The sequence below is a fragment of the Lepisosteus platostomus genome, chromosome 11 (genome assembly GCF_059453375.1).
Source record: "Lepisosteus platostomus isolate fLepPlt1 chromosome 11, fLepPlt1.hap1, whole genome shotgun sequence".
NCBI lineage: Eukaryota > Metazoa > Chordata > Actinopteri > Semionotiformes > Lepisosteidae > Lepisosteus > Lepisosteus platostomus.
Genome location: NC_142621.1, coordinates 22,625,382 through 22,697,470, shown reverse-complemented (window position 1 = coordinate 22,697,470; position 72,089 = coordinate 22,625,382). Strand labels below are relative to the sequence as shown.

Sequence of the window (72,089 nt, the reverse complement as noted above, 5' to 3'; positions counted from 1 at the left end):
AGTTTAAAGCCGGATTTGGATACAAAAAGATTTCCCAAGCTTCAAACATCCCAAGGAGCACTGTGCAAGCGATCATCTTGAAATGGAAGGAGTATCAGACCACTGCAAATCTACCAAGACCTGGCCGTCCCTCTAAACTTTCAGCTCAGACAAGGAGAAGACTGATCAGAGATGCAGCCAAGAGGCCCATGATCACTCTGGATGAACTGCAGAGAACTACAGCTGAGGTGGGAGAGTCTGTCCATAGGACAACAATCAGTCTTACACTGCACAAATCTGGCCTTTATGGAAGAGTGGCAAGAAGAAAGCCATTTCTCAAAGATATCCATAAAAAGTCTCGTCTAAAGTTTGCCACAAGCCACCTGGGAGACACCCCAAACATGTGGAAGAAGTGCTCTGGTCAGATGAAACCAAAATCGAACTTTTTGGCCACAATGCAAAACGATATGTTTGGCGTAAAAGCAACACAGCTCATCACCCTCAACACACCATCCCCACTGTCAAACATGGTGGTGGCAGCATCATGGTTTGGGCCTGCTTTTCTTCAGCAGGGACAGGGAAGATGGTTAAAATTGAGGGGAAGATGGATGCAGCCAAATACAGGACCATTCTGGATGAAAACCTGTTGGAGTCTGCAAAAGACCTGAAACTGGGACGGAGATTTATCTTCCAACAAGACAATGATCCCAAACATACAGCAAAATCTACAAAGGAATGGTTCACAAATAAACGTATCCAGGTGTTTGAATGGCCAAGTCAAAGTCCAGACCTGAATCCAATCGAGAATCTGTGGAAAGAGCTGAAAACTGCTGTTCACAAACGCTCTCCATCCAACCTCACTGAGCTCGAGCTGTTTTGCAAGGAAGAATGGGCAAGAATTTCAGTCTCTCGATGTGCAAAACCGATAGAGACATACCCCAAGCGACTTGCAGCTGTAATCGCAGCAAAAGGTGGCTCTACAAAGTATTAACGCAAGGGGGCCGAATAATTTTGCACGCCCCACTTTTCATTTTTTTATTAGTTAAAAAAGTTTCAAAAATCCAATAGATTTCGTTCCACTTCACAATTGTGTCCCACTTGTTGGTGATTCTTCACATAAAATAAAAAATTTATATCTTTATGTTTGAAGCCTGAAATGTGGCAAAAGGTTGAAAAGTTCAAGGGGGCCGAATACTTTCGCAAGGCACTGTATATTTTATTTCCTGCCGAGACTAACCTGTATCTCATTGTTTTTCAGAATAAACCCTTTCCATCTGCCGGTCAGCTGGTTTCTCTTGGCGGCCATCTTGCTCAGGTCTAAGTCGAGTATATTGAGAAGATTGTTCCTGGAATATCTGTCCTGGATGACCCTTCCCCTGGTCATCTTACACATTGTGCAACCTGCTGGATTCAAGCTATACAGATTTGACTGCACACCTGGTTTTACCAGCATTACTCACATGAATTGAATTGATATCAACTTGTGTTGAGGTAACAATTGAATTCTCGAGACGCAGTGTAGAACATTGGATTTTACTTATCCAGATATGGATTCATATTTCCCGGCACGGACACCAAAGACTAACTAGGCACTGCGTCCAATCGCTGTGGCGTTCAATAGGCATCGTCCTGGCGTCCTCTGGCTCCCAGCCAACCAGTCAGGGTGCAGGTCAGAGTCAGATGAATTAGGAGGAGAGATTTCTGCTGTGGCGAAAGGCCAGACAGTCTCTCACAGGGACCTACTAGTAGTCCGGCTGACTAGTAGAAAGTCTTTATCAAAGAGGATGACTGCGGGTCTGAGCAAGAAACTTATTATGCTTCCGGTGTAGCGCTGCTGCTGAATAAAACTTATTCATTTGTTGTATTGAATCTTTTGTCTTATGTATTAATATTGTTGTAACAGACAAATAAGGTCTGGATCCTGAGATGAAGTTTAAACAGATAAGTTTTATTGCATGCAAGGAACAATAAGACCAAAGTATTGTTCAAAATACAGGTACAAAACTTCTGGTTTATATAGCACTTTTCAGCCACTTCTGATGTAGTGCGTTTCCATGGTAATGGGGAGAGGTCATGGTGTCAGGACATTTCCAGACCTTGACCACTCTTAATGGTCAATTGTAGGTTTCCTTCCTTGGGGGGGTTTTCTAGCTGTCATCTGGAATCCTTATTGGTTATCCCCCTTTCCTGCCATAACTCTAAGCCTGGAATGTCTTGTGTCACAAGAAGTCCAGTCCTTGTGCAAAAAGGAATCAGTTAACCACTTCTTCACATCTTATATCTTTCTTCAATATGAAATGTTGAATGCTTAAGTGTTGTATTCTGTTTGATTGTGTGCAGTTCACTCTGATGCCTGCCATCTCCCTCAATCAGGCTGCTAAATCTCAGATGTCAGTTCACTTTATTAAAATATATTCTGCTGATATGTTTGCCTTTGCTGCTTGTTTTGCAAGCTGTCTGTTACTACTGAAATGGCTTTAGTAAACTTAATTTTCACTTCACACATGTCTACAGACCAGCTGCTTGCTGTAAATGTCCAATTTCCTTTTGTTCTGTTTATGTTTGAAAATACTTTTTTTTTGGCATATGTCTGTCCTGACATTTATGTCATCCTTACATTGCTTCTGGGGTTTGTGTAGGTTGTTTTTTAGAGATACTTATTTTATTTTATATTGCATGCTTGTATGACAAAAATATCAGGTAACACTAGATCATTTATAATACATTTTAAACTAATTTCTGAAATTCCAGCTTAATTTTTGCTTGTCTTTCTGCTGAAAGGCAAGTAAATGCTTTATGTCGATGAAATTTAATTTATTTTTGTACAGGTTAAATGCCATTGTCATCCTACAGTAACCAATGTATTTGACAGCAGGCTTGATAAAATGTCATTAATAAAAAGAATAAAAAAGTGGTATGTTTTTTATTCTTTATTGAACTATGTGGGAAATTGTAACTTAATTTGTTGTAACAATCAGACATTATAACAGTAAGTTCAGAGAGTACTTGACAACTTTTAGAAAACAATCCTAAATGTTCTCAGTGTATTTCTTAATTCAAAACACAACAGACACAATGTTTACCTTCATATATTTTATTTATCTAAATACATATTACATTTACCTGTGCCTTGTAAATATCTTGAGAATGAATGCTGTAAATTTAATCCTCAAATGTTTTATTGTCATATGGTAGTTTCACAAAGCATTTAAATTTTTACTTTGCTTGCCATTGGGTATTAAAGGAGTCTGATCACAGAAGGAAGATACAGGAGGTCCCCATTTTATACAGTATGTCTTATTGATATACGTTTCTCTGCACTAATGCAATCAAGATATTGGGTATGTTATGTAAAAAATGTACTTGCACCTACATTGTTTTGGGGAGGTAATGTAAACACTTTGCATACTTAGTATGTAGTATTCGTATTCGTTTTGTTTCTTGTCTTTTGCAGCTGATGGTGTCAGCGATTATCATATTTTATTATTGCATCCATGTTTTGAAAAGTTTCAAACATAAGCGAATGCACAGGTGCTGAATGTAAGAAGAGGTGCAGTAGAATTAGTAATCAAGTACTACTTGTCCACTTCTCAAAATTAAGATCATATTAACCAGCTTTAATTTTTAAAAATATCACTTAAATGCTTAAAATGATGTTATGTTAAAAAGATTGATAAGCTAAAATACAATCGAGTAATAGGATACAGTATAAATGTTTTAAAAATGTTACCTGTATTGTGGCATTGCGCAGGAACGTGTTCAGTGTGGAAGCAGAGGCCTAGATTAAGGGTGACACGTTGCATTAGCAAACACAGCTGTTGTAGCTAATTCAGGACAAGCCACAGAACCGTAAACATGTACTTCTTGCCTTCAGAGACTAGCTTGAGGTCAGCCACCAGCTCGGCTTGCAGGTTAGGCTTGCCCTTAATTAGCCAGAACAGCTGTGGTTGCTAAATTATTGCATCGCCAGGGCTTAATCCGGGGATCCCCCTCCACACTGAAAACACTCCTGCGTAATGCCACAGTATATATTCTGTAATGTACTGTCTATTGTGCTGTGTTGGAGTAGCTACAACTTGTACAAATGAAACACATTTAGTCTGACTGTCCCTAACTCAACTCTACTTCACTGTTCCTAATTCCCTATATACAGTTCACAGTACATTGCTCTTATGGGGAAATAAATAATGACCTTTCTGCTTCCTAATCCTGATGTATATCAATGTTTTTACCCAAGTACATAGTCAGAAAAGAGGAGGCTCAGTCTTACATCAAATTATGTTGTACAAACTTATTCATTCTGCCTAAAGAATGAATGAAGCAATAATGTGAGTCCCAGAGATGGTTGAACTAAGCATTCCTGGGTGTCATTAGCTATAGAAGGTCAGAGGTCCAGGATTTTTCTGTACTTAGCTCCATTTTTCCTTCTAGTTTTATTTTTCCAGTCCCTGCCATAGAGAAGCATCCCCAAAGCATGATGCTGTCACCACCATGCTTCACTATAGGGATGGTGTTCTTAGTGTGATGTGCTGTCTTAGGTTTGCGCCAAAGTTCAATTTTGGTCTCATCAGACCATAGAATCTTCCTCCAAATTGTTGAGTCTCTCACATGCCTTTGGGCAAACTCCAGCCAAGATATGATATACAGATGCAGCCATTCAAAGTGCGCGGTACAGACACGTACCGGAGGTAATTGGCTACGGCGTTGCGCGTTATGACGCACGATGACGCGCGGTACGTGATTGGTTGACCGACAGGGGCACTCGTGGTCCGTTGGTCTGTCGTAGAAAGATATACAGTAAACGTCTTTACTGTGCCCGTTGTAGTGTTGAAAATTCATATGGAATTTTACCACTGAAGGGAAATCTTAGTAGCTGAGCATAAAAAGAATAGGAGCATACTGTAACGCGTGTGAAGGCCATAAACGATATTAATTTTGGAACATAAACATACAGTATATGGCTGGTCTTGGTACTTTAAAGAAAAAATACACACCAGTATTCCATTTCTCCCTAAACATTTTAAGCATCGAAGTCTTTAACTAAAGAGATACCGGAGTCAACAAGCATACTTTCTGAATTTGATTAAAAGGGAATATAATATGGAATCGCGTATCTAAAGAAATAAATAACGATATAATTATATTCATGTACCGCAACACAAGAATAGTACACGCTGTACATTGTCTGTTGATAATGTTTCTGTAGTGCTTTTTCAGCACTCTGCATGTGACCTTGCCGGTGGTGCTGTGGGTTAGGTTCCTGACTCCCATGTCACACGGTCTGTGATCGAATCCCACTGGAACCATGACTTTTTTTTTAACAAACATTTCTTTGAAAAAATGAAACGTTTCCCTTGGTCAGAGATTAAATAAAACCTCACTCGCACCAAACAAATTTATATTTCTAAATATCACAACATGATCGAACTTAAGTCATTTTAATAACAATGAATAGTCACCTATGCGTTACAAAATAAACATTTATATTGATTTGAATCGCGTTTTGATTTAAATCGTAAACGCGTGTTTAAATATATGTGTTTTTTGATTCACAATCAGACAAATGCAACATAAATTGATATCTTTGTCTTCTAAGTATCTTAATAAACTTTCAGCATAGCTTTCTCCACGTTTAGATTTATTTTTCTTGGGATCTTGGGATTGTTTTCCTAATTTGCCGATTATGCCTGCTGCGATCCACTCCTACCCTCACACCTATAGAAGACTATTTTAAATTTCTTTGCGCGGTCCATTGTGCAATTAACCCTTTTATGTGCTGTCCTTAAGGTGATATCACATAAACGTGATATGTAAAATAATGTTTTTTTATTATTGTTGTAGAGAAACATGTGATTGTGATATAGATATCACCTTAAGGACAGCACATACAAGGGTTAATTGCACAATGGACCGCGCAAAGACATTTAAACTAGTCTTCTTTAGGTGTGAGGGCAGGAGTGGATCGCAGAAGGCATAATCGGCAAATTAGGAAAACAAAGAACAGGACAGGCGAGACGTTTATCCAGAGAGCGAGTGATCAGAAAAAGGAACAGCTGTTACACCCAGGTTTTACGCTCTCTCTCTGCTGAATGAATAAAAGCATTTTATTAAAAACGCGTTTGCGTTTGTCTGGGTATTTACTTTGTAATCTGTAGTTTACATCTACTGTATTGTTTTGAGATGCCACTTTTAAAGGTGATATGTAAAATAAAGTTTTTTATTATTGTTATAGAGAAACATGATCAGATTTTCCCTGGTTCAGAAAAAAGACGATTAAAATCTGTAATCTTTCCACTTGTATGTCATCGGAAAATACAAGAAGTTTCTGCTTTGTGTAAGGATGGTATCAAAAAGTAATCTAAGTGGTGAGAAAGCTGTGCTCCCCAAAGCGCTTTAGAGGATAAAAACAATAACAGCAATAGTGGCTGGGCAAACAATTTTTTTAAAGAAATACAAAATGAGATATAATGTGTTCCGGCTAAGACATTAACGAGTACAACCCCCCTCTCTGCGGGAGTGCTGGCTGTGACGAATTAAACCAGTTTCACAGGTATTTTCAAAGTAGAAGGGGGCAAGTTTTCCAGCTTAATTTTCGTGTTAAATAATTTTTTAAAATTAAAATTCATTCTATACAGCAATCGCATATTTTGGTACCGTTTCATAAAACTTTCATGCTTAAAATGTTTAGGGAGAAATGGAAGACTGATAATAGAATGGAATGGAATGAATGATAAGTGTCGCAGTTTAAATAATTTTCGTAGTTAGAAATTATGAAACGCTCTGTTAAAAGCAAGGGAGTTTTTATGTCCGTTGCAGTAAAAGAAAATGCCTGACAAAGTAGGGCTTGGACAGATTCCAAGTGCATTTTTGCAATTTACGTTGCATTGTCCGTTGTGCTGCTGTAATACAGTTTAAAATAAGTCTAAACTGTTTCAGCTTTATTTATGGGTTGCACTTTAGAAAAAGTCAAAAACCGCACACAAAATGAAATTTAGAGCTTTCTGGCAAGAGGAGACACCCAAATTAATAATGTAACATGCCACTGTTTGTGCATGAACAAAGTTATACTGCTATTTTCCTTAGATACGCGATTAAATTTGAATCGATTTGAATCCCCGGCAGAACACATTCCATAAGAATCAGCGCTTTTATATATCGCCTTTAAACACATATATTTAAACACGCATTTACGATTTAGATCAAAACGCGATTCAAATCAATATAAATGTTTATTTTGTAATGTAAAGGTGACTATTCATTGTTATTAAAATGACTTAAATTCGATCATGTTGTGATATTTAGAAATATAAATTTGTTTGGTGCGAGTGAGGTTTTATTTAATCTCTGACCAAGGGAAACGTTTCATTTCAAAGAAATGTTTGTTAAAAAAAAAGTCATGGTTCCAGTGGGATTCAATCACAGACCGTGTGACATGGGAGTCAGGAACCTAACCTACAGCGGTCAAATGCAGAGTGCTAAAAAAGCACTACAGAAACATTATCAACAGACAATGTACAGCGTGTACTATTCTTGTGTTGCGGTACATGAATATAATTACAGATGCAGCCATTCAAAGTGCGCGGTACAGACACCGCAGTACAGATACCGCAGGTAAGATGACACGCGATACCGCGGTGCGTGATTGGTTGACCGACAGGGGCACTCGTGGTCCGTTGGTCTGTCGTAGAAAGACTTACTGTAAACGCCTTTACTGTGCCCGTTGTAGATATTGAATTTTACCACTGAAGGGAAATCTTAGTAGCTGAGCATAAAAAGAATAGGAGCATACTGTAACGCGTGTGAAGGCCATAAACGATATTAATTTTGGAACGTAAACATACAGTATATGGCTGGTCTTGGTACTTTAAAGAAAAAAATACACACCAGTATTCCATTTCTCCCTAAACATTGTAAGCTTCGAAGTCTTTAACTAACGTGATACCGGAGTCAACAAGCATACTTTTAGAATTTGATTAAAAGGGAATATAATATGGAATCGCGTATCTAAAGAATTTAATAACGGTATGATTATATCTGTGTACTGCGGCAGGACTGTGTAAGGCTGTTTTGCCTACCTGATCATGCGAGCTGTCTTGTAGCCTACTGGTCTAGGTGCGTGACTACTAGCTGGCAGGTTGTGTGTTCGAATCCAGCTGGTGTTGGACTTTTCATTTTTATTTATTTATTTTTTAATCGCGTAACATAAACATATTAGCGTATGCAAACTGTACTGTATACAGTATGTATATGTATATGTATATTTGATGTCTTAACTATGCCCGTTTAATTGAATTAAAAAAAATTATTTAACACGAACATTAAGCTGTTTACATCTTCCGCCTGAGAACAGTCACCCGTTGCTACCCAACGCAGAATGGTGATTGGCTGACACCATCTGACACCCCTCTGATTGGAGAAAAAAGACGTGCTGGCGTGCTATACACACTACCAGGAAGAGGAATTCTTTCTATTCAAAACGTGTATTTTAAAAGTTTAAGAAGTAAAAACCTTACAGCGTACACAGATTTCTAAACTGATCAGGATCGTTATCTTTGTCTTATGCATAATAATGTTCACCGCTCTGTCCAGCAAATTAATAATAAACTGTATTTTATATAGCGTTTTAAACGAATAAGTAATTAGATTGCTCATAAACCTAATCACTTGCTTTTTCTTTTTATTTAGGCTCAGATTTCAACTATAGATCGTATTATTAATAACCATAATAACAACCAACCAACAAAAACAACCATATAAACATAATGGTGGTGCTGGACCTTCCAGTTTTATTTATTTATTTTTTAATCGCGTAACATAAACATATTACCGTATGCAAACTGTACTGTATACAATATGTATATGTATATTTAATGTCTTAACTGTGCCCGTTTAAGTATTGAATATTCATATCTAATTTTACCACTGAAGGGAAATCTTAACATAAACATACAGTATATGGCTGGTCTCGGTACTTTAAAGAAAAAAATACACACCGGTATTCCATTTCTCCCTAAACATTGTAAGCTTCGAAGTCTTTAACTAACGTGATACTGGAGTCAACAAGCATACTTTTAGAATTTGATTAAAAGGGAATATAATATGGAATCGCGTATCTAAAGAATTTAATAACGATATAATTATATTCATGTTGCAAAAGAACTGCAACGGACATAAAAACTCCCTTGCATGGTTTCATTACGACCAGAATCGGTCTTGAGATATTTTTAACTTGATTTACAGTATTTGAGAGGTATGTCTTAACACCGATACTACAGTGCTTAAGTACTGCTCACGTATATGTTTCTAGGTTTATATTATGCATTTCATACGGTCAAATTACTTTTGAGCAATAAGAAGCGAGAAAGGGTATGCGTTTTACTTTCGTTTTGTGCTGGGACCCGTGGATTGATTAGAGATATCAAGTACATACAAGTCATTTTTTAAATGTTGTAGTTCGTCTTGAAAAAATGTTACGAGTACATCATCTATCAACAATTACACAGGTTCTGTTTCCATATTGCGGATTTTGGTTACGTAATATTATTTTCTAGATTTCACGTTGTGAATATGATGGGATGTCTGATGGGATGTTCCTAAAAATCCATCCTCTGTAAAACGTCTTCTCTAGTTGTCCTGCATATGTATTCGCTAATGAAGCTGTGTGTTCTGAGCCTAGCCAGCTTAGAGGGCTAAAGACAGCTTGTGTTTAAATTGAGTGTAAGGCAATTTATGCTTCTAAAGTCATGGTCAGCATTTATCTTTGTACTGTGTTGTAAACTTGTTCTGTGCCAAGTCACATTATTTTATAGCGTTTTTAAAGCGTTATCAAATACGGTGTTACCGTAGTTTACTGAGTCCCATGTCACATGGTCTGTGATTGAAACCTGTAAAACCGGTTTGATTCGTCACAGCCAGCACTCTTCAGGTGTGAGGGTCTTCTGCTCAGAATGAAACGCTAAAATGTTTGTGTATATTCTAATGGTAGTGGGGGCGGGGTGTGTGGGAACAGGTTTGGTTGAAACATTTTCTCTGAAAGCATTTTCTTCTTGTAACCGATCTTGTTACAGCATGTTACAGTTTACTATTATTAACCATATTAATTTTAAGTGCTTAATGTAAAATCTTGTAAAAATATATTTTCATTGTTCAAATATACATTAAGTCTGACTATCATATAAGTCATATATATCATATATTTTTGTTTTTTTTTAACCCAATCTCCGGGAAACCATTAGTACGATGGTGAATCGGAGATTCTCAACCCTTGCTGCGTACGACTGGAAAAGAATTCGTGATCGGATCAACGAAATGCTTCGTAGGAGGAGGCGGTCTTTTCCTCTTGTCTAACAGTCTGTCCACAAACAAAACATTCCTGTTAGACAAGAGGAATTGAAAAAAAAACAATGTTGTCAATGAAAACCAGTGTGTGTGTGTCTCCCTGCTGGATGTCCCTCTCACAAACTGCTGAATTAATAAAATAATTTTATTGAAAACGAGTTTGTGATTGGCACAGAACAAGTTTACAACACAGTACAAAGATAAATGCTGACCATGACTTTAGAAGCATAAATTGCCTTACACTCAATTTAAACACAAGCTGTCTTTAGCCCTCTAAGCTGGCTAGGCTCAGAACACACAGCTTCATTAGCGAATACATATGCAGGACAACTAGAGAAGACGTTTTACAGAGGATGGATTTTTAGGAACATCCCATCAGACATCCCATCATATTCACAACGTGAAATCTAGAAAATAATATTACGTAACCAAAATCCGCAATATGGAAACAGAACCTGTGTAATTGTTGATAGATGATGTACTCGTAACATTTTTTCAAGACGAACTACAACATTTAAAAAATGACTTGTATGTACTTGATATCTCTAATCAATCCACGGGTCCCAGCACAAAACGAAAGTAAAACGCATACCGTTTCTCGCTTCTTATTCCTCAAAAGTAATTTGACCGTATGAAATGCACAATATAAACCTAGAAACATATACGTGAGCAGTACTTAAGCACTGTAGTATCGGTGTTAAGACATACCTCTCAAATACTGTAAATCAAGTTAAAAATATCTCAAGACCGATTCTGGTCGTAATGAAACCATGCAAGGGAGTTTTTATGTCCGTTGCAGTTCTTTTGCAACATGAATATAATTATATCGTTATTAAATTCTTTAGATACGCGATTCCATATTATATTCCCTTTTAATCAAATTCTAAAAGTATGCTTGTTGACTCCGGTATCGCGTTAGTTAAAGACTTCGATGCTTAAAATGTTTAGGGAGAAATGGAATACTGGTGTGTATGTTTTCTTTAAAGTACCGAGACCAGCCATATACTGTATGTTTAAGTTCCAAAATTAATATCGTTTATGGGCTTCACACGCGTTGCAGTATGCTCAGGCACTAAGTAAAAGGAGATGCTTCGTATTGCTTGACTAATTTTAAAAACTAAGTTATAAATATAAAAATTGCAGGCGCTGCTCTGGTGCGTCGGCTCCTACACAGTGCCTGTCTGCCGTAAGCGTTACAATATACATACAGTACCCAACACTGCTTGTACCCATCTGTCATGCAAATAAAACACCTTGAACTGAATTGAATTGAGGGGAGAAGGGGGGGATACTAAAGCCAATACTGGCTCAATGGGCTTTGACGTGCTAATGCGTTGGTTTAACGGTCCGGGTGTGGCAGGCTTCCAATGTCAACTCGACTCGATTAGAAGACAATGAACGTATTTTAGCCCTAAATGGATTAATAGCAAACATGGTTTACATAAAATACATTTTTCCAAGAAAGTTTATAATAATACGATCTATAGTTGAAATCTGAGCCTACTTTAAAAATAAAGGAAAAGCATTTTCAGAGAGCAGTCACGCTGTGTTTATGTAGAAAGCGATTAGGTTTATGAGCAATCTAATTACCTATTTGCTTAAAACGCTATATAAAATAAAGTTTATTTAGAGATGAATGATCAGTGTCGCAGTTTAAATAATGTGAGTCAGGAAACTAACACAGCGCCACCGGATTTAATAACGCAATAAAAACGCTATAAAATAATGTGACACAGTACAGCACAGTACAACAATACTGACCATGACTTTAGAAGCATAAATTACCTTACACTCAATTTAAACACAAGCTGTCTTTCTGTATGAACCTCTAAGCTGGTTCATACAGAAAATGTAGAAATGCATTAGCCTGATCATGATTAAAAAACACATAATTAAACACGCGTTTGCGATTTAAATCAGAACACGATTTAAATCAATATAAATGTTTATATTGTAACGCATACTGTCCAGCCTCCATTTCTCTATAAAAATTTACTGTTGCACACACACACACAATAGAAGCAGGAACCGCTGTCAGAAGGGAAGATATATTCAAAATATCGCAAATATCGATCATGTTGCGATATTTTGAAATATAAAAGTCAATTGATTGTCCATAATATCGCTTACCTAGTTTTTCGAAGAAATGTTTGTTAAAATAAAAGTCCAACACCAGCTGGATTCGAACACACAACCTGCCAGCTGGTAGTCACGCACCTAGACCAGTAGGCTACAAGACAGCTCGCATGATCAGGTAGGCGAAACAGCCTTACACAGTCCTGCCGCAGTACACGGATATAATCATACCGTTATTAAATTCTTTAGATACGCGATTCCATATTATATTCCCTTTTAATCAAATTCTAAAAGTATGCTTGTTGACTCCGGTATCACGTTAGTTAAAGACTTCGAAGCTTACAATGTTTAGGGAGAAATGGAATACCGGTGTGTATTTTTCCTTGTGATATTTTAAGCTCTAGTTGAATGATAGGTGTCGCATTTTAAATCATTTTCGTAGCTAGAAATTATGAAACGCCCTGTTAAAAGCAAGGAAGTTTTTATGCCCCGTTGAAGTAAAACAAAATGCCTGACAAAGTATGGCTTGGACAGATTCCAAGTGCTTGTACAAATGTGCTAAAGAAATTATACTTTGAGTATACAGCTTGTCCAAAGTCATCCATTATCAATACTATTAGTAATATCTTCAGTAAAGGCTTTGATGCATAAATATTTCTGATAAAGGTAGGTTGTGTACTTCTGTCCAACTGAGCAATCTTGCTTTCATAATATATACCAACATTTTAATGACTGATGATTAACATGCTGTAATACACTGTTCAAAATTAAAGGCTCAAATGCTGTACATGAGAGGTTAAGCTCCCCCTGGCGGTTTTACAAGGCGACGCCGGATAGTTAGTCACGTGACACACGTGACACACGTGATACCGCGTGATACTGCGTGATACTGTGACACGCCCACCGGGGTATGCCGCGAAATACCTCACCCATTTTGAATGGCTGCATCTGTATATCGTTATTTATTTCTTTAGATTCGCGATTCCATATTATATTCCCTTTTAATCAAATTCAGAAAGTATGCTTGTTGACTCCGGTATCTCTTTAGTTAAAGACTTCGATGCTTAAAATGTTTAGGGAGAAATGGAATACTGGTGTGTATTTTTTCTTTAAAGTACCAAGACCAGCCATATACTGTATGTTTATGTTCCAAAATTAATATCGTTTATGGCCTTCACACGCGTTACAGTATGCTCCTATTCTTTTTATGCTCAGCTACTAAGATTTCCCTTCAGTGGTAAAATTCCATATGAATATTCAATACTACAACGGGCACAGTTAAGACATTAAATATACATATACATACTGTATACAGTACAGTTTGCATACGGTAATATGTTTATGTTCCTAAATCAATCTCTTTTATGAGCATGTGAAAGGCACGGTGAATCGATTCTAAAAAATTACTGTACTTTGCATGATTGGAAACAAATGCGTGATTGCGAAATGCTGTGGTGTTACTTTTACAAAGACAGTCATTCATTATTAATACTATTAGTAATATCTTCATTAAAGACTTTGATGGCGACAGCTCAAACATGAGAGGTTGAGCTTTATTAGCTCCACCTTGCAGAAATTCTGGATACTATTATTTTGCTTCAGTATTATAGGAGAATTTACGGTAACTAGCGGTATTTACCGGTAACTTGCGGTAGGCTGCGTACAGCACACCGGAAAATAATGCGGTATCGCCCGCGTATTTTGAATGGCTGCATCTGTACGTTTTATTTCAACAAAGCCTTTCTTCTTTCCACCCTTCTGTACAAGCCAGATTAATGATGTGTGCGTGCTATTGTTGTCTCATGCTCAGTTTCTCCCATCTCTGTCATGGAGGACTGTAAATCCTTTAGAGCTGCCGTAGGTCTCTAAAGGCTTACCTTTCTACAGCTCTTCTTGCCCGGACACTCAGTTTTTGAGGACGGACAGTTCTGGGCAGATTCACAGTTGTTCCATATTTTCTCACCTTTTTAATAATGGACTTCACTGTGCTTCGAAGTATATTCAATGCCTTGGAAATTTTCTTATATCCTTGCCCTGACTGGTATTTTTCAAGAACCTTGTCTTGGATCTGCTTGGAATGTTCCTTAGTCTTCATTCTCAGAAATTCTCAGATACATCATGGTTCCATACTGTAATACAATAAAATGTGAAAAAGTCCAAGGGGGGTGTAGACTTTATAGTCAATGCATTTACATATACATTTAACATAGCTACAGTACAACACATTGCAGTAGCTCTAATGTGTTGTAAAGGTTTTAGGTTTAGAGGCTGTTTGTTGGGTTCAATTTATAGGCAATTATGGAGTGGAAAGAAGGAATCTTCCCATTTACCACTAGAAGTCCCCTTACACTACCAAGGCAGCCTAATTGTTCCTCTCTCCCTGAGTGTTGCGTGAAAATGTCATCAGCACCACCTAAGCTGCTAAAGAGCCCTATATTACAATCTTACGTGAGTTCTGTTTTGGTCATCCTAGACCCACGCCATCAGCTAAGTTGCTCTTTTCATATTTTTTTAACACTTGGAAAATATTTTTTTACTCAAGCCTTACAGCTTCCCCTTTTTCCTTATCTTAGAAGATAAACTTAATTTTCGGGCGTCTATACATGGGCTCTCTACCTCCTCTCTACCACTTAAACTAGTGAAAAGGGCAGTCCAAAAACCTACACTGTTACAAAGGATTTTCAAAATATTTTACCATTATCTCAGTAGTCTACCATATCATGTTGAACCTGAAGTATGTGGCAAAATCCCTATGACACATTTAAAAGAAAACAGATGAATTTGCCAAACAACCAAGTCAAATCAGATCAGAAAATTTAGTTGGAAGAACCACAACAGAGTGTTTGGACTATGTCAACCTTAGTATGATTGGTACAGTTAGTGAATGTTAAAAAATTCAGAATGAGGCTACAAAACTTCCAGTGACACAAACCAGCCCTATTACATTGAAAACAAGCAGGATTTTGAATATGTCTCCTTTAATCCAATAGAAATATTGCTCTTAATCATAAAATCATATGTAATGCACATCTTAACTTAGGTCTTAAAAGTGTTAATGATAAAAAGGATTACTTAAATCGTGAAGAAATATTTTTTTCTATTTTTCAATCAAGCTGAAATCACCCTTTCACTGTGTTTTGTTTTCATCAGTTGTTTTTTATAAGAAAAAATGGTAGGAATGGCAGTTAGTTTGAGCACAAGTTTTTGGTTCAGTATCTGAAATGAAAATATATTTTATATTACGAACTGTCAGGCTTCATAATCATGTAAACTCCAAAGCAGAAAACATTCAATACCCATGTCCTATCCCAAATTCCCAAGTATTTGAAAACAATTTCTATTGCAATAAAGTGCATGCTTTAGACCAAGCAAATTTTGCTAATGTATTAATTTATACATAATGTTACGAAACCAACATGTTTTTTTAGATACTTTAACTAGACTGCCGATTGAGCACAGTTGGATTGAGTTCAACATATTGACTTTGAGATGGTTTTACCGACTAACATTTCTGTGGTGAAATGTCTGCTGCATAGCCTGTACATATTCAGTCCTGCATCACATTAGATTATTTATTACAGTGACTAGTGAGTAGGAAGGGCCGGTTTTATATCACAATTCTCATGAACTCTCACACTTGCCCATGGCAAGACCAGCAGTTTGCGACAACATGGTGACCATACAATACTTTCAGTTGTGCTTAATTCAGAATTTGTAAAATTTTGTGACAGCATTAATTGATTTATTTTGTTAAAGAGATTAAATAACCGGTCTGAGAAATTGAAACTGCTTTACTTATGTTCTAACCATATTTTGGAATTTTCATGTAACTACTGAATGTTACTGAATGTTACTGAATTTTAATGTGGAGAAAAACATTATTATGGATATTGTAATCTTAACATTTAATTTTCTGCATTGGCACATGTGGAGGACTCAGTCTTTTGGGAGATAAAATTTTCCTCTTTCATATGGTCAAGCTGTTGTCCCTTATGCCAAGTGAGTTAAAACAAGCTGTATCAGTAGCACTCTTTCTTTATAGCAGTTGCATTGTTGGGGGTTGTCTGTATCTTCTGTGTTGATGTAAAATGTGCACTTTCATTGTGCATTACTATATTATCAAAATGTTAACCACAATGATTTTAGAATTGAATTAATATTTCAGTGAATAAGTGTCCATATCCTATTTAGTAAGAATACAAAATCCAAACAAATGGAGTACATGCTAACTAATTAAATGTATGCGTTGAACTGTGTGATTCTGTAATCAATTTAAATCTTTGTGAGATTGTCTGACATATTTTCTAGAAAAATAATATTTTTAAAATAAGAAGAAAACACAATTTGTTGAAATTATAATGGAATGTTCTTTATTAACCATTGTAATTTGGTCCTAAACATAGTGAAATGTGGATATTCATATTAACTGCACACAGGAACCAGGGAAGAGTACAACAGGCTAATTTTAAAACATGACAGATGGTTATTTGAAAACCTACAAAGAAACCATGTGTTCATTTATTACAGAAATACATCAGCCTTCCTTGGTTCCTCATGGCATTGTGTTTTGCAGATATTTCACAAACACACTGGGACAACATGGCTATGCATTACATTTAATGTCAGGAATCTGAACAGTAAATATTAAAATGGGATATTTCAAAGGCATCCTACCCATTCCATGTGAAGTAGGCTAGGATCATGGACAGTAAAAGATCATAAACATTCAGTGGCATTTTATTCAGAACTAAATGCTCATGACCTTATAATTTAGTGTCCTTTATCAAATATTTCCCATTCTTCCTTGCAAATTAATGATTGAATTTCCAAGTCCCCAATATTCATCCATCCATTCTCTAACTGCTTCTTCCAATTCAGGGTCACATGGGAACTGGAGCCTACAGATGCAGCCATTCAAAATGCGCGGTAAAAACCCGCGGTACAGTAACCGGAGGGTACCGCAGGGCAAGTGATTGGCTGGCCAAAATGACCGACAGGGGCACTCGTGGTGCATTGGTTGGTAGTGCAAAGATTTAATCATTTAATGTCTTTACTGTGCACATTTTAATCAGCTTAGTTTTGAATATTTATATGGATTTTACAACTAAAGGGAAATTTTAGTAGCTGAGCATAAAAAGAAGAGGAGCATAACGCATCTGAAGGTCATAAACGATATTAATTTAGGAACATAAACATTACTGTATGTATGTAAACTGTACTGTGTATGGCTGGTCTTGGTAGTTTAAAGAAAAAATACACACCAGTCTTCCATTTCTCCCTAAACATTTTAAGCATGAAAGTTTTATGAAACGGTACCCAAATATGCGATTGCTGTATAGAATGAATTTTAATTTAAAAAAATTATTTAGCACGAACATTAAGCTGTTTACATCTTCCGCCTGAGAACAGTCACCCGTTGCTACCCAACGCAGAATGGTGATTGGCTGACACCATCTGACACCCCTCTGATTGGAGAAAAAAGACATGCTGGTGTTCTTTACATACTGTACCAGGAAGAGGATTTCTTTCTATTCAAAACGTGTATTTTAAAAGTTTAAGAAGTAAAAACCTTACAGCGTACACAGATTTCTAAACTGATCAGGATCGTTATCTTTGTCTTATGCATAATAATGTTCACCGCTCTGTCCAGCAAATTAATAATAAACTTTATTTTATATAGCTTTTTAAACGAATAAGTAATTAGATTGCTCATAAACCTAATCACTTGCTTTTTCTTTTTATTTAGGCTCAGATTTCAACTATAGATCGTATTATTAATAACCATAATAACAACCAACCAACAAAAACAACCATATAAACATAATACCAACCAAAAACATAGATAACAACCACAATACAAAATCAAATAATCAAACCATTTTACTCTCGCAAAGTCCTCCAATTATCATAATCCCACCCCTTATGCAAAACCAAACCTTCCTCCCATCCCAGTTTATCCTGTTTATCATAAACAAAATCCACCTCAATTTTCAACATAAAGCATTACACAAAATCAATACCTCAACACTCCATACTCAACAACGATAATTCACAAACAGCCAGAACATGTAACTACACATTCCCAAACAGACCTAATTTCCATAGCCCCGCTCCTTATGCAAAACCAACATCCCTTCCCTGTTCTCTCTCTCCCCTGGCGGTTGTAATTGTTTTTATTTTCAAATAAATTTTAGCAAAGTCATGTATTTTAAAAATCTTAAGATTTTTATATTTATGTCTTTATTTAGTGGTTTCATTAGTGACAAAGGCTAAACTTTCTTGGAAAAATGTCTTTTATGTAAAACCATGTTTGCTATTAATTCATTCAGGGCTAAAATATGTTCATTGTCTTCTAATGAAAGAAGGGTTCCTTTCGCCGTAGTCGGGAGCCTAGCCTTTAACTAGTAAGTACTGTATTTACTGGGTTATTGAGGGGGGGGGGTGTCTTTCGCTGGAAATCTCGCCTCCTACTTTGAAAATACCCGTGAAACCGGTTCAATTCGTCACAGCCAGCACTCCTGCAGAGAGGGGGGTTGTACCTGCAGTGTATACAGTACACGCGTTATGCTCTTCGTTAATGTCTGTGAAGTTTTATTTAATCTCTGAGCCATACTGATTCTTCTGGAAGCCAGTTTCCGCCAGGGAGTAAAAAAAAAAACACACTATGGTATTCTCTCCAATGCAGTGCAGTTAAAAACATACCTCTGATGCTGCTCCTAAATGAATATCGTTTATGACCATCAGAAGCTTTATGCTCCTTTTCTTTTTTCCAGTGGATTGAACAGGGAGAGGCATTTCATGATGTACTTTTCACTGATGAAACAACAGTGGCTCTGGAACAGTTTTCAACCAAGTCGTTTTATAAAAAGGGGAGATATGTACACGTTACTGAAGCTAAAAGTTTAGCCTTTGTCACTAATGTAACCACTAAATAAAGACATATAGAAATCCCTACGTTACAGACTGTATATGGCTGGTATTGGTAGTTTAAAGAAAAAATACACACCAGTATTCCACTTTCTCCCTAAACATTTTAAGCATCAGAGTCTTACATGTGGTTATTTCGAAAACGTTTGTATGTGCTCCTTCTTACCATGTTACTGTTTACTGTTACTGACCATATTAAGTTTAAGTGCCTGTGGGCACTTTTCCTGTCCGTGGGGGGTGGACCGTCTTTCATTAGAAGGTTAGTCTGTTCTACTCTGAGAATGTAGAGGGGGTGGAAAGTGCCCGCGGTCATTTAATTAGTATTAAAATCTTAGTTATCTTTCTAGTTCACAGGTTTGCATGCATAATTTAATTTTGAAAGCCACTGAGACATCAGGTACTACTGTTGTATTTATGAAAAAGAAACAAAACAAAAAACATACTAACAACTGTGCCATCCTACTCCTTAGTTAATACATTTTATTATTCATAAACAGTTAACATTGTTAGCAAAATATTTTGAATTATATTTAACCCTATTTTTTCTTTAGTTTTGTATTTAACTTATTATATGATAGTCAGACTTAATGTATATTAATGTATATTTGAACAATGAAAATATATTTTTACAAGATTTTACATTAAGCACTTAAAATTAATATGGTTAATAATAGTAAACTGTAACATGCTGTAACAAGATCGATTAAACTGCGAAGAAAATCCTTTCAGAGAAAATGTTTCAGGTGTGAAGAACATAGATCTCCAATGCAATTTCAACCAAACCTGTTCTCACACACCATGCCCCCACTACCATTAGAATATACAAACATTTTAGCGTTTCATTCTGAGCAGAAGACCCTCACACCTGAAGAGTGCTGGCTGTGACGAATTAAACCGGTTTTACAGGTTTCAATCACAGACCATGTGACATGGGACTCAGTAAAGTAACACACAGTGCCACTGGATTTGATAATACCTAACCAAAATCCGCAATATGGAAACAGAACCTGTGTAATTGTTGATAGATGATGTACTCGTAACATTTTTTCAAGACGAACTACAACATTTAAAAAAAGTACTTGATATCTCTAATCAATCCACGGGTTCCAGCACAAAACGAAACTAAAACGCATACCGTTTCGCGCTTCTTATTAGTTGCTCAAAAGTAATTTGACCGTATGAAATGCATAATATAAACCTAGAAACATATACGTGAGCAGTACTTAAGCACTGTAGTATCGGTGTTAAGACATACCTCTCAAATACTGTAAATCAAGTTAAAAATATCTCAAGACCGATTCTGGTCGTAATGAAACCATGTTTCATGTATGTTTTCTTTTTCATCTTGAAATAACTCATTTCTAAATACCTTTTTCACTGTTAACATCTTGTAGCAACTTTGCGACAAAATATACACTCTGACAGTTCATCCTGCTACCAACATTAAATAAAACAAATCTTAAGATTTCTATATTTATGTCTTTATTTAGTGGTTTCATTCGAAGCTTACAATGTTTAGGGAGAAATGGAATACTGGTGTGTATTTTTTTCTTTAAAGTACCGAGACCAGCCATATACTGTATGTTTATGTTAAGATTTCCCTTCAGTGGTAAAATTAGATATGAATATTCAATACTTAAACGGGCACAGTTAAGACATTAAATATACATATACATATTGTATACAGTACAGTTTGCATACGGTAATATGTTTATGTTATGCGATTAAAAAATAAATAAATAAAACTGAAAGGTCCAGCACCAGCTAGATTCGAACACACAACCTGCCAGTTGGTAGTCACGCACCTAGACCAGTAGGCTACAAGACAGCTCGCATAAACAGGCAGGCGAAACAGCCCTACACAGCCCTGCCGCAGTACACGGATATAATCATACCGTTATTAAATTCTTGAGATACGCGATTCCATATTATATTCCCTTTTAATCAAATTCTAAAAGTATGCTTGTTGACTCCGGTATCACGTTAGTTAAAGACTTCGAAGCTTACAATGTTTAGGGAGAAATGGAATACTGGTGTGTATTTTTTTCTTTTCATGATAGGTGTCACATTTTAAATCATTTTCGTAGTTAGAAATTATGAAACGCCCTGTTAAAAGCAAGGAAGTTTTTATGCCCGTTGAAGTAAAACAAAATGCCTGACAAAGTATGGCTTGGACAGATTCCAAGTGCTTGTACAAATGTGCTAAAGAAATTATACTTTGAGTATACAGCTTGTCCAAAGTCATCCATTATTAATACTATTAGTGATATCTTCAGTAAAAGCTTTGATGCATAAATATTTCTGATAAAGGTAGGTTGTGTACTTTTGTCCAACTGAGCAATTTTGCTTTCATAAAATATACCAACATTTTAATGACTGATGATTAACATGCTGTAATACACAGTTCAAAATTAAAGGCTCAAATGCTGTACATGAGAGGTTAAGCTCCCCCTGGTGGTTTTACAAGGCGACGCCGGATAGTTAGTCACGTGACACACGTGAACCGCGTGATACCCCGGTGGGCGTGTTGCGGTATGCCGCGAAATACCTCACCCATTTTGAATGGCTGCATCTGTATACCAGTGTAGCGGCAATGCTTGTTAATAAGACAGAATTAAGTGTTGCTGTGCTTTCCCAAATTAGGCCTCATCTCTCTGTTCATCTCTGTGGTGCAGCCACAGAGAAACTATTCATGAAGGCTGATTTAAAGATGTTTTCTTTTGATAAGGGACAGCTCCCAAGTGGGGATGCACTTAGCTAAGCCTGGCTATCATGATCAATGGTCATCCATTGACACCTATCTGTCTAGGGAGTGCCAGATGGACATCTGGACTGCATTCCTAGGTGTCAGGAGTAAGTGAATCATATCTCACCTTGATCATCCAATCAGGGACTGGTAGGGCCGAGTAACCCACGTGGGACTCTGATGCCCATGGAACTCCAGGTAAAAACAGGCAACACAGAGAGCCTGCAGTGGAATTCTGTGGACTTTTCTAAAGGGAATTCAAAGGAGAATTCCAGGGCAGGACGGCCCAGGAGCAGAAGGCTCCCAAGGGCAGGACATTCTCGCAGCACGCCTCCTGACCATCCTGAGACTCAGCCCGGACAACCACGGAATGGCCAGTGTGTCCGAGTGCCAGAACTTTCCTTTGTTCTAAGAGTCTAGAGCGGAGGTTGCCAGAGAGTAACCAGAGGATCCACCCAAGGTTAGCACCAGCAGCAGGCCTCGTGAACAGGTCAGAACTGTGGATAGCTGAATCACTATTCAGAACTAGCTCTTCATCAGGAATGAACCGGTCCTCTTCCTGACTTGCTGGGACCCACAGTCATCTTTTCTCCTGTGCACAAACTGTGCTAGTTAAAGCCAACACTAACTAGCCGGTCAGTGAGCACCAGCAGCGCACCATCGCAAGCCGCACAGCACAGCCTGGCACCGAGCCAGAGAGCGCGGATTGGACAGCAACAGCCTGCAACTGCTTCTTTGAGTCCGCAGGAGATCTGAATCCCCAGAGATTGGATGAGTATTCAACTTCAATGCATTACAGCTCGAGAATTCAATTGTTATCCCAACCAGTTAATATCAATTTAATTCCTAAGAGTTATGTACTTGTTTTGAGTATCTAATGTAGAAGTTGTAACCACGTTCAATCACGAAACGGTCTAAATGAATGATATACTGAACGTATGTCCTCTTGATATATGTAACTCTTTGTAACTGACTGAATATATACCTTTTGTATTCTGATAACCCTCTCGATAAGATCTGTTAGGGTTATATGCATATTCTATGTATTAATAAATGTATCCTCGTGTATTAGTACGTGTGTGTGTGCGTTGTTTGAGTTATATTGCATGGTTGGATTCTAAAGCCATCAAAAGAATCAATTTTGTGATTTACTGCTACAATTAATAATTGTCCCAGTAAATGCCCAAACCCTACAGAACTGGTGCCTTCAGAGAGCACACTACACCAGCAAGCAGGTGCAAGGTAGGTTACACCCTAAATGGGATACCAGACCAGTCTGACACAAACAGACACTCTTATAACAGGGCCAGATTTCCCAGTAGCCAATTAACCAAACCTGAGCACCTGGAGGAAACTCACATGAACACAGAAGAGAATATGCAGTACACACTCCAAGCAAAAAGTACCCCAGGCCCAGAATTCAACCCAGGACCTCAGTGCTGTGAGGCAGCAATGCTAACCACAGCACTCATTACAATATACCACAGATAATTCTAATGTATACAGTACTGGAATCTGGTAACCTACCATAAGCATTTTCTTCCATTATATATAGAACAAAAATATATATTTTTCAAAACTGTGATAACATAGTCTTTATACATCTTTTCTCCTCCTTTACCACTGATTTATATATACAGATGCAGCCATTCAAAATGTACAGTACAAACCCGTACCGCACACAACTACCCACAAGCCACCGCAGTCTACCGCGGTAAGTGATTGGCTGGCCAAAATGACCGACAGGGGCACTCGTGGTGCATTGGTCGGTAATGAAAAGATTTAATAATTTAATCTCTTTACTGTGCACATTTTAATCTGCTTAATATTGAATATTTATATGAAATTTTACCACTAAAGGGAACTTTTAGTAGCTGAGCATAAAAAGAAGAGGAGCATAACACAGCTGAAGGTCATAAACGATATTAATTTAGGAACATAAACATATTACCGTATGTAAACTGTACTGTATATGGCTGGTCTTGGTAGTTTAAAGAAAAAATACACACCAGTCTTCCATTTCTCCCTAAACATTTTAAGCATCAAAGTTTTATGAAACGGTCCCCAAATATGCTATTGCTGTATAGAATGAATTTTAATAAAAAATATTTAACACGAAAATTAAGCTGTTTACGTTCCTCTGCCTGAGAATATAGTCACTCGTTGCTACGCAACGCAGAAACACAGCCACAGGTAACTAGCAAAGAGAGGACATTAGCTAGCCAATATGATAAAGGAATAAATGATTTTTTATTTCTTTTGCACATTTACTTGAACATTTCAATCGATTGTACAAGCACTTGGAAACTTTCCAATCCCTAGTTCGTCTGCATTTTCTTTTATGCTCCCACTGGCACCGGTCTGTGTCTTCTAGGATATAATACCGGCGATTTGTGTTAAAATTGTGTTTCCAATAACGCTGCAGCAAACTATTGTTTTTATGTCTACTATAACGGACAATCTCCCTTGCTTTTAACCGAGCGTTTCATTATTTCCTAAAATAAAAATGCTACAGAATTCTGGGGTGTCCCTATACCAGAGATTACGGTATGGCTTCAGAATGGTGATTGGCTGACACCATCTGACACCCCTCTGACTGGAGAAAAAAAACTTGCTGATCTGTTCTACAAAGCAGGAAGAAAACAGCATATGCTTCTTCTATTCGAAACGCGTATTTTAAAAGTTTAATTAGGAAGTAAAAACCTTACAGCATACATTGATTACCAGTGTTTCACGCATAAAAAGTGGTTATTAACTATCGAAACCTGTTTTTATTTTGCCTGGCAATCTACCTGAATGCTGAACTACAGTATCTGAGAAGAGACACAATTGAACTAGTGTTGATAATAAAAGAGAGAGAGTCCCCATTACCCCCATTTTGATTTAAATCGCAAACGCGTGTTTAATTAAATGTATTTTTTTATTCACAATCAGACAAATGCAACATAAATTGTTATCTTTGTCTTCTAAGTATCTAAATAAACTTTCAGCATAGCTTTCTCCCCATTTAGATTTATTTTCTGGGGATTTTGGGATCAAACATGGAAAGATTAGATTGTAATCGTTTTTATTTTTTAAATACATTTTAGAAAAGTGTAATCTATACTAAAAAGCTGTATTTATTTAATACCACTCGATACTTATATTAATGGAGTTTAGTTGATACTGTTTAAACTTTTAATTATTTTAAATTGTATTACAGCATTGTACACATGCTTAAAAGAGAAGAGAGAAAACGCAAGCCGTCTTCAGGTGTTTATGTCCAGATCTTCGCAAGGGAATCAGTGCGAATTGTAATACTAATTAAATGACCGCGGGCACTTTCCACCCCCTCTGACAGCAGAAACTCCTATTCTTAGCTCAGCAGCTCATTACAATATAGGGTGTTCAAACCGTTTTGTTTTTTACACAGTGACACAGTGTCGCGTTGTAAATCTCTTCTCTTTAAAAGCCCTTTAAAAACAATCATTATAAAAAATACACTCAAATGCTAACAATATGTAAAAACATAACTCTGTAAAATGCATAATTAATAAAACAGGGTAAAAATAAATATTACATAGGATTAAAATTCAACAATATCAATAATGCCAAATAGGGGTAGGTTAACCAGGGGTACAACTACGTGGCATTGGCGGTGGCCCACCGGAGGCATTTTGGCAGGAGAGGGGAGGACTGCTGCAGGCAAGGTTGGCCCAACGCTGCTGCCTAGCGGGAGAGCCACTGGGTCCAGTCACCGCAGACGTGGCCTACTTAGCCCGCCAGGGTTACCCTACTCTCCCGGAGGAGGCCCACCGGGAGATAGCGCTCCAGGCGTTCCTCTGGGCCCTGGCGCCAACTGTGGTGCAACGCCACATGATGCTGGCCGTGCAGGTCCCCTTGAAGCAGGCCGTGGCTCTGGCTGAGCAGGCTGATGCCATATTCAAGGAGACCGGTGTGCACCAACGGAGGGGCGCACAGGGAATCAGATGGGGAGGAGGAGATGGCCAGCACGGCGATGCTGGAAGAGCGACGACAGCTGGTCATCTGCCACTGCTGTGGGGAGAGGGGGCACATCCCACGGGAGTGCCGGGCGCTGGAGCCCCTGGGACTCCAGAGGCCGTCAGGAAACGGGAGCGGGGCGGCCTAAAGGGGGGAAGACCGCCCTTGAGCGACGCTACCCCCGTTCCGCAAAGCCAGAAGGAGCACTTCACCCCGCCTGCTGCCGTGGGAAGGGTTGGCCACAGCTGGGGCTTATTTCTTCCCTGCCTCATCGAGGGCAGACCCTGCCAGGCCCTCGTCGACACCGCTTCGACCATCACCCTCCTACGGCCTAATGTCCTGCCGGGAGGACAGGGAGCTAACCGTGCACTTTGGGGCTGCAAGGGTGAAACACCCCTTCTACCTTGCCCCAGTCCGTGAGGACTGTATCCTGGGGTTGGACTGGTTGCAGCAGCTGGCAAGTCATGTGACACACACTGAAACAGCAATACATCGGCGTGTACTACGGGCAAACCAGGCTCTTTTGTTTACACCAGAGACCGGCTCTTCATGTTACGGAAGCCGGCAGTGTTCTCGGGTGAGCGATTGGAGATCCCCAGAGAACTAATTCACAGAGTAGAGGCTGTAGATCCAGAGCAACGTATCGGGCTAAAAAAAGGAGGTACAAACCTTCTTTACCCTCCATCATAAAGGGGAATGTACATCTCTTGCCAACAAGATGGATGAGCTAGCGGTGCTGACGAGGAGCCAGTGGGAATATCGTGAGTCCTCTATTATGTGCTTCGCAGAGACTTGGTTGAATGAACTGGTTCCCGACGCTAACGCTACAATAGAGGGTTTTCAGATAGTGCGTGTGGATCGGAAAATCAAGGAGAGTGGTAAAAAGAGAGGAGGAGGGCTAGCAGTGTTTGTGAGTAACAGATGGTGTAACTGTAATCATATAACTGTAAAAGAACAGCTCTGCACCCCGGACATTGAGCTACTAGTAGTTAGCCTGCGGCCATATTACCTACTTAGGGAGTTCTCGCAGGTTATTGTTGTGCTGGTATATGTCCCGCCCTCTGCCGACGCAGCCTCAGCGTGTGACGTCATACACACTTTTACAGCCAGACTACAGACTCGTCACCCACAAGCCATGTTCTTGATAACTGGCGATTTTAATCATGTTTCGCTCTCCTCTACCCTGCCTACTTTTAGTCAGTTTGTTAAATGCCCTACTAGAGATAACAAGACTTTGGACTTGCTGTATGCTAATGTCAAGAATGCCTACAGCTCCACATCACTCCCCCACCTTGGCAGATCTGACCACAACCTTATTCACCTCCTATCTCTGTACAAGCCTCTTGTACTACAGCAACCAGTAACCACCAGGACAGTGAGGAGATGGAGGCTAATGATGCACTGATGGACTGTTTTGAAACAACGGACTGGGAAATACTCTGTGAGCCTTATGGAGATGACACTGATGGTCTTACCCACTGCATCACTGACTACATAAACTTCTGTGTTGACAGTGCAGTGCCCACCAGGAAAGTGCACTGCTTCTCCAATAATAAACCCTGGGTCACCAGTGATCTGAAGGCCATCCTAAATAGGAAAAAGAGGGCTTTCCAGGCAGGTGACAAGGAGGAGCTGAAGCGAGCACAGAAAGAGCTGAAGGTGAGAGTTAGGGAGAGCAAGGTGGCTTATGGGAGGAAAATGGAGGACAGGCTGAGGGAGAGCAATGTGAGAGAAGTGTGGAATGGCATGAGGAAGATCTCCGGATACAAGTTGTCCGGCGGCCAACAGAGTGAGGGAGGCCTGGAGAGGGCCAATGAGCTGAATCTTTTCTTTAACAGATTCGATACAGGGTCCCTTGTCCATTCACCTCACAGGCCTTCACCCCAGACACCCTCTTCATGTCCTCAGTCACCCCATCATGTGATCCCTCCTACTCCTACTCCATCTTCCCCTGCCCTCCTCGGCTTATCCATCACAGCTGACCAGGTCAGAAGGGAGTTGAGGAGACTCCATGCAGGGAAGGCAGCGGGTCCTGATGGTGTCAGCTCCAGGGTGCTAAAGATCTGCGCAGACCAACTGGGTTCAGTGCTGGAGTATATCTTCAACCTCAGCCTGAGATTAGAAAAGGTTCCGGTGTTCTGGAAGACATCTTGCCTGGTGCCAGTACCCAAAAAGGGGCACCCTAAAGTTTTGAATGACTACAGACCGGTGGCACTTACATCACACCTAATGAAAACTCTGGAAAGGCTTGTACTGGACCACCTCAGAACCCTGGTGAGTACAGCACTGGACCCCCTGCAGTTCGCCTACCGGTCACACTTAGGAGTGGAGGATGCAGTCATCTATCTGCTACACAGAGCTAACTCTCACCTGGAGAAGACGGGGAGCATTGTGAGAGTTATGTTCTTTGATTTCTCCAGTGCCTGTAACACCATCCATCCACCTTTACTGAGAGATAAGCTAAGGGCGGCGCAGGTGGACACTCCCATGCTGTCCTGGATTATAGACTATCTGACCTGCAGGCCACAGTATGTACGGCTACAGAGGTGTGTGTCTGAACAGATTGTTAACAGTACTGGGGCTCCACAGGGGACTGTCCTTGCTCCATTCCTGTTCACCTTTTACACCTCTGACTTCAGGTACAACTCTGAAACATGTCATCTGCAGAAGTTTTCGGATGACTCTGCAATTGTGGGGTGTATTAGAGAGGGGAGGGAGGAGGAATATAGGAGCTTGATTACCAATTTTGTGGAGTGGTGTCATCTTAACCACCTCCAGCTTAACACCAGCAAGACCAAAGAAATGATCTTCGACTTTCGAAGGAATAAGTCTCCGCTGAACCCTGTTTCCATCCAGCGTGAGGACATAGAGGGCGTACATTCCTACAAGTACTTAGGGGTACACCTGGATGATAAGCTGGAGTGGTCTGGTAACACTGACGCCCTGTACAAGAGAGGTCAGAGCCAACTCTATTTTCTTAGGAGACTCAGGTCCTTTGGTGTGTGTGGAACACTGCTACACATTTTTTATGAATCAGTGGTGGCGGCGGCCATCTTCTACGCTGTTGTGTTCTGGGGCAGCAGCATCATGACAAAAGATGCAAATAGGCTCAATAAACTTATCAAGAAGGCTGGCACTGTGTTGGGGATGAGCCTTGACCCCATGGAGGTGGTGGCTGAGAGGAGAATGCTGACCAAGCTCACAGCCATCATGAACAACACCTCTCATCCGCTTCATGGGACTGTTACTGGGCAGCGGAGCACATTTAGCAATAGACTGCTCCAGCTACGGTGTTCAAGGGAACGTTTCCGCAGGTCTTTCCTCCCGGCGGCTGTCAGGGTGTATAACGCTGCCCTAGGCTAGGACTGTTAGCCCTTCATTTGCTCCTCTATGGACAGCATGTTTACTCCATTGTACTTTTTGGACAATCAGTCTGTATAAACCTATGCACATTTTGCACATGTTTTATTGTTTTTACAGTGACTATGATCAGCACATTTTGCACACACCTATGTATTTATTTATTTTTATTTATTTTGTTGTCTTTTGTTTTATAACTATTCTGATGTCTGTTTTGTTTGTCTTGGGCTGGACTGCTGTAACACATCAATTTCCCTATGGGATTTGAAGAAAGATGTGAAGACGGGGGTTTGAATTTAATCCTTTCTGTAGGGGGTTTAGACTTCTAAGTCGCAAGCTGGGGTTTATGACAGGAAAGGGGGTTAACTGATAAGGATTGCAGATGCAAGCTAGGAACCCCCCTGGGTGTAATGTTAAACTGACCATTTGCACAGAACATCGTAAACTGACCAAATACCATGAACCCCCCTCTTTACCATCAGACCGAGTGACGTCAGAAACGGAGAAGAAAACACTATATAACCCAAAAGTTTGTAACAGTACGGGGAACAATACTTCGGTTTTGTTGTTTCTTGCAGGAAACAAGACTTCGGCTTTATTGTTCCTTGCATGCAATAAACTCATCTGTTTTACTTCATCTCGGGATCAAGAACCTTATTTCTTCTGTTACAACAGATTTATAAAGTATTATCTATCTATCAATACAGACATTACAGTAATATGGTCGGAAGGTCAACCACATGTAAGATTTTGGTGCTTAAAATGTTTAGGGGGAAATTGAGTATTGGTATGTATTTTTTCTTTAAAATACCAATAACAGCAACATACAGTTTACATAATATGTTTATATATATATGTTATATTATATTATATCCTAAATTAATATCGTTTATGACCTTTATGACCTTCGTTATGCTCCTCTGCGTTTTATGCTTAGCTACTAAAATTTCCCTTTAGTGGTAAAATTACATATAAATATTCAATACTAAGCAGATTCAAATGTGCACAGTAAAGAGATTAAATGATTAATTTGGTGTAACGACCAATACACCACATTATCTTCCGTGTCGCATTAACATTGGAATGTTTTTTTACAAGTATCAAAAGAAGCGATACACAACCTGTCTCCTCTATAACTCTTCAGTTTACAGAAAAATTCCACCACAGTATTGTCCAATAATACTCTTCTTGTGTCTAATTTTTAGTTAAGCAGGATTTGAGCTACAGACCATAACAGACCAAAAAACAGAATCCACCTGCGATTCGGGTGTTAACAAAACATGTTTACAAAGAAAGTGAAATACAGTAATACTACCAGCTATATAGATACATAGATTTAGATATTTAGATCCTCAAATTAATATCATTATTAATTTCTTTAGATACGTGATTACATATTATATTCTCAATCATAAAACAGATAATTCCGGTCCTGGAATCTGACTGGCTGACACCCTTCTGAAACCTTACCATAATCTCTGGTATACGGACAGCCCAGAAATTTGACTTTTTACTGTGTGATAAATTTTAAAGACTACTTCTTAGCGTAGATAAGAAAGCGTAGATAAAAAAGCTTGGATTCTCACGTATCTGATACAAGTATCTTTTAATACAGTCTTTGCTGTGCTCTTGAGGATCCTTGTGATATTTTGAGCTCTGGTTGAATGATAAGTGTCACAGTTTAAATAATTTTCATTGTTAGAAATTATTAAATGATCTGTTAAAAGCAAGGGAGTTTTTATGTCTGTCATACTAAAAGAAAATGCCCGACGAACTAGGGATTGGACAGTTTTTCAGTGCTTGTATAATCGATGGAAATGTTCAAATAAATGTGCTAAAGAAATAAACAAGAAAAGTAATTTATTCCTTTATCCTATTGGCTAGCTAATGTCCCGTCCTTGTTAGTTAGATCAACGAAATGCTGTGGTGTTACTTTTTGTCGATTAAAAAAAGTATTTTCATTTAAAATGACGGTTACAAATAATATTGACCAGCGTAATACTTTGAGTTTACAGCTTGTCCAAGGTCATTCATTATTAATCCTATTAGTAATATCTTCGGTAAAGGCTTTGATGCATAAAATATTTCTGCATAATTAACATATTTATGATAAAGGTAGGTTGTGTACTTTTGCCCAACTGAGCAATCTTGCTTTCATAAAATATACCAACTTTTTAATGACTGATGATTAACATGCTGTAATACACAGTTTAAATTAAAAAGCTCAAATGCTGTACATGAGAGGTTAAGCTTTATTAGCTCCTCCTGGCGGTTTTACAAGGTGATTCCGGATACTTTCCGATATGACGTCATATGACGCGTTACACTGCGTCATACTGCGTTCGGATGCGACACACCCACTACATGGTACCATGGTGTACCTCACTTGTTTTGAATGGCTGCATCTGTAAATTGTCTATGTTTCATGGTAACATGGCACCATCACCATGACTTGTGTCTGATCGTTCAGGTAGTACTGGTCCTTCTGATTCAGGTTTGTAGTAGATGCCATCCAGGGTTCAAGGTAAGCAATGCTACACTTTTTGAATATAATGTTTCCATATTGGATGGATTGTTGCTGTCTTAGCATTCTAGGTATAAAACTTCTGCTGCTTGGCAACTTCAATAGTTATTTTCACTGCTAGCACTTCTTTGGATGGATTTTTATGCTGTTGGCCCACACATAAAAAGGCCACAACCTTGATACAATCAATTTCTGTAACCTAAAATTATCTAAATTGCAAATGTCTCAGTAAAAATGTCACAAAATTATACCATAGGACTCTTTAATTTAAGATCCTCTTTCATTAGTTTTTCCTCACTAGTGTTCTTTATGTACCTTCAGAACAGTCAACCCAGAGGTTATTACACATGTGTTTCTCTGTGAAGCACAGGTTTCCTCTTTGAAAGATACTGTTATGTTATGCAATGATGTTCAAGTAACGACCTGTATCAGCATGCATTGGCTGCAAAGGTAAAGGTAAATGTTCATTCAAATGTGTTTTGGCCACAGCTGAATCTTTGTGTTTCTTTTCTTTAGCTTTAAGCATGAAAATAACCTTTACCTATACCTTTACTTTATACAATAATAATCATATGAATCATTTTGCTCCCAATAAATACATTACTATGGAACACAAATGAAATGTTCTTAGTAAAGACAACAGAGCATTGGGTGGAATGTTTATGGCCTAACTACCCATTGAGGTTATAAAAAAAGCTTATAGGGATGCTCTCAAATTAGTTAAGGCTTCTTTCTATCAATCCTATGTATCTTTGTTCATAATTAATTGCATGCTAGGAACACTTAACTAGACCGCTCCTTAAACCTGCAATAAATCTCTGTGAACCTGCAGTAAATGTTTTGAATTTTAAATTGCTAGACTATTCCCACCAGAACCAATGCAGCTCCTGGCTTCAAAAAATTTACCTTCTCCATTTTTGCTTATATTACTCTTTTCTGTGTCACTGAATTGGTTGAAAAATCAAACTTCACCACTTATCTTCAAAACCATATCCTAATTCCCTTTCTATGTTTCAGCTTTTCTACACTAAACAGCTATCAATTATTCACATTGGATGTCGTGCTTTCATGTTTCAAAATATTTTCCATCCCACTTATGCTTAATAAAGTTGATCTTGACCATAATCTGCAGAAGAGTTGTTGCCCAATTTCTAATTTTTGCATTTTGATAAAAAATTGTTTCATGGAACCCATGGAAATCTTTACAAACACAGAATCTCTGCTTATCTAATTATAATTAGATAATGATAAGCTTGCTCCTACATGATCTAGTTTATAACCTTAGGCAGCTATATGATTGATAACGATGATGTACTGTATGAATCATATTTACCAAAATACATTGCATCTTGGAAGGGCTTTAGTCAGGTGTGGACTACATGATGTTGGTGACCAGTTTATGCTTTGGGTAAGGTGGTCCCAATGGCTGTAGAAATTTAAATAGCTGTACAAACACCTAGCAATTATATTATTGTTGTGCTTAATCATAAAATATTAATTCAGAACAGGAACACTTGAGAAGGTTTTATTGATATTCCAAAAAACATACCAAATGCAGTTAAATGCTTCATACAAATACATAGTGAAAACGTTTTTCATTCATTACTTTGCCTCATACAGATGCAGCTATTTAAAATGCATGAGGTGAGTCTATATACCGCAACAAGTGCTGTGGCATGACAAACAGCACTTTTTATCTTTTCAAATCATCTGATGCAGGACTGCAATACTCTTTAAAACTAACAAGTTAGTCCTTGAAGTACTACAGCTGGATAAGGCGGTCAGAAAAATCTTATTTTAATAATAAAGACTAAATTATTAATGTTTAGTAGCATTAATGTTTAGTCTGGGGTTTTCCAGGTGACCAGAATGTTAAGCATCTGAAATGCTTTGTCTGTAAATACTGTACATAGAGTAACATAGAGTACATAAACTAACATTTTGTTGTGTGTAGTGTAGTTTGTATCATTGTTCTAATTTTTTTTTTAACCAAGTGTGTCTGGATTATTACGCTTTTCAACAAACCTGTGACAGAGAACAAAGAAATCATGTGCCACTAATTAAACCAGCCACTTGTGTACAGATGCAGCCATTCAAAACAAGCGGGAGATACCGCATTATAATGTGGTGCGCTTGTCACGGTGTAACGCAAGTTACTGTATTATTACCGTATATTCTCGCATAGTACCACATGGTACCGCAAATAAAATAATAGTATCCGAAATTTCCGCAAGGTGGAGCTAATAAAGCTCAACCTCTCATGTTTGAGCTGTCGCCATCAAAGTCTTTACCGAAGATATTACAAATAGTATTAATAATGAATTACCTTGGACAAGCTGTAAACTCAAAGTATTGCCCTGGTCCACATTCTATGTAATTTATTCGAAAAACTAAAATAGCTAATATTATTGTCATTATATTGACAGTGATAAGTTCTTGCTTTGTGCTGGGTTTAGCAGTTTTCCGAACATAGTCTTTCAGCGAATGCCATAACATCTCTATTGGATTTAAATCTGGGGATTCGGCTGGAGTTTTCACCCAGTTCACTCCTTCTGCTATAAGCCTCGCCCTTGCTGCTGTATGTTTCAGATCGTTGTCTTGAAAGAGACGGTGCCTTGATCCAAAGTGCTACCTGATATATGTGGCGGCATGCTGTTTGACCACGACTTCCTCGTCACAAAGCTTTAGAGAACGTAACATTTTTATTATCAACAAATTGTAAATTCGACATTTACATTGGCGTTATTAATTTTTCACTTGAGTGTATGGAGGATTTTCAGGTGTCACTGAGAGCAGACCCCCCCCCCCCCCCCTCTTAGGCTGTGCAAATGATTTTTTAATTTTTTATAAAGAAAAGGAGGCTGTATGCGTTACAATATAAACATTTACTGTCAAACTTTAAATCAACAATTGATTTAAAGATGATCTGTCAAAGTGCAATGAAATACAATATTGTTATTGTTATTGTTGTTTTTATCTCGTAAAGCGCTTTGAGAAGCCACCTTTAAAGGCGCTATATAAAGGTGTTGATTGTTATGGAATGTGTTTACTTTCTTCTTTTTTCAGCATGGAATAAACCTATTACTTCATTCTTATGGAAGCCCGGTTTCGCCAGGTATTAAAAAAAACCATGGAATCGCGTATATAAAGAAATAACAGTATAACTATATTCATGCACAAACAGTAGCATGTTACATTATTAATTTGGGTGTCTCCTCTTGCCAGAAAGCGCTAAATTGCATTTTGAGTGCAGTTTTTGACTTTTTTTAAATTACAACCCATGAAAAAGCTGATACTGTTTAGACTTTTAATTATTTTAAACTGTATTACAGCAGCACAATGCAGAATGCAACGTAAATCACTACCTTTGTCTTCTGCGTAATAATGTTCACCTCTCTGTCCAGCAAATTAATAATAGTAATAATAATTAACTTTATTGTATATAGCGCCTTTAAAGGTGGCTTCTCAAAGCTCTTTATGGGATAAAAACAACAGAGCTGTTAAACCAGTTTTTATCTATTTTTCGGAGCAGCCAGCCGGCTGTCGAGTGGTATTAAATGCAACTTTTTTGTATAGATGACTTTGCTAAAATGTATTTAAAAATAAAAACGATTACAATTGGCACGCCTGTAGCTTTTTCACAAAACCTCCTAGAGCAACTAAATTTCTTGCGTTGTACAGCTTTTCAGCTGAATATATTTATTGCTTACGCCTGACATTTGACGTGCCCAATAAAAACTGGTTGAACATATTTATATTCCTATAAATATATTCTTCTATATCATTTATGACATTCAGAGACGTTATGCTCCTCTTATTTTTATGCTCAGCTACTAAATTTTCCCTTTAGTTGTTAAATTCCATATTAATATTCAATATTAACCATATTTAAACATGCACAGTAAAGAGATTAAATGAAGCAATCGTTTCACTAACAAACAATGCACCACAAGTGCCGACTGTGGGTCATTTTGGCCAGCCAATCATGTACTGCAGTATAAATTGCACTGAACTGTAGATAATTTCGAGTGGTACAGGGTTTTACCGTGCATTTTGAATGGCTGGATCTGTGCATGTATGATAAATGATTAACACGTGTAGCTTGTTTAATGCATCCATTTTCTAATCGCTTCTTCCAGTTTACAGTCTCAGGGGAGCTAGAGTCTATTCCAGCAAGCAATGGTCATGGGATACACCCTGGATGGGGCACCTGTGAATTGCAAGACATACAGTACACAGACAGACATGCACACATACTCACACCTAAGCCAATTTTCCCAGAAGTTTAGTAACCCACCACAATGTTTTTAGATTGTCATAGAAAACTGGAGGACCTGGACAAAACCCATGCAAACATGAAGAGAATATACGAACTCCACACAGATATCCCCCCAGTTTTTGAATTGACCCCTGGGCCCCAACACTCACAGTCACCCGGGGTTAGTATGTGTCCATGTGTGAATGGAGCTTTCAGTTTGTTTCTATCTAGCTGACCTAGTGGTAATTTTTATTGACAATTAGTTTAATTTTCCATTATACTTCAAAGTGGCATTAAAAAGACAAAAATAAAGATATAAAATTTGTGATGTTATGAAACCAAACAATAAATGTGTTTGCATCTCCCTAGAATTGGCCTCACCTTCCTTCCCCTCTTTGAGGACAAGGAGGCTGGGACTCCTGCAGATTGGGAAGGGGTAGCTGCAAAGGTGAAGATGGGTTGTAGAAGAAGTGCAATAGATGAATTATGAGAAAGAGGGATGTGATATCATGAGAAATTCAATGAGACAGGTCATGCTGTAGATGCTGTAGTATGGGTTATACTTAACCTGACCATAGCGGTCTTCAGTATGAATATACATTTGCAGATTTAATGCACAGTTTGAACTTTAAGAACAGGATTAGCTACAATTGGTTCAACAAATATAACAGTAAAAACAATGGGATCTGGTGGTAAATTAATTATTTTTTGGTAAAAGGCACAATACATTCTACATTGAATTGTACTTTCTACCATGATTGGGTTCATCAACCCCATTGCAGTCAATATCAACCAGTGTTTGTCTAACAGTTTCTTGAATTAATCCATTTTAAATACATTTGAGACTATCAAGGTTTATTTAACGTTCTTATATTGATCACTATTTTATTAATTGTGACCAAAGTTTTGAGAATGTAGTAATTAAGACCAATTTTATACTTCTTCTTCCATCATGTCATGCACTTAACTTCAAGGTCCCATCAAAATTATTGGACAGTACACAAAAAGTTCAATGTAGAAGATAAAAAGTCCTATTTAGGAGTTTACAAATCCTATACAGGAGGGAAAAAATATGAGAAAAAAAGTCCTACATATGAGCTTTAAATTTTAAAAACATTCTCTGCCATAGCTCAGAACTGCCTGCCCATGTTCAAGGTCCAATGATTTTTCTTACATCTCTCTTGGTTTGTAATGCTGAGTATAGTAATATGTAATACTTAATAATCAATACCTCAGATGATCATATTCCCTTATCTCCAGTTTTTGCATTTTCCTCAATATCTGAAGAGTGGTTTATTCTCTGAGTGGAACACAGTAAAGTATTACACATTCAGACAATTTCCCAGGAACTGTTGGTGAGATTAAACAAATTTGGAAGTAAATGCAAGAGTACAATTCATGGTGCAGCTGGGCTGAGTATCAATAACTTAAAGTACATCACAAATCCATGTGCTGGGCACCTGATCTGTTTTAGTTTTTCAAAGAAAATTAGAAATAAGAAACAATGATGTGTCCTTGCCTAACTTAAAAATTGCTTGACTTCGAAAGTTATAAAAATGGTTTCAGATAGCTAATAACCACTTTGTATAAAATCTGAAAAAAACATTAGAGGTTAGAAAACACAGAGGTTCTGTTTTCCTGATCTTCTAATTTGGTAACACAGAAGATTAGTAGGAATGCAGCAGCCTGTGGAGGGGAGCTAATTCACAGTTGCTTACAAATTAGCAGATGTCTAAAAGCATATGTGTGAGTTTGGCTCTTATGGGAGAAAGCTCTTTAAAGCAGAAGGGGATACCAAAGTATGCAGATAAGAAAGTATGTTTAGGTTATGCATTATGCTTGTGTATAGATTATTTCACTAAAAGAAAGAACAAACTGTTTATGTTTTTTTCAGTTTCCATTTATCATTCAGATTGTATGATTGTCATTAAGACAAAATATACATTATATGTCTTATAAATTAAATCTAAATTATGTATAATATAAATGAATGCATATATAAACATGACAATAAAATCATTGTGTTCACAACACACTATACAATAAAATATTTTTTAGATATCCACTCAACTACGTAATCTCACTTTGTGAAACAGTCCCAGAATGTTATACTTGAAGTAGTGTATATAAAAGATATTACACATGCTCTTTTATACTATTTACTGTATTTATTACAAAGGTGAGTATGATGATATTTTCCTTTTGATGAAAATTGAACATTGCTTGGGGCAACATTATTGCATCTAATGTATATTGCAATTTATTAATGTATTGAGGGAATAGTATTACTACATATCCTAATACTACAATACTACTACCTTATGCAATATACAATATGTTGATCTCTGATATGAGGGGACAAAGGCAAAATATACATATTTAAAATATTTTTGGTTTTTGTGATTTACATTTAATAATTTTACATTTCTATCGTCATTTTCATTTTTTATACTGGTCAATTGGAATACTGGAACTCGGAAGTACCAAGAAACGCATGAAGCTAAAGTTTTTAATTTGGCAATTGAGCTGAATACCTGAACACCAAAAGCTACATTTTCTGATGTTCCACACAGGTTAAATAATTCTGTGAATATCCACAAATATTCATGCTGTACATCAACTTAATTAGTACCTCCATTCATGCATTCATGTAACACTGCCTATATCATCTAGAGGCAATCATGTGTACCACTGTTTTGCAAGCGATCATTATAATACAACTAAAATGTTTCAGCAGTATACCTTAACAGTATAACAGCAAATTGCAAACAGCAAAATAACAATTTAATTTTTTAAATTAGTTCGCAGTCTGTCCATGAAATTCCTTGTTTTCTCAGAATTTCTGTGAAACCAAGCACATTAAAAAATTAACATCTGATCCAAGCTCCCTTCATGTCATTTAACCCCTAAAATACTTTAAAGCTACATTTTATTTTAAAACGTTAGCTAGGTATAAAAGTTATACTTTATATGTTATATTTTAAAGATATTTGATTATTAGACAAAGAAAAACATGGATCAAATGAAGCTGCCATTTCAGTAATATCTAAGGCAACTCGAGTGCCATTTATCAATCTATTTTGAGCAGTGAAAGGCTAATTGTGGCATACCAGCCAAAACTGAGATATAATGTGATATATATCATAAGATTTGACACATTATAGGTGGCTGTAAATATTATGGGCAATGTCAAGCAAATGTATGTAGTGGTGCAGGAACAATACCTATTCTGCCATTTTAGTAGTTGATCCTTGAGTTTCCTCAAGATTAAGATATTAAACTGTCATGCAATTAAGTAAACAATGTGGGAAATTGAATTCTATCGGCTTTTCACTTCACATTCAAGGAAGTTTATTAACATTTTTAAAAGGGACATTTGGACCTAAAGTAATTATGAAAATATGAAAAAATGTGATGACTTTTATGAAGAAAGTCAGTCTCCATTTTAGTTCTGCTTTTGCAATTTTGTAAATCTCTTATGTAGAAATATACCCACCCATTCTATTCAACCCATACAGTATTGCATAAGAAAGGTTAATGTTTTGCTGCTGTTCATATGTGCTGCATTTTTTAATTCCATAATTAAATATTATATTAAATATTTGTACAACAATTTGTGGCTAACTGATTTCCAGTAGTCCATCATAAGTTACACACAGACACAAACATGTACAAACTCACACCATGGCAAATTTTTCCTAGAAACCAACTAACCTACCAGTATATTTTGGACTGTGAGAAGGAAAAGAAATATCTAGAGAAAACCCATGCGAGCACGGGGAGAACATACAAATTCCAAGCAGATAGCACCGCAAGTCAGAATTTGAACACAGGGTCCCAGCGCTGTGGGACAGCAATGCTAAGCACTGTGCCACATGATGCAACACCATGTCATTAAGAAACCTTGACATTAAAGATAAACATCAACCGAGTCACAGTCGACAAAGTAAGACTGTGGAGTAATAGAACAATCTCCAGTATTTTTGCAAGCTTTTATGAGGTACTTCCAAATCATATTTTTGTTTCCTGTAAACTAGATAGTTATACAGTAGCAGTTGCAGCCATTCAAGTACAAGTACAGATGCAGCCATTCAAAATGCGCGGGCGATACCGCATTATTTTCCAGTACGCTGTACGCAGTTGTAGCGGCAATGCTTGTTAATAAGACAGAATTAAGCGTTGGTATGCTCCTAAAAGAGACCCCATCTCACCCTCCATCTCTGTGGTGCAGCCACAGAGAAAGAATTCATGCAAGCTGATTTAAGATGTTTTCTTGTGATAAGAAACCAGCTCCCAAAGGGGGATGCACTTAGCTAAGCCTGGCTATCATGATCAATGGTCAGCCATTGGCGCCTATCTGTCTAGAGATTGCGAGTTGGACATCTGGATTGCATTCCTAAGTGTCAGGACTAAGTGACTCATATCTCACCTTGACCAACCAATCAGGGACTGGCAGGGCGTGGTAATACCACGTGGGTCTACAATGCCCGCCAAACTCTCAACCAATCAGCACACATCTGGGTCTTGATCAAAAAGGGAGCGCAAGCTCAGTTCTGGGCTCTCCTTGGCCATTTTCGCGCATCCTCAGAGACAATCACGTGACAACTGCTGTTGTCTGCAAAAGGACTTGGACTTTGTTCTAAGCGCGAGGCCGAGGATCCCGTACGTACTCAGAATTCTACCAACGTGAATGCTCCGCTTGATCAACGGCAGCCTACAGTTGGACCCTCGTCGACAACCTGAATAGCTTATTCAGAAGCAGCGCTGGACCGGGAACGAACCAGTTTCTTCCCAGGCAAAAGAGTGACTTGTGAGGACTCGCGGTCACACTCTGTGCATAGAGACTTTCTACTAGCCAGCCGGACTGCTGGTAGATCCCCTCGGAGCAACGACTGCCCTGCGCGCCGCAGTCAGATTCCTCCGCCCGTCCTACTCCGAGCTGCACCTCGACTGGTTGGCCGGTAGCCAGAGGACGCCGTCACAACGCCCATTGGACAACCGCTGCAACAGAGGCTGCAACAGAGCCTGTCAGCTGGTTTGGTGCTCGTGCCGGGAAACTCCAAATCCAAACACAGTGGATAAGTAAACCCCATGTTCTACATTGCGTCTCGAGAATTCAATTGTACCTCAACACAAGTTGTTATCAATTTAATTCATGAGTAATGTATTTACTTCCGAGTTTAGAGTAACAGTGGGTAATAACACTGATTAGCGATTTGGTAACCGAACGATATATATTGACATATATTCTCGGTTGTGTATCTCTTTGTGTTGCATCTCTTCGAGATTATATACCTTGTATATTGATAACCCTCACCGTAAGGTCTGCCGCTCGTATCCAGGCAGACTAGTATATGTTTGTTGCACAGTTATATTAATAAATGTATCCCTTGTATTGAACCCGTGTGTGTGCGTTGTTAGTTGTTCTGACGATTGATTTTCTAAAAGCCCCGACGAACAACCTCGTGATTACTGCTACAATTAATAATTTTCTCAGTAAACCCATCAAAACCACTACATTTAATGGCGTCCCTGGGTGGGCGGAGTTAAGAATGAAATGAGAATCAATCGCACAGAATAACTGATATTGCTGTGAGTTCAAGTTCAGCACAGCACCGCGGCTTCTATACGCGAATACCGGGTGTGCTGATAACTGCGCAAAGAAATCCCCCTGTTTTCTAGTGTTTAGTGTAACGTGTGCTGATTGGAAATCCATCTGCTCGGGTGTTTAAATTCCATACTGTATTTTAGTAAAAAGAAAAAAAAAAAGTAATACTCTTAACGTTTCTCTGACGTAATCACAATGGCTGCTAAAATGTCTGAAGTGGAGTCGCTTATAAGTACTATTTCTAGCGACGACAATCCTGGTTACTGGAGCGGTATCGAAAAGTTGAACTTTGATGATATTGAGAAGCTGCAAGTAGATTTAGTAGCTAAAGTAGCGAACCAGCTTAACACAGGAGGGTCCGTGAACGCAGTTCAGGTCCTATCGAGTTTCGCCTTAAATCTAGCTAAACAGCTGGAACTGTCTTTGTCAGAGCTGACAAAGTTTCAAAAGCTTCAGGGAAAGCTAGAAAGATATAAGGCGGAGCGAGTTGAGTTGTTGGATATAATCAGAGAAAAGAGAGTGAAAAATGAGGAAAGTGAAGACAGACTCAGGGAAGTTTTAGGTAAATTAGATGACCTGTCTGCTAGAGAAACTGCGGCTGAGGTAGCTAGGAGAGACCTGGAAGCGAGCTTGAAAGAAAAAGAAAAAGAAATTGAGAGTTTAAATGAACTCAGCCAGGAAAGGCAAAAGGAGTTAGATGCTGCCGTACTGGAAGCAAAACAGGCTAGATCCCACTTGCATGCCAGCCCACCTAGCAGCCCGGAGCGCTCACCCAGCGCGCCGGGAGGAGGTTTCTCCCGGCCAGGGTCTGTGGTCGGATCGGCATGGGGGAGATCGCCGAGTCCTGCGCGAGACGCAAGGGCGATGCAATTCAGGCAGAGACCCCTGCTCCTGATCACGGCCGTCCTCCTGCCCGCGGAGAAACCGTAAAAATTAACCTCCACTCCCTGAGGCAGTTGGCCAAAGATGTAGAAAGGTTTGACCCGTCAGTGTCAGGGAATAATGTGGAAACCTACATCGATGAGCTGAGACATACTTTGCAGTTTATGCCCGGAGCGTCCGAACAGGAAAAGGCTTTGTTAGTAAGGAAAACTACTAGCCGAGCGGTACACGAGTGGATGTCCAGACAAGGACCGGAGGTCTGTAATAGCTTTGAGGAGCTGTGTCAGGCAATGATCGGAGAATTTTCGGCTTTTATCGATCCCATAGCTGCCGTGGCCGCTGCGCACCATATTAAGCACGAAAAAGCTGAAGCCCCTCGCGACTATTATGAGAGGCTTAGGCGCACTTATTTTGCAGGGCGGAATGAAGAGGGTTGCGAAGAGAACGTGAATTTCAAAGGTTTATTCATTGCTAATCTGCATCCCTCAGTCAGGAAAATGATTGTGATGCACACAGATGCAAAAGCGATGAAAATGGCTGACATTAGAAGGTTGGCTCAAAAAGCCTGGGGAGCTGAAGTCTCTGCTTCCTGAGAGCAAAAACCTGCTAAAACGGCCGTGTTCGCCACTAAAGCCAGCAGGGTTGACGACTCGCCTCAGCTCGAGGGAGCTGAGGTTCCTGAGCCCTATAAGCCCCGGCGCAAGATAGTCAGGCAGGACCGCACTAAGCGTCAGAGCCGCCGTGAGCGCTACGGGGAAGGCAAGGGCTCAGGCAGAGCCTATCATAAGGCTGGACGAAGGGAGTCGACTGCAGCCCGCCTGGCCCGGCTTGAACAAGCCCTGCTTGAGAGACCAGGACAGGGTAAACCTTCCGCACCGAATGCCGGAAGCGTGAATGAGCTTAGGGGGACCACGCCCCTTCTCACTGGAGGAGGCGGGGATCCACCCCAAACCCCTCCCTCAGTCTATCTGATTGGGTGGGAGGGCTCCTGCCTGAAAGAAGGCTGGGACTCTGAGTTGGGCGCTGACCCCGCCCCTGAAGTCAAAGGAAAGGCAGGCTTCCAACAATTCTTAGGGAATCTCAGCCAGAAAGGCAAAGCAAGGCGTATTTATATCAAGGTTTCTCTTGAAAGCGTCTTAGATAGAGAAGCACTGATTGACACTGGGGCTGAAATTAGTTTGATGTCAGCCGATCTACTCAGCGAGCTCAAACGAGTAGCGAAAGGAAAAGGCATCAGACTTAAGGTAGAACCGTGTAAGATAGAGATTTCCAGCTATACCCAGGATCATGCCAGGATCACACACCGAGTGTGGGTGGCTCTTAGGTTCGGGCCAATGAATGTGGTGCATCCTGTTTACATCTCTAGGTTTAAAACAGAGCCACTACTCATTGGCCAAGACTTGCTTGACAGGCTGGAGCCTCTGGTGGACTGCCAGCGTGGAAAATTGTGGGCTCAGGTCAAAAACCCTAAGCCTGTCGTACAGCAAAAAGGGGGGTTCAGTGGTTATGCTGTGACCACACAGTGCCCACTGAACACTATAGCTGAGTTGGAGGTTCCACCTGGTTCCTCTGGACGAGAAATAAATGTCTCTTCTTGCTTTCCAAAACTACAGGGAAGTCCTGCCCAGGCCAGCACTCCCACGGTCTCCCAACTACAGGAGCAGTGCTCCGAGCAGCTGCTTGACCCGCCAGGTAAAGCACACCCCTTTTTCATCCCTGAAGAAGAGTGGATCTCCCTGTCTGGTAATGAATGGGAGTCCTTTCTGTGCGCCCTGGTACCTCAGGGGGACCAGGACTACCACCCCATGGTGGTGGGAGGGGTCCAGGTGGCAGAAGTGCAGGTTGACGATGTAATTCTCAGCCTCAGCTCTGAGAAGTCCATAATCAGTGAAGGTCTGTTCAAGGACCTGTCGCGAAGCCGTCAGGTGACCCTGGTGATGCAGTCACAGGTTCTGTGGTGGACACCCCCACCTCATAGGTCCATTTGGAGCAAAGGAAGTTGTGTAGCTTCCATCTCCATCGGAAAAAGGAAGTTTGCTCACTACTTCCAGGTAGCACCTCAGCTGGCCCATTCGGTCTGTATTGGTGCAGACCTGTTGGTTCGACTGGGCGCCCAGCTGGACACGGTAAACAGTGTGCTGTGGACACGGGTGAACCCAGATGCCCATTCTCTAAGCGGCGACCCCGAGAACATTCGGTCAGGTCAGACGATTCCTCAGGCCTGCCAGGTAGTAAACGAATCGGACCTGATCGTTCCTGCATCAACAGCAGGGTTTCCGGTACGCCTTGTCCTGAAGAAGGGACAGAGAATGGATGCTGAGATGGTTTTCTTCCAACCATCAGCTCAGTTTATCAGACTGAACCTAGCAGTCTGTGGTACCCCCAGACTGGAACGGAATGGCCGAGCCACCTGCCTGTTGGTGCAGAACATAGCAAAACAAGATGTCAAAATCCCTGCTCGCACTGACATGGGACTGGTAATTGACAATGGTTTCTATGATTTCGAACTGGCCATCCCAGTACTGGGGCAGCTCCCTGGTCCCTTGGCCAGGGAGGGGGGAAACGAGCAGGTGTACTACACCTACCCCCGGCGGATGATCGCAATTATGCCAATAGAGGGATTCTGCAACCAGGAGGTGTGCAGAGTGGACCTTAGCGATAAGGATGAGATGGTTGTGTACACAGTACACGCAGGTGTTCCGACGGACCACTCAGCTAAGAGTGCGACCCGGGATACCGCCATGCCGTCAAAAGCGGGGTTCCTAGAGCAGGTACAGGAACAGGTTGGTAAGGCAGATGCCCCGGAAACGGAAAGCCAGCGTCAGCAGCTGCGTCAGATCTTCCAGGATTTCCAGGAAGTGTTTGCACGGGACGCCTATGACTGCGGGGTGACGGATTTGCACACAGTGCGCATTCCCACAGCCCCTGGCGCCCGCCCAACCTATGTCAGGCAGTATCGCATTCCCCTCACGGCATACGAGTCCATAAAACAGACGTTGGATGCTCTACTAGAGCGTCAGATCATAAGGGAGTGTAACTCCACTTATAACTCCCCACTGTGGCCGGTGCTGAAACCCAATGGTAAGTGGCGTCTGACCATTGACTACCGGCAGCTGAATAAACAGGTTCCTTTGTCACGATGGCCAATGATCTACCTAGATCAGGAGTTAGCCAAGGTGACAACAGCGAAATATTTCACCACAGTGGATGTGGCCAATGGGTTCTGGACCCTTAAGGTAGAACCGACAGACCAGTACAAACTGGCCTTTTCCTTCAGAAACAGGCAGTTCACCTGGAATCGATGCCCCTTTGGGTATTCCAACTCCCCAGCGGAGTTCAACATATTTCTGCACAAAGCCATGAGTGATGCAGCCGCCAGGGGCAACCTGGTCTATGTGGACGATATTCTGATGCGGAGTCAGACCTGGGAAGAACACATGGCCGAGATCAGGCATGTGTTGACCCAGCTCTCCCGTGCAGGGGCCAAACTGTCTCTGGCTAAGGGACAGTGGTGTAGGACCCAAGTGGACTACGTGGGACTGTTGGTTGGAGCCCAAGGCATACAGCCACAGTCCAGCAGAGTCCAAGCTATCCAGAATATGAAGTCGCCCACTAACCTGTCTGAACTGCGCAGATTTCTGGGAGTATGTAATTATTCCCGGCAGTTCATTGAGGATTACGCTGAAATAGCAAGGCCCCTCCACAAGCTGTTGCAGAAAGACGTGCCCTTTGAGTGGGGACCTTCCCCAGAACAGGCTGTGATGGAGCTGAAGCGCAAACTCGGTAGTGCGCCGTGCTTGGCCTACCCTGACAAAAATAAGGTCTTCTACCTTGAAGCAGGGTTCTCAGAGCACTGCCTTGGGGCTGCTCTGAGTCAGGAATATGACCAAGAGCGAAGGGTGGTGGCGTATGCCAGTCGAGCCCTGACCCCAGTGGAGCAAAAGTTCTTGGACTGCGAGAAGGCCCTGTTGTCTACGGTCTGGTCGGTAGAACACTTCCGTAGTTATGTAGGAGGACAAAAGATCATCATCGAAACCTGCCACCAACCTGTGACATTCCTGCATAGCCAGAGACTGAAAGCAGGCAGGGTGTCAAATAGCAGGATTGTGGCATGGATGATGGCCCTACAAGGCTATGAGATAGAGGTACGTTATGCACAGAGCAAGAAAATGTACCTGGGACAGGGCCTGGCTTTGGGCTAAGTGTGTCACGGCTGTGACACTGACATGGAAGCTCCAGAAATGATACCCGCTGCTGAGCTACCGAACAATCATCGGTACTACGATGAGAACGTGGGCCAGGGCTTACCCATGGCCTATGTTGACGGTTGCTCTTTTCGCCACGAACAGCAGGTGCTAGCAGGGGTAGGTGTAGTCTGGCAAGACAATACTCCCTGTGGGCCGACCTGCTATAAGCTAGGACCAAAGACTAGTCAGTATGCGGAAGTAGCTGGGGTGCTGATCACCCTCCAGCAGGCCCTGACAAATGGCCTTAAACAGTTTGTCATCTGTAGTGACTCGAACTACGCCCGACATAGCTTCGTGTCCCATCTTCCGTATTGGAAGGGTAACGGCATGAAAAATGCCCGGGGCAAGGAAGTAAAGAACAAAGAGTTGTTCCTGGCCAGTGACAAGCTCACGACCGAGGCTGGAATGATGGTTTACTGGAGGAAGGTGAAGGGACACTCCCAGGTGAAGGGACCCGACAAAGACGGGAATGATGAGGCCGACCGGCTGGCCAAATCTGGCGCCTTAGAGGGTGATCCCTGGCAGTTCCAGCAGGAATGGCTACCCCCAGAAACCGTGGCTGAGGTCAAGGCGGTCACCCGAAGCAGGGCTAGACAGGATGTCGGAGCTGACCCTCAATCTGTAGTGCTTGGGTCACAGGGTTTTAACACAGATCTTGCGGAAATGCAGAAACAGGACCCAGCAATTGGGCAAATGTATCAGCATATCGCTGACCCAGTGCGTCAACCTCTTTCAGAGCAGGTGCTGAGCCAGTCTCCGGAGCTGAAGGAGCTGGCAGAGGTGAAAGACAACCTAAAAATTATAAAGGGGTTGTTGGTCTGTGTACCAGTTGCACAAGGTGTCCCAAAGTGGGTAGTTCCCCGCTGTCATCGGGGGGTCATGATCCAACACGCTCATGACGAACCCTGTGGGGGTCACCGGGGAATCAAGGCCACGTACGACACTATCCAGCAGGTGGCATTCTGGCCTCACATGGGCCAAGACATCGCCGCGTATGTAAAGGGGTGTCTGACGTGTAGCCAGTTCCAACCATCACGGCCCTTGCACCGTGCACCACTCCAGAAAAAGGGCATGACATTCCCCTGGTCCAATCTACAAATGGATTGGGTGGGGCCGCTGGTGAGGTCATCCAGAGGGAACAAATATTTCCTGTTACGTGTGCATTCACAAAATGGATTGAGTGCCTCCCAGCACCCAACGACACGGCAGAGACAACTGCAGTGCTGTTGGTGAACCATGTGTTCAGTCGATGGGGACTCCCCCTGACCGTGGACTCGGATTGGGGAACCCATTTCACAGCTACAGTAATGGCAACCCTGTGGAATATGCTTGGGGTCAAGGCCCAGTTGCATATCTCCTACCACCCTCAATCCTCGGGCCAGGCAGAAAGGGCAAACCGAACGGTGGTTAGTATGCTCAAAAAGTTTGTCTCCACCAACAGTAGGGACTGGGACATTAAGCTGCCCCTGGTTCTGATGGCCATCCGAGCCACGCCCCATTGCTCTACGGGGGTCCCACCTTTTGAGATGATGACAGGTCGGAAGATGACTCTTCCCCTACACTGTCTCTATGGGGTGGAGGACCTGAGCACAACGGGGGCTGCTACGGTCCATCAGTATGTGTCAGACCTGCGAGCACATCTGCAGGCAACCTTTGCTTTTGCCCAGAACAATCTGGGAAGGAGTGCAGAGGGTAGGAAAGCATACTATGACCGAAAGGCAGTTAACCAGGAACTCCAAGCAGGAGACAAGGTCCTGTACTTCCAATTTGCCAAACCCACAGGGGTGGCCCGGAAGTTCTTACCCAGTTGGACAGGACCCCACGAGATTGTTGATAAGGTATCACCGGTAGCTTATCGAATTCGGATTGAAAAGGGAAGGCAATCTCTGGTCTACAAGTGGGTGCATCGCAACCACCTCCGGTTGTATCGCCCATCTCAAATGGCGCCAGAGGACACAGAATAGGGTTAAAAGTCTAAACCCGATCAAAGAGGGGGGTGCCCCTTTGTAGTTGCAGGTAGTTAGGTACTGTAGTGTAGGTCCTGCTAGGAAAATATATTCAAAAATATAGTGGAACTGTACCATGTGCCTCATCTGTGTTCCAGAATGGGAATCCTAAAACTGCCACGGCTGGTCCTGACAGTACTGTGGATCGCCTCGACACAGCCCCTTGAAGTTGTGGAACCCGGTCCTCCTACCGGCATAGTCCTGCAGGACGCTCCCGAATTGTTGTTAACAAATTGCAGAACATATACTCAGCGAGTGTATGTACGGCTGGACCCACACGATGTGTTTCGGAAGCACATCAGCATGAACAGTAGGGTGTCCTATCATGGTAGGCAGTGGGCTGGGGATACTGTATGGCATGCCCAGCTAGACACTATACACATGCTCCGCCAGCTGAGGAAGGCAACAGTCACCCAGGAGGAGATGACAGGCCTCAGCCGCCCCAAAAGGTTCTTGGGGGTTCTGATTGCTGCGGCCTCCGCCGTGGGTTCGCTATTTTCAGCGGGTCTGTTTGCTGCTAACACTGTCACCCTGACCACCCTGAGAAGGCAGGTGTCTGGGTTACATAAGGAAATGCCAGAAATTTATGACAAGCTGTATCAACAGCAGCAGCGGCTGGAAAGCCTAGGGAAAACCTTACAGGGCACAATTTTAGCAGTAAACCTTCATGCAGCACTGTTAAATAACACCCTCCACACCGTGGGCAGGATTGTCGACGTGTTACAGTGGGACTATGCTTATGTGCAACAGGTCAGAATGCTGATGCAGGATCTGCTTAGGGAGCTTAGTGCCACAGTAACTAGTCTAGCCATGGGACAGATTCCAACCTACTTGGTTCCACTGTCCTTAGTAGAAGAAGTACTGAAGTCAACCACTTCCGAGATGGTGCAGCCATTGCAAGTACATCTTGCATACAGTCTAGGCAGTGCCATTCCCATACATGTCAACCCCGAAGCCAAGGAAATAGGTTTCCTGTTGAACCTTCCCATCGTGAGTAGCAAGGATATCTATAGACTCAAGTCTATATTGAACGTTGGCTTCTGGAGGGGGGACATGCATGTGAAGTTGACCACCCCACCGCTCGTAGCTTACCAGGAGGATGATCCGAATTTGTACCTTGTTCCAAACCTTGAACTGTGTATATCAACCAAGGATATCCACTGGGTATGCCCAAGTAAGCCATTCCTTAGGGACACAACTCAGAGGTTGTGTGGTATCAGAAAGGGGGCTGCCACTGAAAAGTGTAAAGCCACAGTGACGAGCAAACGTGAGGTTAACGAACCCCAGGTTGAGCAGGTGGGAAAGAAATGGCTGGTCAGCACACCACAGTTAACGGTTACAATAACCTATGACAGACATGATACAGCTACCGAAGTGCAGCTACCCAACCAAACAGTTTTTCTACAAGTTCCTGAAGGAGCTATAGTGCATCTCAACGATTTAGCACTGTATCACCTGGAGTCAGAACTGTATGAAATGGAACTCGAGATTGTGGACGCTTTCAGAGGACACAGCGTTGACTTGGATGAGAGAATCCAAGAGACAGTAAGTCTTGAGGGTGTACAGGTAGTCGAATTTGTTCTCAACGACACAAACTTAAAAACTACACTGGTAGGTCCCAAGCACAGTCGTTGTGGATCCCCTGGGGCGCTAGGAACAGTAAACGGGGTCATCTTGACACTGCTGCTGGGTAGCTGGATCATGGCTGGGGTAATGTGTTGGATGCTGTTCTCTTGTATCAAAGCCTTGCGAGGTAGTTTGAATGAGACAAAGGGAGCAATGGTTTATCACCGAAATCAGGTAACCACGCCCAAACGTCTGCCTGCTGCAGAGCTATCCGATACTGATAGTGAACTGCCGGAAGTTTAAGGTCAAGGGCTAATGATGACGCCCGATGCCTCATTTCTATGTACCTTATAACTGAGAGCAGGTATACGCAATGTTCTTTCCAACACTATTTCCTGTACAAATTCTCGAGAGGTAATGTGAATATTGGGTGGTAGAATCCACCGGGGTACAACAGACATCACTTAACTCTGTTTTTGTTTTGAAGGCAACAACGCCTCAGGACCTCGTGACCTTCAAAAAGGGGGGATATGTAGCGGCAATGCTTGTTAATAAGACAGAATTAAGCGTTGGTATGCTCCTAAAAGAGGCCCCATCTCACCCTCCATCTCTGTGGTGCAGCCACAGAGAAAGAATTCATGCAAGCTGATTTAAGATGTTTTCTTGTGATAAGAAACCAGCTCCCAAAGGGGGATGCACTTAGCTAAGCCTGGCTATCATGATCAATGGTCATCCATTGGCGCCTATCTGTCTAGGGAGTGCGAGTTGGACATCTGGATTGCATTCCTAAGTGTCAGGACTAAGTGACTCATATCTCACCTTGACCAACCAATCAGGGACTGGCAGGGCGTGGTAATACCACGTGGGTCTACAATGCCCGCCAAACTCTCAACCAATCAGCACACATCTGGGTCTTGATCAAAAAGGGAGCGCAAGCTCAGTTCTGGGCTCTCCTTGGCCATTTTCGCGCATCCTCAGAGACAATCACGTGACAACTGCTGTTGTCTGCAAAAGGACTTGGACTTTGTTCTAAGCGCGAGGCCGAGGATCCCGTACGTACTCAGAATTCTACCAACGTGAATGCTCCGCTTGATCAACGGCAGCCTACAGTTGGACCCTCGTCGACAACCTGAATAGCTTATTCAGAAGCAGCGCTGGACCGGGAACGAACCAGTTTCTTCCCAGGCAAAAGAGTGACTTGTGAGGACTCGCGGTCACACTCTGTGCATAGAGACTTTCTACTAGCCAGCCGGACTGCTGGTAGATCCTCTCGGAGCAACGACTGCCCTGCGCGCCGCAGTCAGATTCCTCCGCCCGTCCTACTCCGAGCTGCACCTCGACTGGTTGGCCGGTAGCCAGAGGACGCCGTCACAACGCCCATTGGACAACCGCTGCAACAGAGGCTGCAACAGAGCCTGTCAGCTGGTTTGGTGCTCGTGCCGGGAAACTCCAAATCCAAACACAGTGGATAAGTAAACCCCATGTTCTACATTGCGTCTCGAGAATTCAATTGTACCTCAACACAAGTTGTTATCAATTTAATTCATGAGTAATGTATTTACTTCCGAGTTTAGAGTAACAGTGGGTAATAACACTGATTAGCGATTTGGTAACCGAACGATATATATTGACATATATTCTCGGTTGTGTATCTCTTTGTGTTGCATCTCTTCGAGATTATATACCTTGTATATTGATAACCCTCACCGTAAGGTCTGCCGCTCGTATCCAGGCAGACTAGTATATGTTTGTTGCACAGTTATATTAATAAATGTATCCCGTGTATTGAACCCGTGTGTGTGCGTTGTTAGTTGTTCTGACGATTGATTTTCTAAAAGCCCCGACGAACAACCTCGTGATTACTGCTACAATTAATAATTGTCTCAGTAAACCCATCAAAACCACTACACAGTCTAACGCGAGTTACCGGTAAATACCGCGAGTTACCGGTAAATACCGCTAGTTACCGTAAATTCTCCTATAATACGACAAGCAAAATAATAGTATCTGGAATTTCCGCAAGTTGGAGCTAATAAAGCTCAACCTCTCATGTTTGAGCTGCCGCCATCAAAGTCTTTAACGAAGATATTACTAATAGTATTAATAATGAATGACCTTGGACAAGCTGTAAGTGTAAACTCAAAGTATTGCCCTGGTCCACATTCTTTAATTCATTGACCGTCTTTGTAAAAGTAACACCACAGCATTTCGCAATCACGCATTTGTTTCCAATCATGCAAAGTACAGTCATTTTTGAGAATCGATTCACCATGCCTTTCACATGCTCATAAAAGAGATTGATTTAGGAACATAAACATATTACCGTATGCAAACTGTACTGTATACTGTATGTATATGTATATTTAATGTCTTAACTGTGCCCGTTTAAGTATTGAATATTTATATGGAATTTTACCACTGAAGGGAAATCTTAGTGCCTGAGCATAAAAAGAATAGGAGCATACTGCAACGCGTGTGAAGGCCATAAACGATATTAATTTTGGAACTTAAACATACAGTATATGGCTGGTCTCGGTACTTTAAAGAAAAAATACACACCAGTATTCCATTTCTCCCTAAACATTTTAAGCATCGAAGTCTTTAACTAACGTGATACCGGAGTCAACAAGCATACTTTTAGAATTTGATTAAAAGGGAATATAATATGGAATCGCGTATCTCAAGAAATTAATAACGATATAATTCTATTCATGTTGCAAAAAAACTGCAACAGAAAATACCTGTGAAACCGGTTTAATTCGTCACAGCCAGCACTCCCGCAGAGAGGGGGGTTGTACTCGTTATATGTTATATAAATGTAATAAAACAAATTACATATTTAAGCCCTTTCCTAAAATATGAAATTAAATTGGTACATTTAAATTACCATTTTTGGTTTTTATTACAGATGAGGACTTGGATAGTCGAGGAACATTCTGTAACACAGTGCCTCAAATGAGAAGCATTTACTGTGAACCTTGTTACATCATCATAAATCATAGCCTATCGAAAATGAAATGAAAAATTATCACATAAACAAAAATAGATTGAAGGCATGGAGCAGGTGGGATAGTAAGACACTAGGGAATAGAGGCACTGGTATCAATTAGGTATAATTAGTAAAGTCTCCTGATTGATGCAGGTATAAAGGTATAAAGCTGGCAGTCAAATTAAGTATACTGCAGTTAGTTGTAAGCAGATTTTCCTTTGAGGTTCTATACACCTGTGGCTTGCAAGCTGAGAGCAATACACCCTTTTTCACTCGGTGTTATTTGAAATATTAACTTTACAGTGACCTTGGATTCTACCATTTATATGGATGAGCTATGGATGAGCTATGGATGAGCTGTAGATGAACAAGTGATTTGAGCAGCCATGATTTTTTAAATTCCCTGAGGTAAAGATAGTATAAGCCATTTTTACTCAAGGCCTTATTGGTTTTGTTCAGCTGTTAAAAAATGTGTGAAATGATGTAGTTTTGTTTCTTGGCGGCCTGCTGAAATATTTTAAAGCAAGCAAAACCACCTACCAGCCATAGTCTTGTCTGTTAGTGTAACCTCTTGGAACTAACAGCTTCTGGGGAATTTGTCTTATGTAAAATATGTGCAGGCCAACAAAAACCTTTTAGTAATTTGTGACTTCTTGTCACAGTATTGGACACTTTCACTACTTCATACTTTTCACTAGCCTGAACTACGTAGAACTCTCAATAAAACAGCAGCAGAACAGCATGCCAAAACTTTATACAATTAATTTATATTAGTCATTCATTTATAATTCCTGAAAGCAGTTAATTATCAAGGAGAATGTGTTGTAGTTATGAGCTCCAGTTGAGAGCAGCTCCTTGTCTCTATATAAAAAGTGAATGCACTGGGTAAGATTTCAGTTTGTGGACACAAAATGGACCAGATTCTTAAATGATAAATTCTAGCATATCTTTATCTAGCATATCGTTCCTATTCAAGTATATAGTTGAAGTGAAAGCTCTTATTTTTCCAGGTTTCAGTATTTTTGATTTATGAAAGACCTTTATGACTTTTTGAGTGATCTAAATTAATAATAATATAAATAATAATAAAATTTCAATGGGGGATCCTAGATAAAAGTCTTCAACAGCATTGTTTTGTGCTTTGTCCTATGAATTATCACACAAAGGCATGATTCAAGGAAAAAACATATTTTAAAATTTGTTAAATATTCGGTGCATTTTACTTTTTATCTTAGACCATTGTAGCGGCGAGGCTTATTAATAAGAAAGAATTAAGTGTTTCTGAGCTTTCCCAAATTAGGCCTCATCTCTCTGTTCATCTCTGTGGTGCAGCCACAGAGAAACTATTCATGCAGGCTGATTTAAGGTTTCCTTTGATAAGGTTTCCTAGGACTGCTCCCAAAGGGGGATGCACTTAGCTAAGCCTGGCTATCATGATCAATGGTCATCCATTGGCGCCTATCTGTCTAGGGAGTGCCAGATGGACATCTGGACTGCATTCCTAAGTGTCAGGAGTAAGTGACTCATATCTCACCTTGATCAACCAATCAGGGACTGGTAGGGCCGAGTAACCCACGTGGGACTCTGATGCTCATGGAACTTTCAGCCAATGAATGAGCTGCGGTTCCTCCAGGTAAAAACAGGCAACACAGAGATTCAGGGAGGATTTTGGAGAATTCTGAGACTTTTCTAAAGGGAATTCAAAGGAGAATTCCAGGGCAGGACGGCCCAGGAGCAGAAGGCTCCCAAGGGCAGGACATTCTCGCAGCGCCCCTCCTGACCATCCTGAGACTCAGCCCGGACAACCACGGAACGGCCAGTGTGTCCGAGTCCCAGAACTTTTCTTTGTTCTAAGAGTCTAGAGTGGAGGTTGCCAGAGAGTAACCAGAGGATCCACCCGAGGTTAGCAGGCCTCGTGAACAGGTCGGAACTGTGGACAGCTGAATCACTATTCAGAACTAGCGCTTCATCAGGAACGAACCGGTCCTCTTCCTGACTTGCTGGGTGTAACGCTGCTCTGTAGAGGTGAAAAGGATCCGATGCAGACGCAGGAGTCGCAGGGAGGTAAGTAAGTGTACCGAGCAAATCCAGGAGCTGAGTCGTAGTCTGAAGGCGAAGGTAGGTCGAGATCCGGTAAAGGCACTGGTGGCGAACAATCCAAAACGTGAGACAGAATCGTGGTCGAAAAGAGGGCTACAGGGTCAAATCCAAAACAGGCAAAGATAGCAAACAATCCAAGGGGCGTGACGAGATCCGAAGTCCGAAGGCAAAAGGTGTAGGCAGAATTCCAGGAAGGCAAAAGAGGGGTAAGGACGCTAGGCAGAGCAACAAGTAGTGAACTCAATACCGAGCAACGGGAATCAGGTAAGAATGGTATAAATAACCCGGCGTGCCGCACGGTAGAGCAATTGCAGGTGTGTTAACTCGTGCGGCGGCGCTTGTTAGTAGTAATCCGCTGCTGGTGCTGATTAGCTCGCTTACGTGTTGATCTCTGCTGGGTGGTGGTCGTGACACTGGGACCCACAGTCATCTTTTCTCCTGTGCGCAAACTTTGCTAGTTAAAGCCAACACTAACTAGCCGGTCAGTGAACATCAGCAGCCCACCGTCGCAAGCCGCACAGCACAGCCTGGCACCGAGCCAGAGAGCGCGGATTGGACAGCAACAGCCTGCAACTGTTTCTTTGTGCCCGCAGGAGATCTGAGTCCCCAGAGATTGGATGAGTATTCAACTTCAATGCATTACAGCTCGAGAATTCAATTGTTATCCCAACCAGTTGATATCAATTTAATTCCTAAGAGTTATGTACTTGTTTTGAGTATCTAATGTAGAAGTTATATCCAAGTTCATTTACGAAACGGTCTAAATGAATGATATACTGAACGTATGTCCTCTTGATATATGTAACTCTTTGTAACTGACTGAATATATACCTTTTGTATTCTGATAACCCTCTCGATAAGATCTGTTAGTTTTACATGCATATTCTATGTATTAATAAATGTATCCTCGTGTATTAGTACCTGTGTGTGTGCGTTGTTTGAGTTATGTCGCATGGTTGGATTGTAAGGCCATCAAAAGAATCATTTTGTGATTTACTGCTACAATTAATAATTGTCCCAGTAAATGCCCAAACCCTACAGAACTGGTGCCTTCAGAGAGCACACTACACCATGAATCATCTGCATAGCATCCAAACAGTAATTAAAAAGAATATAAAATGAAGGACAAGAAAGTGATTCCTAAAATTGCTGTTGCTCTGTGTTTTGTTTGACTTGACCCCATTGTAACATTACACTTTTAAATATATGAGAAGAATCTATGTGATCCAATGGATTACGAGTGAATAATTTAGTTATTAATTTCCCTAACCCAGATCTGCTCAACTTGAGTCCCCTCTAGTCTGCTTCAATACACAATTGTGCTACAATCAGCTATTTGATTATTTTACTGATAATTAGCAGCAGCCATATCACCCTGCAACTCACAGCTGGCAGCCCACTGAAGCTCAGCGGTGTGTGCCTGGTCAGTACCTGGATGGGAGACCTCCTGGGAAAAACTAAGGTTGATGCTGGAAGAGGTGTTAGTGGGGCCAGCAGGGGGTACTCACCCTGCGGTCTGTGTGGGTGCTAATGCCCCAGTATAGTGACGGGGACACTATACTGTAAACAGGCGCCGTCCTTCGGATGAGACGTAAAACCGAGGTCCTGACTCTCTGTGGTCATTAAATATCCCAGGGCGTTTCTCGAAACGAGTAGGGGTCTAACCCCGGCGTCCTGACCACATTTCCCGTTGGCCTCCTAATAATCCCCATTTATGAATTGGCTTCATTACTCTGCTCTCCTCCTCTCTGATAGCTGATGTGTGGTGAGCGTTCTGGTGCACTATGGCTGCCGTCGCATCATCCAGGTGGATGCTGCACATTGGTGGTGGTGGAGGGGAGTCCCCATTACCTGTAAAGCGCTTTGAGTGGAGTGTCCAGAAAAGTGCTATATAAGTGCTTATTATTATTATTATTATAATTAGTACGATCAATACAGCAATAAAAGAGCTGGTCATATCAAAGGTCAACAATGAAGCAGATTATAAAGGCTGCAAATTAAATAGCTCCAGCATAACCTGTGTATGATGTATGATTGAGACTCCTCTTAGGGCGGCAATGTCCTTTTTGAAATGTGGTGATATTTCAAAAAGACATAAATATGAACTCCCTTGAGTTATTTATGTCTTGCATGCAAAATCAAAATTGCATTTTAAGAGCAATAAACAGTACGACATAAAATATTGAAATTTGCTCGACACGTTATTTAACATTGTGATTTTGGATTTTCTAACCCTCTTCAACACATATTGAAGTGCTTCTTCATTGGGAAAACATCAGTAATACAGCTTAAATCCAAGTGTTGGATCAAATATCAAAATTAGATGAGAATATTAATTATAAAGGTTCTGATTTGTCATTCAGTTACTGATTAAGGAACTGTTATTGAAAATAGGTTGCCATGGTGAGATTTATAATCTTTGTTTCTCCAATTAGTTTTTTTCCCCTAGCAATGTGTCAAATCAACACTGTGGCTAATCAGCAAAATGACTTGGGGTCAAAGGTGCCTCATCAACCTAGTGCATATTCACCTTGCTATTTACACAAATATAAATGTCTTAAACTTTATGTTACAAAGGAATCATACAGACTACACATTTAAAAGGTGTTTGAAAGGAAATGTCTACAATATACATAAGTATTTTGTGTATTTTATTCAATAAATAATTACTGATATGGTTCACAGATATTAATATCTAAAGTTTTGTGCTGACAAATTTAATGATTTTCAACTTGGCATAATATGTGTAGGTTACAACTTTTATATTTTCACATATGCATTTGCAAATTTAATGAACACCTTAAAATTATATTTATTAAGCTTTATGTTGCCTTATTCAAAAAGATCAGGTGCTTAAACACTCACAGGAAGCATTTTACAAGTATGACATAGAATATAAAAATACTTTACCTATACATTGTTCCTTCAAACATTTGCAATTCTTGTCTTTGCAAATGCAGCCCTCAGTTTTGGCCAAATTAAATCTAAAGTGCTTATTTTTGTTGTTTGTTTATTTTGTTCCTGAATCATGGGGACTGAAAATAATTATCAATTGTTTGTTTCATCCTTGGGTTGATTTTCTAAAGAAACTATCATTACCTTTGATTGTACTTGCTATAATAATAAAAGAACATCTTATGCATTTGGTTGCTAGTTGTTAATCAATTCCAAAATTAGTAGACATGCACATGTATGTTGACAATTAAAAGTAAGAATTTTCTTCAGATTACTTCCCATATAGAAAAGACAATATAGTGTTAATATAAGTGCTCTTTGGAGGAAATGACATGCAACATGTTGTAGTTCATTTTCTCACAGTATTTTCTTGAGTTAGTCAGGAATACAAACACTATTGTGATTCTGGGACTACTTAGCCTTGACATTTTTTAATAATGGTAAAACATAAATATTTGCTTCTTTGTCTTGCTTTTAGAAGCAATATCATAATGTATAAAAGCACATTTCACAAAATAGAAATAAATGTGATACCAAGGATGAAACAATCACACAAAATTTCAAGATTCTTTTAAGATAGATTTAAAAACACCATGTATAACTGGTGGGATGGTGTTTAAGAACTTTGAGGGATCACAAAAAAATGTTCAGTTACCAACAGAGTGAGTAACAGAAAGTTGCAAGCTATCACTGAACTTGTGACCTGGTGAAGTTTCAGGAAGGAGACTAAAACGATAACATCAGCTAGGTACTGTGGAGTTACAACAAGAAAGTTTTCAAAAGCAACGGCATATATGACAGGTGCCCAATGCAAGGAAACTAAACTATGAATGAATAGCTGCTAAATTGTGATTTGCATGCTTTTTGTAACATGTATAGTTGTAGAGACCACTTTAAATAGTGTGTTTCATTAATCTAGGTTCAAAGACGAGCCCCAACTTTCAAATTAATTTTTCGATAAAAACTCAAGCAAGGTCCTGTCTGCAGACAAGGCAAACAAGATTAGCTTCAGTAACAAATGTGAGGAGCTTAGTAACTCAACTTCATTCTTATCACAAGATGAACTGTCATTCAAGATTTTATATTAAAAATGCAAATGGATAGTACTGTAAAGTCTATCTCAGTGTTAGGACTTGTTTATCATGTGCATACAATTGGTAATTCAGACTAGATATGTTTAGTATTTGACAAATGCCAAATAGCAGAGGACCCAGTATCGAGCCTTGTGGAACACCAGATGTGACCAACCAAACCACAGAACTAACACCACCAAGATAAGAAATAGCAATGCTCAACTAAGTAAAGCTTTAACCATTTAAGTGCAGTACCTGAACTGACAAATGCTCCAACTATGCAAGTAGAAGGTAGTGGTTTCTAGGATTGAATATATCACTCACAGTAAAGAGAATTAAGATACTGCACCCATTAGGAAATTATTAGCAGGGCTAACAAGAGCAGTTTCAGTGCTACTGTATGTGACTGTCATATTCAATGTGAATGCCCTATTGAATGGGTTTAGTATTCATAGTAAGATGACTCTGCAATGATAAATTCTTATGTTTTTGCAAGAATTGGCAAGTTATAATAATAACTTATGAAAATTATTGACTTTATCCAAAGCCATGTTAGGTACTGTAGTTAAAGGGGAAATGAAATGCGATTTTTATATTTTGGGGTTAGAAAGAATTATCATTGATGAGTGCATTTCAAACTACAATGAAAATAAAATGCAGTGTAAAACCTGCAAATTACAAAATAAAATAGATGAAATTTCCAGGTATGCTTAGGGCCATATTTTGCGATTCAGAATGAGGCAACAAAACTTCCAGTGACATGATGCAGCCCTATGACATTGTAAACAAGCAGACTTGTAAATACATCTCTTTTAATCCAATAGAAATATTGCTCTCGACTTCAGGATGGTTTTGCTGAAAATAAATTACTTGTTAACTCTCCATAAAGGTCATTTGGAACATTTCTGCAGTGAAATGTCTGCTGCACAACCTTTACTTAAACGCTCGTACCTTGCATTACATTAGTCATTAAAGTGACTAGTGAGTAGGAAGAGCCGCAGCATGTCGCAATTTGGACGAACTCTCACTCTCACCTGTGGAGGAGGTTTGTGACAACATGACAGCTTAAAGTACTTTCATAAAGTTGACAATTGTGTACTTAATTTGAAATCTGTAAAACTTTTCTATAACCATCGATTAACTTATATTGTTACCCAGATTTAATAATAAGTCTGAATGTAGTTCCCCTTTAAACCACAGAGGTGACAGCAGCAGTTTTAAAAGCTGCCAGGATCAAACAAAATGCTCAGAAATGTTCAAGCAGTCATTTATTACATTACAAGGACCGAGGGGCAAAGGACTTAAAAACAGGAATGAAACAAAAAACTAGGGTCAATCAAACATGAAACATGTTTCTTATTATATCTATTAGATATGGTTATTATCTATTCAATAAGGCATTGAAAATTAAATTGTGGGAAGTAAGAAAAACAAGAGCCAGAGAGTCAGGTATACAGAGAATCAGTGAAAGTGCTGCAATGAAAATGAAAATTGAAATAACCATTTTAAGACTATTTACACTGAGATATTATGATCTGACAGAAGGAGCACTTTCAGTAATAAGCAGACCCAGAAACAATATAACTATTGTCATTGATAAAAAAATGCTGAATATACAGTTCTTTAGACTTGGAGACTATAGGTTCTATCTGTTCTTTGTGTATTAAATGCAGTATTGGTATTTATAATTGTTATGTTTAAATTTTTCAAAAAACTAAAAAACCTACAAAACCTGTGTTTCAGTACTATATTCATCACTTTCAAAATTACAGTATAAGGCATTTTGTCACCTCTTCGGCTCATAGCAACAATACCTTTCCTGCACAGGGAGAATGGAGAAGGGTAGACTGGTCCCTCATGTTGGCCCGATCATTGGAACATTATTTGTCACTAAGCAAATTTTTCCTTTCTTTATTGGAGAAATAGTGCCAATTGGAGGAGTAATATAAATCTGCAGGCATCTGGGGGACTCATAGCAGTTGCTAATTGATGGAAATAGAACCCTGACCACTGATTACTGAATCCTAACAGGTGATATGATCATGAAGTGAATTACAGGATACACACACAAACAATAAATCCTTAGTAGTACCTTTATTAATACTGCAATATATAGCCATATTATGAATACGGTATACAGTATTGCCTGCATTCTTAATATTCAAGTAAAATTATGTTTGGGAGTTTGTGCATTGCTTTTTTTTCAAAAACATTTCAGTTTTACAATGCTACAGATGCAGCCATTCAAAGTGTGCAGTACAGACACGTACCGGAGGTAATTGGCTACGGCTTCGCGCATCGTGACGCAAAATACCGCGGTACGTGATTGGTTGACCGACAGGGGCACTCGTGGTCCGTTGGTCGGTCGTAGAAAGATTTACAGTAAATGTCTTTACTGTGCCCGTTTTAGCATTGAATATTCATATGGAATTTTACCACTGAAGGGAAATCTTAGTACCTGAGCATAAAAAGAATAGGAGCATACTGTACCGCGTGTGAAGGCCATAAACAATATTAATTTTGGAACATAAACATACAGTATATGGCTGGTCTTGGTACATTAAATAAAAAATACACACCAGTATTCCCTTTCTCCCTAAACATTTTAAGCTTTGAAGTCTTTAACTAATGTGATACCGGAGTCAACAAGCATACTTTTAGAATTTGATTAAAAGGGAATATAATATGGAATCGCGTATCTAAAGAAATTAATAACGATATAATTATATAAATATACCGCAACACAAGAATAGTACACACTGTACATTGTCTGTTGATAATGTTTCTATAGTACTTTTTCAGCACTCTCCGTGTGACCTAGCTGGTGGCGCTGTGGGTTAGGTTCCTGACTCCCATGTCACACGGTCTGTGATTGAATCCCGCTGGAGCCACGACTTTTTTTTAACAAACATTTCTTTGAAAAAATGAAACATTTCCCTTGGTCAGAGATTAAATAAAACCTCACTCGCACCAAACAAATTTTATTTCTAAATATCACAACATGATCGAATTTAAGTCATTTTACTAACAATGAATAGTCACCTAGGCGTTACAATATAAACATTTATATTGATTTAAATCGTGTTTTGATTTAAATTGTAAACGCGTGTTTAAATATATGTGTTTTTTGATTCACAATCAGACAAATGCAACATAAATTGATATCTTTGTCTTCTAAGTATCTTAATAAACTTTCAGCATAACTTTCTCCCCATTTAGATTTATTTTTCTTGGGATCTTGGGATCAAAGGTGGAAAGATTAGGTTGTAATCGTTTTTATTTTTTAAATACATTTTATAAAAGTATAATCTATGCTAAAATGTTGTACACCACCTGCTATAAAGATACATATTGTAATACTTTCGGGTTCGGATAGGACAGACAAGAACTCAGACTTGCGGAGTTAAAGCAAGTTAAAGCCTTGATTTTATATATCACCTTTAAAAGTGACATCTCAAAGCAAAGTAAATACCCAACACTGATTGTACCCATCTATCATGCTAATAAAGCACCTTGAATTGAATTGAATTGAGGGAGAGAGAGGGGGGGGGAGGGCGAGCGAGAGAGCACAGCCAGGACAGACAGGCAAATAAGATACACTCCACAGACATTCACAACAGCGACATATCATAAAACGTTTGCACATATAGTTAAGTTATTACTTGGTTTTCAAAGTGCAATGAAATACAATATTGTTGTTGTTGCTGTTATTGTTGTTTTTATCCTGTAAAACGTTTTGAGAAGCCACCTTTAAAGGCGATATATAAAAGCGCTGATTCTTCTGATTCTTATAGAATGTGTTTTCTTTCTTATTTTTTTCAGCATGGAATAAACCTATTACTTGATTCTTATGGATGCCCGGTTCCGCCGGGGATTCAATTTTTTTTTTTTTAAATCGCGTATCTAAGGAAATAGCAGTATAATCTTGTTCATGCACAAACAGTGGCATGTTACATTATTAATTTGGGTTTCTCCTCTTGCACGAAAGCTCTAAATTGCATTTTCAGTGCGGTTTTTGACTTTTTTTAAATTGCAAGCTGATACTGTTTAGACATTGAATTATTTTAAACTCAATTACAGCAGCACAATGCACAATGCAACGTAAATTGCAAAAATGCACTTGGAATCTGTCCAAGTCCTACTCTGTCAGGCATTTTCTTTTACTGTAACGGACACAAAAACTTCCTTGCTTTTAACAGAGCATTTCATAATTTCCAACTACGAAAATTATTTAAACTGTGACACTTATCATCCAACCAGAGCTCAAAATATCACAAGGATCCTCAAGAGCACAGCAAATACTGTATTAAAAGTATACTAGTGACAAACTAGTATACTTTAGATCTTTTTTTCTGAACCGGGGAAAATCTGATTAACTTGCTTTAACTCCGCAAGTCTGAGTTCTTGTGTCCGTCCTATCCAAACCTGAAAGTATTACAATATGTATCTGTATAGCAGGTGGTGAAGAGCTTTTTAGTACAGATTACACTTTTCTAAAACGTATTTGAAAAATAAAAACGATTACAATCTAATCCTTCCAAGTTTGATCCCAAAATCCCAAGAAAAATAAATCTAAACGGGGAGAAAGCTATGCTGAAAGTTTATTAAGATACTTAGAAGACAAAGATACTGTATCAATTTATGTTGCATTTGTCTGATTATGATAAAAAAACACATATAATTAAACACGCGTAATCAAAACGCGATTTAAATCAATATAAATGTTTATATTGTAACGTATACTGTACAGCCTCCATTTCTCTATAAAAATTTACTCTATTACAAATTTACAATTTGTTGATAATAGAAATGTTAGGTTCTCTAAAGCTTTTTATGATAGTTGACCCACCCAGGCAGCAAAAGATCAGCTGCACTGGTAAGATGCGACACCGAAGATATGATTAATAACCTTTTAAATCTGAAGGGAGATCTGAAGGGATCCCCCCCCACACACACACACAATAGAAGCAGGAAGCAGAAGCAGGGACCGTTGTCAGAAGGGAAGAAGGTGACTATTCATTGTTATCAAAAATGACTTAGATTCGATCATGTTGTGATATTTAGAAATATAAAAGTCAATTGATTGTCCATAATATTGCTATTCTATTTTTTTGAAGAAATGTTTGTTAAAAGAAAAGTCACAGCGCCAGCTGGATTTGAACACACGTTAGGTTAGTAGGTTAGTAATCAGGCACATAGACCAGTGGGCTACTAGGGAAGTCACATGAAGAGAGAGGCGAAACAGCCCTACACAGCCCTGTCACAGTACAAAAATATAATCATATCGTTATTAATTTCTTTAGATACGCGATTCCATATTATATTAGCAGAAAAGCTTAAAACTACCACTTTTTTACACGCTATTTCACATGTTAGTTAAAGACTTCGATGCTTAAAATGTTTAGGGAGAAATGGAATACCGGTGTGTATTTTTTCTTTTAAGTACCGATTCCTGGAATCTGACTGGCTGACACCCTTCTGAAGTGGTTCCATAATATCTGGTATACAGAAAAGAAAGCGTTGATAAAAAAGCCTGGATTCTCATGTATCTGATTTAAGTATCTTTTAATACAGTCTTTGGTGTGCTCTTGAGGATCCTTGTGATATTTTGAGCTCTGGTTGAATGATAAGTGTCGCAGTTTAAATAATGTTCGTAGTTAGAAATTATGAAACGCTCTGTTAAAAGCAAGGGAGTTTTTATGTCCGTTGCAGTAAAAGAAAATGCCTGACAAAGTGGGGCTTGGACAGATTCCAAGTGCTTGTACAAATGTGCTAAAGAAATTATACTTTGAGTTTACAGCTTGTTCAAAGTCATTCATTATTAATACTATTAGTAATATCTTCGGCTAAGGCTTTGATGCAAAAATATTTCTGATAAAGCTAGGTTGTGTACTTTTGTCCAACTGAGCAATCTTGCTTTCATAAAATATACCAATTTTTTAATGACTGATGATTAACATGCTGTAATACACAGTTTAAATTTAAAATCTCAAATGCTTTACATGAGAGGTTAAGCTTTATTGGCTCCTCCTGGCGGTTTTACAAGGTGACGCAGGATACTTTCCAGCATGATGTCAAATGACGCGATTAACCCCGTGATACTGCGTGATACTGCAACACACCCACCGGGGTATACCGAGAAATACCCCACCCATTATGAATGGCTGCATCTGTAGCTGTTAAATGTTGAAGACTCATTGGCATGTTAAGAGCCAGTATTTGACTTTTTTTTTCTGTCCTATTACAGCAGCAGGAGCAACCCTGTTGTAACAATACCTCTATGCTCCACTTAGTAAGCTTTAACCCTAGCTATATCATCCATTCCAGCTCCCTACATAAACATAATGCTTGCCAGCCCTTTCATAGCCTTTTGCACTTGTCATGATTTACACAGTTTGATTTGGGATTGTTGACAGCTCCTAGTCCCTGGCATGCAACTTTCGAAAATGTAATCTCTTCAGGTTGTATCCATGTATTCTGACCCATGTTAATCCCTGTAGGCCAATCTCTTACCTACATATTGTTCTATCTATATAGCTGGCCTCAGCACTATGGCACCATTTCAGTATAAGCATTTACAGTGTTTCTTCCTTCTGGGCCTAATTAAGCAGAAATCTCAAGAACTGTACACAGGGGTTTATCCAGCTACTGTTTTGAAATACTATTCAAAGTCAGTATTTGTGACTATGATCTGCATGCTATCTTTATCTTCTACTTTTTGCAAAATTCAATTGTCAGTTAATGAAAATGTATTTTTGTTGGTTGTTTGTTGTACATGATATATCCCTGCCAAAATTAACAATATGCTACCATATTGTTAATGCTATCACAAGTTGTTATCACAACTTTGCCCAAGGAGTATAATATAATTACACACACACACTGTAATCCAGAAGACAAAAACAACTCACCACAAGTCCAGGGCATAAAATATTTATTTTAAAGATTTTTATATTTTACAGAAAAATAGCAAGTGGTAGTCTCCTCCTTCCCCCACCCAGAAAAAATGATTTTTAAGTAATCTCCTTTTCAATGATTCTTTTAAGCAGAAACTGGTTATTTTTTCTAAGCAATAAGTGGTACTGAGAATAGGGAGAATTTTCATCTTCCTCAATATTTATAGAAATCATCATGTTCCATGAGCACAAACTGTGTCATCAGGAACAAAAAGTCTTGTAGAAAACATAAGAATGTTATAAACTATTAATCAGTGGTTATTTCTTATTGTAAGAAGTCCCTATGTACAGTCCATTTTATACTGAGAGACATTAAAACACTAGAATTGAGTATTGGAGTCAATAGCATTTGTTGCATTTTTAATGCCTCTCGGGGCCCCCCTAGGATTTGAACATAAGGAACAAGCTGATTATTACATAGTCTTAACCACTACCTCCACTGCATTACTTCTTCCAAAATATACATAAAGTAACTGTACAGGTGTAGATTTATATGTACCTGTATATACTGTATAACTTAGAAAAAAAAGAGAATCCTTCATTTAGTGCCACACTAAATTAATATACCCCTCCAGATAGGGATGTTTTACTGTCTAAGAAATACTACAGATGGACTACAGATGTAGCCATTCAGAATGTGCATTAAAACCCCGTTACAGGGGCTGCACGTTACCACGGCATGTGATTCCCTGGCCAAAGATGATCGACAGGTGGCACTTTCAAAGTAATCCACCACAAGGTAATTGTGGTGCATTAGATGTTAGTGAAACAATTGCTTTATTTAATCTCTCTACTGTGCATGTTTAAATCCACTCAATATATAATATTAATATGGCATTTTACAACTAAAGGGAGATTTTGGATGTTGAGAATAAAAATAACAGGAGTGTAACATCTCTGAACATCATAAAATATATCAATTTAGGAATTTAGGATATTGCAATGTGCTCAATGTTAAATGATATCAATAAATTAAAAAAATGAATGAACGAATGTGAATACTGTCAACAGTGGAAGTAAAAACCAGTTCAACTGGTTTAATTCAATTCAAAATACTACATTTCAATGGGGCAATTCAAGACAAGGCTTTACAACAAGCCTTAAAATGAAATTGTATGTATTCTAATTATAACCAATAGTAACAAAGAGGTATTAAAAAGACCACTGAAACTAAAGTATAATAACGTATCTGATCATTATTAACATGGGGACAGGTTTAGGCTGCAATTGGCACTCTCTGTTCTTCACACCTGAAGGAGGCTCCACAGCCAAAATGTGTTTCTTTTCTTCCCTCTTTCAGCATTAAATAAATCTTTATTTGTTCCTGTTGTGTCATACAAATGACAAAATCCAGGTGTTTGTGTAGTAGAAATCACTTTATTTCATATGCATATGGAAGAACGGCTTGCAACCACCGAACTACCCAAACAGCACAAGAATTAGTCTTTTATGTCTTAAAACAAACAAGTTACTACGACACATTCTGAAACAAATGATAAGACAACAACACATGCTAATATTGTTATTAATCATATCTAAGTTGCAGACTAGACAAAAGTTAGTTCCTTTCATATGTTCTGGGCACACAACCATCTTACCTCATACATGCCCTTTATCTTCAATTTCAGTTCAATTTAAGGTGCTTTATTAGCATGACTGATGGGTACAATCAGTGTTGCCAGACCAAGAAAAAATAATAAAATTAACACGAAGCAAAACAAAAATAAAAGTAAAATAAAATCTACAGACATATAACAGGCATTTAGAACAAAGACATATAATAAAATATTAACATATACTGTAAACATATTGAGCATTATTGGGAGACAGACTCGCTGTTCCACAGGCTGTGACAGGAGATCACATACTGGGCTGCCAGTTCAACTGAGTTCCCTCCTCCCTCTCCCAGTAGGATTGGGACCCGTTGTGATTCTGGCAGGTGTGGGAACTCTTGGATTAGATTTCTGAATTTAGGGAAGGATGTTTCTCTAATCCCAGAGTACCTGTCACAGTACAGTAGGAAGTGCACCTCTGTCTCTATTTCTCCCCGCTGACAGTGGGAGCACAGCCTGTCCTCTCTGGGCAGCAAGGTCTGCCTCAGACTCCCAGTTTCTATGGACAGGCTGTGGTCACTGAGCCTGTACTTCGTCAGGGTCTGTTTCTTTTTGCTGTTTCTTATCTTCAAATATTCAGCTAGTGTGTATTGTCTTTTTAGGGTTCTGTAGCATTACAGTTTATGTTGTGTTTGTGTGTGTGTGTGTCACAGTGTGTGAGACATTGCTGTTTGATATGTGCTGTGATGTGGTTGAGTCTGAGTTGTGATGCTCTAGCGGTGCTGTCCTGATACTGACCAAGGACAGGCAACACATTTATATATTTGGGCGCAAAGCCAACTTCAAGCCACTAGACTGCATAGTTTGCAAAAATACAAAAATGATATGATTATCTCGATTTCCCGGTGTCACTATTCCCTTGACTCTTCACTCCCCCCTTAGAACATATTGTTCTTCCAATCATGTTCTGCTACTAGATAACAGACGTGGTAACCTTGCCCATGAGATCATTCTTGACCTCCGTGATCCCTTCACGGTGTACAATTTGCATAGAAGCAGCAGTAGCTTTAGTACACGTTTTTCAAGCAGGATATTAACAATATACAGTGCCTTGCGAAAGTATTCGGCCCCCTTGAACTTTTCAACCTTTTGCCACATTTCAGGCTTCAAACATAAAGATATAAATTTTTTATTTTATGTGAAGAATCACCAACAAGTGGGACACAATTGTGAAGTGGAACGAAATCTATTGGATTTTTGAAACTTTTTTAACTAATAAAAAAATGAAAAGTGGGGCGTGCAAAATTATTCGGCCCCTTTACTTTCAGTGCAGCAAACTCACTCCAGAAGTTCAGCGAGGATCTCTGAATGATCCAATGTTGTCCTAAATGACTGATGGTGATAAATAGAATCCACCTGTGTGTAATCAAGTCTCTGTATAAATGCACCTGCTCTGTGATAGTCTCAAGGTTCTGTTGAAAGCGCAGAGAGCATCATGAAGACCAAGGAACACACCAGGCAGGTCCGTAATACTGTTGTGGAGAAGTTTAAAGCCGGATTTGGATACAAAAAGATTTCCCAAGCTTCAAACATCCCAAGGAGCACTGTGCAAGCGATCATCTTGAAATGGAAGGAGTATCAGACCACTGCAAATCTACCAAGACCTGGCCGTCCCTCTAAACTTTCAGCTCAGACAAGGAGAAGACTGATCAGAGATGCAGCCAAGAGGCCCATGATCACTCTGGATGAACTGCAGAGAACTACAGCTGAGGTGGGAGAGTCTGTCCATAGGACAACAATCAGTCTTACACTGCACAAATCTGGCCTTTATGGAAGAGTGGCAAGAAGAAAGCCATTTCTCAAAGATATCCATAAAAAGTCTCGTCTAAAGTTTGCCACAAGCCACCTGGGAGACACCCCAAACATGTGGTTAAAATTGAGGGGAAGATGGATGCAGCCAAATACAGGACCATTCTGGATGAAAACCTGTTGGAGTCTGCAAAAGACCTGAAACTGGGACGGAGATTTATCTTCCAACAAGACAATGATCCCAAACATACAGCAAAATCTACAAAGGAATGGTTCACAAATAAACGTATCCAGGTGTTTGAATGGCCAAGTCAAAGTCCAGACCTGAATCCAATCGAGAATCTGTGGAAAGAGCTGAAAACTGCTGCTCACAAACGCTCTCCATCCAACCTCACTGAGCTCGAGCTGTTTTGCAAGGAAGAATGGGCAAGAATTTCAGTCTCTCGATGTGCAAAACTGATAGAGACATACCCCAAGCGACTTGCAGCTGTAATCGCAGCAAAAGGTGGCTCTACAAAGTATTAACACAAGGGGGCCGAATAATTTTGCACGCCCCACTTTTCATTTTTTTATTAGTTAAAAAAGTTTCAAAAATCCAATAGATTTCGTTCCACTTCACAATTGTGTCCCACTTGTTGGTGATTCTTCACATAAAATAAAAAATTTATATCTTTATGTTTGAAGCCTGAAATGTGGCAAAAGGTTGAAAAGTTCAAGGGGGCCGAATACTTTCGCAAGGCACTGTAAACACAGACTGTAGCCATACACCAATGCCCCAGTCATCTGGATTATAATTATGATATTTTTGTCCTTCATCATAGATGTGCTGTGCTAAGTCATTTATGTGCTCAGAATTGTCTGGAATTCTGAATTCTACACTCTTCCTGTAGACTGAGGGTGATGGGGACAATGAAGGTCCCATCTCACCCCAAACAATGCAGCCACAGCCTCACACACCTTCCCTGTGAAGTGTGTCCCTTGATCATAATCCAAGCAGCAGGGCAGTCCCCACCGAGGGCTTATCTCTGTCATCAAGTGTTTGGCAGTCACAGAGGCAGTGGCCTCCATTGGGAAAAAAGATCCACCATCATTATAAAAGCCCAGGTTTCCCTTTACATATCGGCAAACTACAACAGTCAATTTGCCAGTGCATGAAAGGTCCCTCAGGAGCAGGCCTTTTGAGCTGTAGCACCCACACCTGAGCTGTAGTTGAGTTCCTTTGACAAGCATTACGTCGAGATACCCCATCAGTGGGTACTGCTTCAAATCCTGTCCCCACCCAGTTTTTGGAAAACCGGCACACCGTTTGACTCACACCTGGGTGTCCAACAGAATGCATTTGTCGGGCTACAAAGAGCATTAGACTGTGAGGGCATGTAGGGTGTCTGATGTGCTGGCAACAACACACCCCATCATCATGCAGCAGCCCCACATTCCATTCCTTGTCCATTTCTCTGTTTTAGAGGTCTCAGCCTGAATGTTCTGTAGCTGTCCCTTTTTCACCAACAGAGGTCTCACAGGGGTCTCAGACTCCTGCTCTCCCGGCAGCTGCATCTGCAACGTTGTTCCTTCGAGTTACTGGAGACATTTCTTAATTGTGTTGCTTACACTTTACCACACCTACTTCAGTAGGCAGCTGCAAAACTTCTAACAGTTCAGAGACAAACCCAGCATTCTTAACTGGAGTCCCTGCCGTTGTGAGGAAATCCCTATTCCTCCACAGCCAACCAAAATTGTGGCATATACCAAATGCATATAGATATTATTCACAGTTTATATAACCAGCCAGATAGCCTGCACAACACATAAACACAGCCCCTTAGCCACCGCATCAAGGGGTCCTGAATAATAACCCACCGGGCGATGCCTACGTCCATGCTCCTGCGCCAGCACAACAGCTCACAACCCAGATGTTGTGATCTGTCTGAGGGAATCCAGCCCAGGGCCAGTGCCCTTGGAGTAGCCTGGCCTTACGGATTCCCTCAACAGGTAAAAAAATTACATACCATAGAGCTCTATTGAGGAAGTTCACATAAAATCTGTCTCATACAGCAATTGCTTATAAATGCTGCAGGGCATCCCAGCCCAGTAGGTCTGGGGTGTCCCCCACCCACATCTGTAGTTGAAACTGTACATCTTTTCCCAAGCATATTGTG

The 72,089-nt window shown here is 39.9% G+C and overlaps 1 protein-coding gene across 1 annotated transcript; it reads left to right on the top strand.

The window, feature by feature from the left end:
- The first annotated feature begins 25,979 nt into the window (after positions 1 to 25,979).
- Positions 25,980 to 49,503, top strand: LOC148652196 (uncharacterized). Its single transcript, XM_088597601.1, has 4 exons — positions 25,980 to 26,167; positions 27,562 to 27,706; positions 43,276 to 44,371; positions 49,031 to 49,503. The coding sequence occupies exons 1-4, from the start codon at positions 25,980 to 25,982 to the stop codon at positions 49,042 to 49,044; spliced, it is 1,443 nt and encodes a 480-aa protein (XP_088453727.1). The 3' UTR covers positions 49,045 to 49,503.
- Positions 49,504 to 72,089: the final 22,586 nt, after the last annotated feature.

What these genes read in the sequence shown, in the direction of transcription:
- LOC148652196 (XM_088597601.1), top strand. Translation starts at nt 25,980, where the DNA reads ATGCCATATTCAAGGAGACCGGTGTGCACCAACGGAGGGGCGCACAGG. An exon ending in CCCCTGGGACTCCAGAGGCC is followed by an intron (nt 26,168 to 27,561) that starts GTCAGGAAACGG and finishes CTGTGTTGACAG; the next exon opens with TGCAGTGCCCACCAGGAAAG. An exon ending in GAGCACAGAAAGAGCTGAAG is followed by an intron (nt 27,707 to 43,275) that starts GTGAGAGTTAGG and finishes GCTTCCTGAGAG; the next exon opens with CAAAAACCTGCTAAAACGGC.